The following is a 60,948-nucleotide window of genomic DNA, read 5'->3' as shown; positions in this document are numbered from 1 at the left end:
TTTTGGTTGTGTGTTGTCGATTTTGTAAGTGTGCAAGTGAAGTTAGTACAAAGTTGAGTCATCTATTTTGGAACGGAGGGAGTAGTTGCTATAAATTCTTGATGCACTGTATTGTTAAGTGTTGTAAATTTTGGTAAGTGTTCAAGTAAATTTTGCCTCATCTCAGACATTGCATTGTCGTTGTGATATTTTCTTCTCAAGTTGTGCATTGTTTAAAACATGAGTGCAAAGTGTTTGTTTCAATTGGAAAATGGGGTGTTCTTTCTTTCCTTGTAGCAGTTGTTGTATTTCCTGACAATTGTTTAAATTAAGTGATGTGTTTTTTATTTTGCAATTAGGCAAATGTGGCTTTATTCAGGGGTTGACAAGGAGTCGCCTGAAGCAATGAAGAAGGCACTACAGAAGTTGTGGGGTCCATATGAAGAATGCAGGAGTCCTAGAATCCAAGAAGGGCTTGATCATGCAGAGGAAGTGCTCAAGCTCCTAGACAAGGTAAAGCAGTTGGATGCGAGCACCACGAGCCTACTTCCACACCAACGAACGACAAGACAGCCCATCCACTCTCTGCTCCACGCCGCCATCGGCCCGCGCAGCCACGCGAGCCCTCACCTCTTCCTGAGAACTTCCCGCGCTGCATAAGCCCAGGCCAGAGACCAACAAAGTGGCCCCGCCGCCACCGACGCCGCGCAAGCTTTGCCTGGCGACGCTAACCGGTGGCAGCGAGAGGAGGAAAGGTGAGGATTGCGATTGTCGGCGGCGACTAGGGTTTCCTCACGGGAGTGACACGAGAGAACCTATCAACCCGCGCAGCCGGGGGAAGCCCGACACGAAGGTTGTCTTGAGAGATTCACTTTTGTGTTCTTGATTGTTCTTCTTTCCCCCTCCAAGTGTGTGAGATTGAGCCAAACTAGAATTCTACCCTACATTAGGCCCCCTCCTTCGTCGGGGAGCGTTCTCTCCCCGCTTCTTCCTCATATCAGTCGTCCCGGGTGGGAACACGTCAAGATATGCATGAAACAAGGTAAGCCAGACATGGGCTTCATCATGTCCTTCACGAAAGGAACAAACTCAAAGGAGTAGGTGAGCCAGCTCCAGCAGCCTGCGTCACCGCACGGGCTGTCGGGTCCCCTCTTCATAGGCCCAATAGGGTATAAAAGGAGACGCTGGAAACATTTGTAGGGGAGAATTGAATAATACAAAAGAACACTCCAGCAGCCTGCGTCACCGCACAGGCTGTCGGGTCCCCGCTTCATAGGCCCAATAGGGTATAAAAGGAGGCACTGGAAACATTTGTAGGGGAGAGTTGAATAATACAAAAGAACAAACTAAAGCAGGAGTAGGATGTTACACCACTACGGTGGCCTGAGCCTGGTAATAAACTTTGTCGCGTGCCTGGAGTAATGAGTGTTTAAACCCCTATCTGAACAATCTAGAGTTGCATCGTAGCTCTGATCTCGACGATCACCCGCCAACATGGTGGGACAAGATTCTCACTCACAATGCTCAACTTGTGAATGCACTGCTTCTTGTTGTATGGGAAATTTGGAAGAAAAGAAATGCACCCATTTTTAGTTGTTGTATGGGAAATTTGAAAGAAAAGAAATGCACCCATTTTTAGGAACAAGACCGGCACCGGTGGCAATCATCACACGAAACACCAAGTGTCTCCTTGGGCCATTGCGTGGGCCAAGAATTTGAGTAATATAATACCACAAAAGTAATTCAATTAGGCTATTGCCGTTTTGCAGCTAGGCAAATATTTCACCTTATTTTTTTTAAAAAAAAAAGAAAAACTCCCATTGCACCGACCCCCCAAACGTGCTTTTCATACTCCCTTCATTCCTAAATATAAGCCTTTTAGAGATTCTAATAAAGGCTACATACAGAGCAAAACAAGTATGTAGTCCTTATTGAAATCTCTAAAAGGAGTATTTAGAAACGGAGAGAGTAGTACCATTTGGAATGAATGGTGAGCCATACCAAAAAAAAAAGTAAACTGTCGACAAAGCGGATGGAATAACCTTTGTCAGAACACACTTTCACCAGCCACAAGACATCTAAGACAACTCCATCCCAAGTTGCGTGGCACAAGAGCACATGCATGGTTTCAAACAAACTAACATGGAAGTCACATTGGCACCCGATACTGCTATACAAAATCGCCACGGCCCAAACAGAGAGGGCGGGTCTATCATCCATGGCTACATAGGATGCACACTAGACGTCTTGCATATTCCAGTCAATGATTCTTGTTTCTCACTTGCCTAGATGAGTCAAGATCCTGCTGATGATGGCGTCTTTCTTACCAGAAACCGGGAGGCCATGCGCCGTCAGGTAGGTCTTCAAATCCATCACTGTCATGTCCTTCAGCTGCAAATTAAAGATTCAGAATTTTGCAAAACAAACATCAGTGTGGTTAACTCAGAAAGGTTTGGATGAATGGCGCTATTCAGGGATATCAAAGAAACAACACATCCAAATGTAATTCATGTTTCAAAGGTGCATGCATAGTTTGACATGTATAACCTCATTTTCTGTGGATTCTTGGTGGAACTATAGTTCCTAAAATGCCAAGATCTGGCATATTATGCTAACTAGTTTTGTAATTACAGCATGGGTTGTAGAGTGGGCGACTATCAAAAGACCAATTTATCGCAACAGTTTGCGTATTGAGCATTTTTTTTCATGTAAACATAATCTTTGTAATATAACCTGACTACTCACCTTCCCATTATCTGCAAGGTCTGCCCAATCATAAGCCGCGCTTTTCTGTGAAGCTGCATCCGCAATTGCTTTCCTCTTCTTTGAGGCCCCACCTTTTGCTGCTGCTGCCTCAGCTTCCTCTTGGTCATAATTTTCACCAAACACTGCAGCCTTAAATTCTTCTATAGCTTTAACTACTCCTGGCCTAAGATAAGAGTATAGGAAATATTCCACGATAAGGTACGGGACGACTGTTGTATGTTTCTTTTATAATACAAACAATACGTTTGATAAGTAAACCTTCAGCTTATTTAAGCATGCCCTAGATTGTTCTTTCTTATACGTATAAAGAATAAAAATATCTTAAGCTTATTTCAGCATGCACTAAATTATGTTTTCATCATCACTGTTCCTGTTTGGACGCAGGAACACCAAGATGGTTGACTATAGTTATTCAATAAGTTGCATTTGCAAGAAAGAAATGGCGGAATTAGGATGTAGCATACACAATTGACAAAAGAAAACATGTACCTAGCCAAGCCTTCTTCATCGGGAAGGGTCTCATCCTTTATATCCGGCATCTCATCCTCACCTAAAGCTAAGGCCTCCAAAATCCCGTAGTGTTTTTGTAATCCTGTTCCATGACAGAACAGAAACCACAATCGGAATAATGAGAAATTCACTGAATTTAGAGTCTGTGCATCAACTTAGTTCTTAATGCTCATTGCCATGCTAACCCAACAAGATATTGAGCTACAACACATCAGCAAGCAATCCTGGTCTATATAGATTGTAAGATAAGAGGCAAATCTACAAGTGGAACACACACATAAGTTACGAGTAGTTCTAACAAAAACTAAAATCAATTCTAGGTAGTGATTTACCTGGGTTAGCAAAATGGCGTACTGAGAAATGCTTCAGGTCAATACGTCTCAACAGATTCGAAGCTTTCTTTATTTGCTCATCTGTAGCGCGAGGTGCATCCCCAGAAGTCAGATGAACCTGCACATAAGTGTAAAATCATTCTGTTGCTTAAGAAGGGAAAATACAAATGCAGCACCAGTGGTTACCTCTTCAGGATATCTAACATCATCCGAGTATGGAAGATAGATCATGTGCATTCCAGGTGGCTCATCTTGACCACTCGAAGAAATAACCTCTTCCTGTTTTTCAATCCCAGTGTTTATTTTGGGAAGGAAAATAGTTGGGGGTTATGAAATTGTAAATCCAAGAAGTTCAGAGCCACAGACAGAAAAATCATGATGCATAATACAAAAAAGTAGAATGTGATGCAGGAGTAGATAATTTTCACACCATCCACTCGAGTCTTATCCTATAAGTGAGAAATGGGGAGAAGCTGGAACATGAAAGATTGGAAACTTGAGTATCACTACAAGAGGTGTTTGTAGAGCCAAGTCATTTCGGGTTTATTACAGTTTACCTCATTATCTCACTGAGAAATATCCAAGTAATTAGTTGAATGAAGCAAGTAGAAAATTTTCAGGGAAACGAAGCAAGAAGATTGAAGATTAGTCGTTTTTGTTCATGTAATCAAACCCAGATATTGACATAGTTCTGTGGTTGCCCAGAGATAAGCTATCGTGTGATGCATAGAACAATCATGTTATACATCAACTTGCCAGAAATCATTTTTTATGGAAAATAAGAAGGGGTTTTTGTGTGCAATTAACACCATTTGCACTGTTACATTGAATAGATTTGTCCTTAAAGAGGTTGCTCATATCATACACGTAACCCAGACTAAAAAGTTTACCATAGTAATCATTGCAAAACAAACATAAACATGGAAAATACATCTTACTTGTGCAACAAGGGCTACAAGCCGTGGGCGAGTTGGGGTCCCATAAAACGCAAGTGCAAACCTGAAATCATACATATCATAATTCTAAGTTTGTAGCACGGATCATATAACCGTAAAAAGAAACACGAAACACTACATTTATGATGCTATAAGCATGTGTACTCTTGTAATCTTGTTACAGAACACCTTAGTCTATGCCCAGCCATTTGTTTGAATAAACACATGAGAACATGTACAACATGCAAGGTTTTCGAGTCGACAAGTCATTCTGGGGTAGCGACTCTTGACGAGTCGTGCCGTGCCGATCGACTAGTAGAGGTGTTTGACGACTTCCAGTTACAACTCATCGACTAGTCGCGACTAGTCGTTCGACTCAAAAACAGGGGGACAACATGACACATGATAGCTACTCCCTCGGTTCACTTTTGTAAGACGTTTTAGACATTTAGGAAAGCATCTAAAACAGTTCAATTTCAGCTGTCTTAAACGACTTACAAAAGTGAACAGAGGGAGTAGTAGTAATAACATAGAAAGGTTTGAGATGATGGGTTGCTACAGAACATTATGTTAATAAGATAAGTGATTATCTGTTGATGTGGCCAAACTCTTATTGACTTTGGCACCTCCCATACACAAAAAGAGCCGAGTAAGTTGAACATACATGCCAAAGCGACAACCTAAAAAAAATATACAGCCCAGCAGAAGTTACAAGGAACCAATTAGGCATAGAAGGGGAAAACAGGTAAATGGCATTGACTGGGATCCTACAGTTTAGAAGAGTGCCAACCAAAAACCCATTTTAGATATGTGACCTAAAAGAAATAACTTTCCCTGTTGTGTACCGTATCACCCATTACCATGCTTTTCACATCATAAGCCACAACTCCTTTATCCTTTCATTTTCCAAACAGCCAGCAGACTACAGATCACACCATCAAAAATTATTTCAACAGAAGACATGACAAACAAACCCAAAACTACAACAAACAATGTTCCAACCACGTGTATTCGAATTCATTTACTTGTCGTGAATAATACCTCAACATCATACCCAAGTGGTTATCCCCAGAAATTATCCCAAACAACGAGAGAATGTAATGTGAGAACCAATAGTCCATACTAATTAGAACCAATAATCCAATACTAGTTCTTTTCAGTGCATCCTTATGATTCAGGATAGCTTTATGCACATTCATAGGTTTCAGTTCTCGGACAAGCTTTCTTCCTGAAGTGGTCATAGAAGTTGTGGCAGGATCGGGAATAAGCGATAGTGACTAACCGTCCAAGACGCAGCATCGAGCTATGTAAAGCAACGAACACACGAATGCTTCCGAATATTTGCTGCATCAAAGCAAAGGAGGTAAATCGCATCCACCCATTATTCAACAGCCCTAGTTATGTTCAGCATCAAGCTATGTAAAGCATGAAAATGTGAGTGCTTCCAAATATTTGCTGCATCAAAGCAAAGGAAGTAAATCTAGCATGCACCCATCATTCAACAACCCTAAATATTTTCAAGAGATCTATTTTAGTTACTAATAGGACAAAGTAACTAATCACTGAGCGAAGCATTATATTTTCACTAAGAGAACTACTCCTTCAGGCTGAACAAGAAGTAGTATGCACTAGAACCACCAAGTCAAACTACAAAAGTGCCCTCACATATAATGAAAAACATTCCCATCAAGGAAAATATTGAAAGTTTACAACTATTGATTATCTACCTAAAGTTAGAGAAGCACATATAATGAAAACATTCTCATCACAGAAAATATTGGAAGCTTATGAACAAGATTATCAGTCTAAAGACAGAGAGTAGAGACATAAATGGTCTGGACTCTGTAGAAACAACATAAAAATAGTATTCGAATGATGAACGTTATGCACAAAAGAACAAAGTACCCTTGGCGATGACCAATATAAGGAAGTGTTATTACCTCATCACTGGGGTAAATAAATGTTGACGGACTTAAGTTATGATAATCTTTTAAGCAATCCAATGGCTTGAACCCTAAAAGGCGAAGATGATGACTTGAAACCCTCTTCACATCAGACAATTCACGAACAGAAAATTTAACAACTTTACTGCACAAACATGAATACATAAAAGTGCTTTAAGATCACAAATATAAGCATCAAACTGAAACAAGAAAACAAATAATGGAAAGATTGGTGAAGAAATCAGGAAGCAGATACTGGAAGTATAACACAAATAAATCTAGAAACCAAAAAAATACATTATTAGATGACACTGTATAAACATATGTGTACTTACTCATTGTATAGCTGGAAGCGCTCTTGGGGAGCCTGAAGAAGGGCCCCGGTGTCATTGCATATGAAAGACCTTTCAGTCTGTATAAACATCATTTTATGTGTTAAGGGAATGTAAGCAAAAAGCAACTGTAAGAGAAGAGTTGCACTGTAAAATTTCCCTAATAAAAGGAAGTTAATGACAACAAAAACTCTCACTTCCATAAGATATGCAACATCTCATTATGTGAGTACATTCAGGAACAGATTCCGAAGAAGAAAAAAAGCCCAAAGACTGTACAATATGTAAAAGTGTTGAATGTTCTGTTATGCCCAAGAGGCACTATAATAGTACTCCTCTACACAGTGACTAGTCCTTGATCCGTTTCCTTTTTGTGTGGCAGACACATGGCATCTCAACCTTAACTCCCTTGAAGGTCAAGATATGCATGACCATAAAATAGTAGCTCTATGATCAAGACAGTAATAGCTGCTTACGTAAATGCATACTCAAAACATGTGGAAGTGCTGGGTACTGATCCTATACACAGGTTGCGTCAATCTTTTGCCCTATCATGGTAAAAGATTGGCGTTGCGTAATCTGGGTCTACAATAAATCAGTTACCACACTGTCAGACTATAGAATGTTGCATCATCAACCATGAAAACATTTTCACTTCCCGGTCAAATTAACCAAATATCCTTAAAAATTAGAGCAGGAAAAGAATTGCTTAGATGCTCTTTCAACATTATCCAAGAGATGGTACTGCATAGCCAGGATGTTATCTACACAATTCTTAGCTACCCTCCATATTACAAATATTTGTTCTGGAAATGCCTTCAGTCAAAATTTTCAAACTTCGACTATAAATATTGTTTCAAATATTTAGTTTGAGAACTTGCAAACCATATGCTTATATTTGTTTTGAGAAGTACTCATACTATGATAATTTTCTTGTGTTATGTATGCATACTATTACAATAGTAAAATTAGTGGTCAAAGGTAAATCTTGAAGACCATGTCAATATCCGAAACGACATGCATTTGTGATACAGAGGGAGTATGACTTAAGCCTACCATAAGCTCATCACAACTTTTGTAATGATAGCATAACAAACTATGAAGGTGCATCAGCAAAATCCAAAAAAGTAAGCAACAAAGAGCATATATTTTTCATAGAGCATAACTTTACCTTTAATGGAAGGTTACTGATCGAGTCAAGCCACGTAATCGTCCCTACAAATATAGAAGTAACACATTTACGCTTAAGTTACAACAACTTGTAAACAAGCATTGGAAAGACAGAGTCAGAGCATACCTGGAGCAGTTGGACGGATTAGCGCATATGTGTTCACCTCTATGCAAACATCATTCGTAATTGCAAATGAGAGAGTTTTGACTTTGCGCTTTTTCATCATTCGCTTTCTCAGTTGATCAGTCATATCCTCCAGCCTTCAAAGAACAACACTAGAATGAGGCTCAAAGTAAGTGGGTCTAAACCAAACTATCTAACTAAAGTAAAGCATAAGCATAACCTTCCATAATGATTAGGGTAACAGACTGGTAGCATAAAAATTATCATTCATACCAAGAGATGCTAAGATATACTCCAGCTAGAGCTTCTGAAAGCTCTACAAAGTTAGCTAACGATTCTTGTTGATGATCAAGCAAAAAATCCATTCAAGTTTTTGTTACGGGCGCAGCAGACCTACAGGCGCAGATCCAAGACAGCAACAGCAGCAGCATCTGAACCCACTTTGGACGGTAAGGTGATAATCGACTAGGACTACTAGTCCGTGTTTCAATGACCCAATCAGGAGAGGCGCCTGATTGCAGCCCAGAAGAGTTAGTATCCTAGTAGCAGTTAGCTACATATTAGAATATTACTAGTTGGCTATATGCCAATTGTGTATGGTATCCTTTCTCTAGGGTCTGCTATGTAAGTGAACTGTATAACTAGTTGAATTAAACAACAAATAGATTCTCCAAGTCACAAGTGTTCAGAGCCCTGCTCCGTGGCTGGGGAAGAGCCATGCCGCGTGTACAAGAGTGAACCGCTCTTGTGCTCAAACCACAATTCTCGCCTACATATGCATCCACCTCTTCCCTACACCCGGGCACATAATGGTTTTACAGCTGGATTAGTTCACACAAGAAGTGCACCTGAGGTTACTTAACCTAAATTTCATGCAGAACAGCAAAAAACCTTATGGAAGCATTTGTACGCTTAAACAAAGATTAACAAGTTTTCTTTGGCGAGAACAAAGATAACAAGTTAACCATTACTTCAGATGTTTTATCCTATGTTCTTATAACATGTGGAGGACAATGCACAGAGTTGACACCCACTACGCACAAAATTCGTGGGAGGACAATAGCAAGTCTACATAGTCACAAGAAACAACAGACTGTATATTTGTTCTCAGATCTGGTTCTGAGACACAGATTATCTCCATTCAACAAAGTTGCAAGCTCCCACTCGAGCACCAATATTTGTCTTTTTTCTTTTCTTTGCGGAAAGTAATTAGAAGAATAAGATACCGTTGAGTATTTACATTTGTATCAACAAGACAAGAAACAATCAAGAGTAAAATTGGTGATTAAAGAAAGAAATTACTTTTCACCAGCAGATGGCACGTACTGCACTACTTCATCTCCCTCCAGACCAATCAAATCCTGGGAGATGGAAGTTGCTTAGCATTTGGCACTGATACGGGGGGAGAGGGGAGCTGCGAAGACTTACTGCATAAAACAGGGACATGTTGAAATCCTCATCAGGCCTACTTAATGGAAGAAGTTCAATAGACAGGCCCAGATCTTGTGCATCCTGAAGGTAGGCAAGTAATTATAGAACAAAAACATAAGATCATTAGGAACATGCCATATTAATTTGCATCTGTGGGCTGCTTGGTGTGAAAACAGAATAGATGTATGTGTCATAGACAAACTTTTGCACGTTGAATTGTGGTCCTGATCATATCAGTCTTTGCTGCTCCTGTAATACCACCAAAAGGATCATCCTCATTGGTGAATATGAGGATTCTCTTACTCACAGTCTTCACAGATCTGAGGAATGAAAAAAGAAGAAAGGGGAATCACTGAAGTTGAACCACATAGGTGTTAACCATTACATTAGATGATAGGTTGATAGCTAAAGCACCTAAAGGATGCTGCATTCACTAACACGTAAATTTATGCTTCAACATCCAGCAAAACACTGTTAAAGCACCTAAGGTATATTGCATTCACTTATAGCTAATAAGTATAATGTGCACAATGATCTAGCTGATGCAAACTAGATCGTTGTGCATAATATATAGAAATTTAAGCTTTACTGCTGAACTGTATCCCCCAAGAAAGTTATAGACAATACTTGTCATGTATACAGGCTACACCTCTACAAAGATGTTTAATGCTACTGGGATGTGTTAATTAATATAAACTACGGCATCTGAGAAACAAAGGCGAAAAGTGAAGTTACCCTTTACGCAGCAGTGCCTGTGCAACCCAAAGAGCATTGTACAGGGTATTCTCTCGAGATCCAGAGGTTATTCCATACCGGCTTCCAATGTTATTCATAAAAGAATCTTGCACAAGTGAAAACAAAGATTATAATGAAAACATAATTGCTGAGTTCTCTCATACACAAGTACCCTACTCCAATTTTATCCATAGAGCCTTTCTATTCAGGCCAAAACAAAATGAAATAAACATCATGCTTACAATGTTCATGTACTGCTACTAATGATATTTCCTAGCTAACTTTCTAAAAGCATGGTTGCCTTACAATTTTTTTGTGACCAAGAGAACACAAAAGATGAAATCAACATGAGATGTAAAATGCCAGAATCAGTTGAGATAATACAATGTCTGAGTTTCAGTCTTGTAGCATGATTTTTATGCATGTGTGATATGGTATAAGTAAACCATCCAACTGTACAATTTCAAATTTTCTGCAAGTGTTATATACAAATCTGCTACATGGAAGTAGCCCAGCATGTGTATCACTCAAACTCTGATCAGCTGTGCAAAAGAACAATTCATTAAGTAGCATTACCTTCTACACAAGAAAATTCTTTAATCAGTCTTGCATCAGGCCTATCAAGTTGCTCTCGTTCTGTGACATTGTAAACATATACACCAGCCAGCTCCTGTAAATTTTTCTTTTCTTTCTGCAAGAGTTATGTGATAGCTATATCAAAGAAGAGTACCATGTAACAATAGCATATCAGTACCACTTCGTAAGTGTTCGAGGAAGTTGCACTTTGTAAGGAACATCATAAAAAGAATCTTATCAGATATTAGTAATCTACATAGTGCAAGACAAACAGTTCATCTCAAATTTTCACACATTTAACTGTTTGATAGACAAAAGAACAAACCATAGCAACATGTCATTTTTTCAACACCCGGCAGTTCTAATCAGTTCATTTGCTGATGGATGAAAGTGGATTTCAAAGAGATAATTGAAATCTTCAAGATCAGTGTCCACTCATCAGGCCTGATAACAGCAGATCTATCAAGTAAAACTAGGAAGCAAAATTGTCACAGAGAGCAATACACCAGCGAAGATTAAGGTCTCAACTAACAGGTTGAAACTCGAAAACCTCGTCTTTGCCGAACAATCACTTGCAGTAAAATCAGAGGACTTGAACCAGCGAATAAATTAACTAATAACTAATCAAGCATCGAGTTAAAGCTTACAACTATGAGTAGCAACTTACGGTGTTAAAGAAGCATATTGCAACTTCATCACGGGATCTCCCGATAATCTGTGTCTTCAGAGACTGCGTGATGCAGTTCACTATGGTATGGAAATGTGTCTCCTGCTTTTCATCTGGCTGCAAGAAACAGCAAAACCAAAATGCTACATTACCTAGCAAATGATTATAACCATGGAACTTCACACAAACTAAATATCGGCAAATTTACAACAAGCTCCTACCCTTACCATCGTATTCCCCCAAACCATTCAGTCTAAAACATAACCTAGAGTCCTAGATCAGAAGCAAACCCTCGAAAGACTAGCTACCTACTTTGCTTCTGCCGAAAACCAAGCATACTACTTGTAAGTTGCACCACTTAGAGAAAGTTATGGTCAAAGTACTCCCTCCGTTCCCAAATATAAGTCTTTTTAGAGATTCCAACAAGTGACTAAGTACGGAGCAAAATGAGTGAATCTACACTCTAAAATATGTCTACATACATCTGTATGTTGTAATCCATTTGAAATGTCTAAAAAGACTTGTATTTAGGAACGGAGGGAGTACATGTTATATACTGACTTAATTACAGAATGAACAGTGCTCTGGGGCTGTGAAACTATGCGCATATAAGCTGCTTGTGCTTCACCTTGGCGGCGTTGGCGGGGGTGAACATCTTGGGCGAGGCGTCTATGAGGTAGACGACCATCTCCTTGTTGGCCTCCCTCTCCTGCATCCAGAACCAGCACACGCTAGCATCAGAACAAATCGCGACGCACGCAGCAATCGAACCCAAGATGGAAAATGGGGGAAAGGATAGCGCGGAGCAGGGAGCGTACATGGAGGTTGTCGTCGTCCTCGTCGCTGTCGTCGCGGAAGATGCCCTCGGGGTCCAGGTCCATGGCGCCCGCCGGAACTAGCACTGGCGCGGGGAAGAAGGGGGCGCGTGGGAACCCTTCCGATAGCTTCTGGAACCTTCCTGGTCAGCGGAGAGACGAGGCGAGGCGAGGGGAGGCGAGTCTTCCTGGTCACGGGAGTTGCGGGACGAGGCGGTGGCGTACGAGTAATGGACGAGCGGCGGCGCCCTCCTCGTCGGCGGAGACCTGGAGGAGCGGCGGCTGGCGGGAGTGGGGGAAACTCGGAGACGAGATTTTCTATTATTTTTTGGACGGCGGAGACGGTGATATATTGGTAGAGGCCCAGTCCACTCCAGCCCACCTGTCACCCCGCATCGACGACTCCCCTGATAGAAAATTCAGTGCGTTGCTATAGCCCATCTATTTATTTTTTGGGCGGCGGAGATGGAAGCAACTAGTTAACGAGCGCTTCTTTGGGAGTCTCGTAACGATCAGCGCCATTTGACGCGCTCTTAGCCATTTGTCACGTGTCGCGTTCTGGACGCTCCCTTCGATTTTTTTTATTTTTCCGCACATGTTTTCGGCTTTTTAAACGGTTTTTTTTTCGGGTTTTTCGATATTTTGGTTTTTCTCCAGTCTTTCTTAGCTTTTCGATAAAAAAAATTCAAAAAAAAAAATTGCACGAAAAAACGCATTTTCTTTTTTTTCCTTTCGCAAAAGTCACGGTTTTTCTTCCGCGAGAGGCACGGTTGTGCTTTAGCAAAAGTCACGGCCGTGCCTTTCGGAAATGAAAAAAAACGTGTTTTCTGTTTCTTTTCTTTCACGAGAGTCACGGTTTTGCTTCCGCGAGAGTCACGACCGTGCCTCTCGGAAAGGGAAAAACAAAACGCGTTTTTTGTTTTTTTTCTTTCGGAAGAGTCACGGTTTTGCTTCCGCGAGAGGCACGGTTGTACTTTCGCGAAAGTCACGGTCGTGCCTCTCGGAAAGGGAAAAAAATACGCATTTTCTGTTTTTTTTTCTTTTGTGAGAGTCACGGTTGTGCTTTCGCGAGAGTCACGGCCGTGCCTCTCGGAAACGAAAAAAAACGTGTTTTCTGTTTTTTTTTCTTCCACGAGAGTCATGGTTTTGCTTTCACAAGATGCACGGTTGTGATTTCGCGAGAGGCACGGACGTGCCTCTTTCGGGAAGGGAAAAAACCATGCTTCCGGTCCGGTTTTTCCATCCGGTTTTTTCGTGAAAAAAAAAAGTTCGTCAAAACCTATCAACATGGAATCTAGTTTTGAAAATCTCAACGCGAGGAATCCAACGGTGAAAAACGGTTCGAGATTTGGACGCACGGTTTAAGAGATAAAACGTTTTGAATAAACGGATCTACAAAAAAAGGGAAAACTCCCAGGCCACTTGTCGCGACCTGGGAAAGTGGAGTGTTCTTTGCAACGAGTACTCCTTAAGGCTGGTCATAGTGGGGAGTAACTTAGATTAGTGTCATATGCATGACACTAGTCTAAGTTACTACCTTCATAATGCAAAGTAATATAATAGTAGTGTCATAGATGGCTTCATTTATTAGCTTGTAGACTTATCTTGTTTTGGGAAGCGCTATGTTACAGTAACATATTATGTTACCACCTCACATTAAATACTTGCCACGTAAGCAAAAAAAAATGAAGTGCGCTATGTTACTAGCTAAGTTACTCCCACTATGACTAGCCTAATTAGTGATTTCGGCGAAGATAGGAGTGCTAGGCGCCAGCGTGCCGGCCAAAATTTGGGTCGGTTGCATGAGTCGGGCGATTGCGCCTTCTTTCTTGTACATCATCCCTTCTCTCATTTTTCCACGCGCGTCCAGGGAGAAAAGCGTCCCCTGTGCCGGTCGACCTCCCCCGTGTCTATCCTTCCACGGAGGGCGCCGCTCCTCGCTCGTCTTGCCATCAACATGCTCGCAACCCCGCTATCGCAGTTGAAGCTAAATCTCGTGGTCGTTTTGTGGCCTTCGTCGCCTTGATTCAGCTTCTATCGTTTACAGCTATCCGTCGGCTAGTTCCAAGACGTGGGCCTTGTGGTTGTAGCACCCTCGGCCATCGCCATCTGCTCGCCGCCGGCGTCGGCTTCCACCGCCGTGTTCATAGAAAAAAGCTTCGGCAAAAAAAGGGAGTTTCGCTGGTGGTAGCAAAAACCAACAACCGTTCCAGCAAAAAAAAATATCATGGTTCCAGCAAAAATGCGCCGTCGTCCAAAGTCGCGAACAAATCTCGTCGATTTCCAGCTTTGCTTCAGATGGTTGTAGCAAAAATGATTGCTGGTTTCAGCAAAAAAAGCCAATGCGCAAAGACAAATGGCAGCCACTGGTCGTCGTCGCCCCCAGATCCTAGCCTATGCAGCAAAGTCAAATGTTGGATCCAACAAAAATCACAAGTAGTTCCAAGCCCAAAATTGATGTAGCAAAAATCATGCGGCAAGGACACCACCATCCTCTGAATTTGCAGCAACATTGAAAGCTGGTTCCCGCAAAAATGAAAAGTCGTTCCAGCAAAAAAATGAATGCAACAAAAATTCATGGTGGACACCGCCATCGCCGACCACCACCAACCCTCGTCGGGCGAAGCAAATTCCCTCGCTCGGTTCCAACACTGCACCTTATCGTTTGCAGCATGCCCCCCATGTCGCCGTCGGTCCCAGCATTTGTTGCCGCTGGACGCAATAGCCTCTGCCGCAGACCGGTTGCTCCACTGCCGGTGAGCTGTCGCACCCCCACAGGACGAGCATCATGCTTGTCGTCGCGCATGCAGCCCCGTCACACAGTAGGGGAAATCAACGAGCTCGTGCAGGGCCCTGTATGGGTGCTCACGCGCAGTCGAATGTGGGGGTGAGGCTGCAGGGCGCGCGAGATTGAGGGATGCCACGGCAGAGCAATGAAGAAGAAGAAAAAATATGAAGGAGATGATAGAATGACATGCTCAATTGAAAGAGATAAGGCGGAAAAGAGGGAAAGCGGTGCTTGGGCCCCACTAGACGCGTGTGTGGTGGAAGGCGACCGACGCAACATTTCGGCCGGCACGTCGGGTCTAAACGTTTCCCTATTCTAACTAGTCAATGTGTACGTGCAATGCACGTTAATTTGAAAGTATATTAAGTGTATGCAGATATTAAGTGGGATATTATTTATGTGTTATTATGTAACTAGCATTGTATTTGATATGAAATTAACCGCACGCTAAACGTGTTGAGCGTTCGACATTAAAGCAGTCTATGTCATTGGATTGATATAATTTGATGGCCGAGATTAATTGGATCTGTCCCTTTCTCTTTGGGTCTTTTTATATAGGTATAGATATAGATACTGACAATATAGCGAGGAAAATAAGTGAATATACACTTTAAAAAGGCAGCATATCTCGTGAATCCGAGCTATTTGTGTGTCCGTGTATCCCTTTTCTTTTCACCCCACGATCTTAATCGTACGAATTATCAAAGTTTGCGGTAATTTTACACTTACACGCCCGCCCTCCGACTAAAAGCAGCAACTTAATTTTGCAACAATACCCCAACTTCTGTATGCGTCGTGCGCCGCCGCCGCCGCCGAACTGGACATACGTCTGATCTGGATCGACTTGATCCTGACGTGCACCGGCACCCACCCGGCCGCCCCATGCAGGTAGCATCCCAATCCTTTACGTGCTCCTCTACTCCCATGTTAACACTTAACACAAACCAGATAAGCACCAACAAGTGCCCCATGCTTGTACTTCCCCGATCTGATCCATCTCATGTATAACTGAAATATTCTGATGCAGCGGCGACTAGACACGGACAAGTAGCAAGTACCCCTTGCAATCAGAGACACGTGGGCATCAAAACTTTGAGGTAAAACAACCGACAAATTCAGTCCTTGTGTATACATAGTGTATTTTGCAAGGCTAATTGTGTAGCTACATGTGCAGAAGTATGGATCCAATCAATAACATTCAAATGCATATGAGCCCCGGGGGATTTAGTACGCCCAAAAAGAACACAACCATACCTCTCTTTGTAAGTCAGTTTGCACTAACTGAAACTATGCATGCATTTGCCAAAAAAATACTGAACACATGAAATTACTTATTTCCGTTTATTCTTGACATTGCAGTCTTCTTCTTTTACGCCTGAATGTGATGAGCATTTGAAGCCTAAAGTGGGTATGACATTTGAAGGACTCGAGGCCGTGGAGAAGTTCTACAAGGCATATGCACATCAATCAGGTTTTGGCGTTCGTATCGGACAGCAGAAAAAGATTGAGAATAAGGTGGTCCGGACTAAGCGTTTCATGTGTAGTAGAGAAGGATTCAAGTCAAAAGATATTAAGGAGATTAATGACCCCTTGAGGAAAAGACGTAAGCAGACAGACACGCGATGCGGTTGTGATGCTCATATATTTGTTAGACTTTGTGGGGAGAACACCTACAAGATAGACTCATGGATTGAGCATCATGTTCATGGTCTTGTATCACCTGATAAGCGTCATTTGATCAGATCCAATCATAGAGTTAGTGAGAGGGCAAAGAATACTTTATACACATGTCATAAGGCAAGCATTGGAACCTCCCAGGCATACAGGCTCCTGCAAGTTAGCGAGGGTGGAATTCCGAATGCTGGGTGCACAAAGAGGGACTTGCAAAATTACTATCGCGGACTCAGGTATAAAATCAGAGACGCAGATGCTCAAATGTTTGTGGCCCAATTAGCTAGAAAGCAGGAAGTGAATTCAGCATTTCTATGATTTTGAGGTGAATGATGAGGGGAACCTGGTGCGTGTGTTCTGGGCGGATGCCACAAGCAGGAAGAACTATAGTCACTTTGGTGATGTGATATCCTTCGATTCTACATACACCACTAATCAGTACAACATGATATTTGCACCATTTACAGGGGTTAATCATCACTTACAAAGTGTCTTTTTTGGTGCTGGATTCTTATCAAATGAGAAGGATGAGTCATACATTTGGTTATTTCAGACCTTCCTAAAAGCAATGGGAGGGGTAGCACCTAGACTCATCATAACTGATGAAGCTGCTAGCATCAAGAATGGTATTGACAAAGTTCTTCCAGCCACTATGCATAGGTTATGCATGTGGCATATAATGGAAAAGGTGCCTGAAAAAGTTGGACCTTTGATTAGGGAAGATTCTGAATTTTGGCCGAGGTTGAACTCATGTGTTTGGGGTTCAGAAACTGCAAGTGAGTTTGAGTCACAATGGAATTCCATCATTACAGATTTTGGGTTGGAGGATAACGAGTGGTTAGCTAAGAGGTTTACCATTAGAGATACATGGATACCAGCCTACTTTATGGATATATCTCTTGCGGGCTTGCTCCGAACCACTTCAAGGTCAGAAAGTGCAAATTCTTTTTTCAACCGTTTCATTCATCGTAGGCTTGCTTTTGTTGAGTTCTGGCTTAGGTTCGACACAGCTTTAGAATGCCAACGTGAGGAAGAATTAATGGCAGACAAACAGAAGCATGCATACCACCCCACAACTATTTACGCCATGGACAATGGAGAAACAAGGTAGTGAGGTATTCACATATGAGGTATTCGAGAAATTTCAGCTACAAGTTATTGCTGCTAGAGATCATTGTTGTGTTCAGGGTATTACACAAGGTGTGGGGTTAAAAACGGTGACCCTGAGAGGTCGATCTGGTAAGGTTAGGGAGGTCTCCTATGACACTACAACCATGATAGCAAATTGTCCGTGCAAGTTATTTGAGTCAATCGGTATTCCATGTCGACATATTATCCAAGTGTTGAGGATTGAGAACCAAAATGAACTTCCCAACTATTACATTATGAAAAGATGGCAGAAACGGTGCAAGAGGTAAAAAATGCATGCCAATCAATTTCTTATTCTAATTTCAAAATCATAGGACTAACAATATCTTATTTCCTTTGCAGGGAGAATGTTTATGATGAACAGGGGAACCTACTAGAAGAAAAGCCCACAGATTCACTAGATGCAGCCACGAGAAAGAAGATTTCGACTGTACGTGATAAGATGGAAGAGTTGATTCAAAAGGCAAAGCACTCAAATGAAGGCATGGACTTCTTAACATCAAGTGTGTTGAGCATTGAGGCGCCTTTAGACCAAATGGTCCCTGCAGCCACACAGAACACTAGGCAAGACGAATATGAGGCTTTTATTGGTTGTAATATTCCTACAGAAGTTGATATACATCCACCAACTGATGTTCGTACCGTGGGGAGATGCAAAAGAATAAAGAGTGGAAAGGAGATCAAGGAGGGTGATAGGAAAAGGAAGGACAAAGAAGCGAAGTTAAAGGTTGCACGCTTGTGCAAGACATGCAAGCAAATGGTGTTTCATGATAGTCGCAATTGTCCAAGCAAAACTATTGAAGGGAAAAGGAGCTTGATTGCGGAAGATGTGCAACCAAATGGTGCTTCCTGATATGAAAAATTGTCCAAGAAAATAATGATTTAATCTATGTTATATTATTTGCAATTTGATATACTGAAGTCATATAATGGATCAGAATTTGTGTTATATCCAATTAAAGTTTAGTTGATTTCTGACAAGTTTTGATGCTTGTCAAATTGTTACAGAATATTGAACATATGTATCCACTTAATGTTTTTCTACCAAGTATGGAAGCATGATGACATTTCTGGTTTCTATGTAACTTGAGAGGCTGTATAGTGGCAGTACATGCATTTTTATTGCCCCTTCATATCCGTTAGATGGTTAAATATGAAGCTGAAGTTCAGGATTTCAAATGTTGACCATGCTTGCTGTTGCACCAATATTTTTCCTCAGACTAGCATCGTACAAGGACAAACAATGCAGTTTTGTCAATTTATTTGATCAACCAAGACCTGGGGCAAATGTTCAATAAACTTTTCATAGTGTCGCATCGCTTATATGTTTGATCTCAAAACTGAACAAACACATCGCAAGCCACTTCTCATAGTTCAGAAGCTTTACTGAACAGTATTTGCTTCAACCACGATAATTCAGAAAGTTTCAACACATAATGGATCTAGTCACTTCATGGGAACCTCTCATACTGACTTTTTGCTTATGGCATTGATCTCAAAACCGGACAATGCTGTTGCAGACCACTTCCTTTAAGTCAAAAGGTTACTGATCACTACATGTTTTGACCACATGAAGTCACCAATTTTTTCAATGCATAACTGAACTAGTCACAGAATTATTTCACGGTAGCAGCGAAGGGTTTTTTTTTTCAAATGCCAGGCAAACTGACAGGAATTTCACTAATATGACCATGTGAGCAAGAATTACACTAGTACAATCTGTTACCACAGCCTACAGCTTCAGGATATAAGCAAACTGACTCCATATAGGATACAAGCACTGCACTAGTACATCTTCGGCAGCCTACATCTCTACAGGCTACAGGCTATATAAGCAAAGCAATTAAGCATGGCATGCCATTAAGCATCGCACTAATACATCTGCTACAGTCAACAAACAGCTTCCTACAGACGTCATGCTACAACATCGGGACTGTCGTGGTTGTAGGAGGCTATCCAGGGGGTGTTGGCGCCGCATTTGGGACGAGTTGTCACCGTCGCGGAACCATCAATTCGCCATGGCTTCGTCGTTGAGACGGCCGCCGGATCTCCGTTGCTGTCGCTGGTCGCTGTTGTCGTCGCTTCTTGGTTGCCGTCGCCAAAGGACTTCATGGGGGCCGTCTAGCCCAAGGTTTCTATCGTACGAGGCCTTTGGGTTGGGATTTAGATTTTGGAGCGACGGCGTGCGGGATTTGGCTGCAGAGGATCAGAGGATTTGGGGCAGCACGAAACGACATGGGGACCTCGGTTGAGGATCGTGGAGGACGGACTTTCGGGAGTTTGCTGCAAAATAAATGGTTGTTAGGTCCAAAAGCGGGCGGCTAATTGTAAATGTTCCTGTTGCTGCACGGGAGGCGCATGATTTAGTGTTAATGGCTGAGATCACAGGGATACATGGATACACAATAAGCTCGGATTCACGAGATATGTTGCCCTTTAAAAAATGTCTATATACATTTTTTTAGGAAAGTGCTGATTTGGTTAGATTTTGTTTTGAGTTAGTGCATGACATTGTTTTGGGAAAGTGTTGATTTGGTTGGATTTTGTTCTGACAGAATGTCAATTATTAAAGTATGCCGAGCACAAAAAAATAAATTGGTTATACAAAGAAACAAAACAAAAAATGAAACATAGAAGAAAAAACAGAAACAAAAAACACGCAAATGAGCCAGTCAATTTTAATTATAGTTGATATTTTGATAAAATTTGATTTGATTTGAATATGCATAATGAAAGGTAAAAAATTTAGAATTAGTTGAGATTTTTTTAAGATTTTATATATGAATAATTTAATATACGACGTTGTTTTTGGAAAGTGCGGATTTGATTGAGTTAATGCATACGTCTAAAAAATAGTTTATATGACAAGCACAGGCTGTAATATAGGGTTTGCGGAGAGGTTTGTGGGAGCGAGGCAACCCTACCAACCCCTGGACATAAAAAAAAAAAGAGCTCTCTGGCGGAGCCGTCGCCGCAGGAGGCAGGACCACCTCCAGTCCTCCACTCCGCGATGCGGCGGCTAGGGCTTTGACCGCGTGCCCGTGTCCTGCTCGGCTCCGGCCGACCGCCACCTCACTCACCTCACTCCAGTGCTCACCACTCCACTGTCGTCATCACCATTTCTTCCGCGGGGGGTCTCGTCTGAGGCGGATTCGATCGAGATGGTAGCGGCTGGTTCCTCTGTTCACCCGTGTTCCTCTTTCCGCCCGCTCTTGTGCTGACTCGCGGCCTTTTCTTGCCACACTAAACGCAGGTCAAGATCGAAGATTGTGATGGGGATGGCGCCGCCGACCCGCCGCAGCCCAATCCGGCTCCGGCACCCACTGCCGTAAAGGCGGAGGAGGCGATTGATGTATGTGCTATCTGAAAATATTGTGGTAAACTACTGTTAATGGATTGGGGAAAAACGGGAGAAGTATGCGAGCTGAGTAATCGATACTCCCTCCGTCCCAAATTACTTGTCTTAGATTTGTTTAGGTACAGATGTATCTAATGTGTCTAAATACATTCATATCTAGACAAATTTAAGACAAGTAATTTGGGACTTAGGTAGTATTTGTTTAGTGCGTACTTCCTCTGTAAGGAAATATAAGAGCGTTTTGTAATGTACTACATGTGCTTGATTGTTTAGAGGCATTGTGTAATGAGTGTCAATTGCTGCCTACATGTGCTTGATTCCTACGTGATTGATTTAACGAATAGGATGTCGGGTCATCTTGCCCTAATTCTGTAATAATCAATATGTTGTGTACATTTTCTAGTGATGTACATTTGTCTTGGATCTTAAAGTGGTGCTTCTAACTGAGCCACCAATGTCAAGTTTCTGTTTTTCTCCGTGGAAACCTTTCACCTGTCCTGTTTTGCTTTCACTTGAACACATGTATCGTAGCGCCAAAACACAAGGAGTTATTATAAATTTGATTCTTGAGTTGGATGTAGTCCGCATTTTAAGATTGGAGCACTAACTGTGATACAGTTGATTTACGGTGTTGAGTATTTGAGAGTAACTAGAATGCTATCTGGACACCTTTTCTATATTGCAAATAGAATCAGAGAATGCAAATTGGTAGGACTACCACAATTTTGTGACATTGTTCCCTTTTATTGGATTATTGTTAGTGAAGTTGTAAAAATGACATGATGTTCTTCACTCTTACTCTAGGATGGTCAGCCAGGCTCTTCATCCAGCTATCTAAGGTCACACTTTATCGGTATGGGATTTTCACCATTACTGGTTGACAAAATGCTTCAGAAACATGGTATGTTATAATTTACAAAATGTTTTTTTATGTGTATAGCGATATGAAACCTTTACAGCAATGAACACACAGTTAACTTAGAGCAAATACCTTTTGATCTATAGACTAACCACACACATATCTCCAATACAGGTGATCATGATTCTAATACTATATTGGAGTCACTTTTGTCTCATCATGTAAGTGATTCTGATTTTCCCATGCATTCTCTAGTTGATATGTTGGGACAGTCGTAGTGTTTATGTTCTGCTTTTATAGTAAAATTATCCCTTCTTGAGTTCTTGATTGAGTAGTTTGCTGTTAAAAGTCTACCATGGCCCTTGTGTCCCTATTCCTTTTCATGATCATTAATAGATAACTGATTCTGGATTAAAAAGAAATAGCAGGAAAAATTGTGTAGAATGGGAAATATTGTATAGAATGTGAATGATTTCAATATTCCCGCACAAAAAGAATATATTTCAATACTGATACTGAAGAATTCTTATTTCCTTAGATTTTTTTTCTTGCACACCAGTATCGGTGCTTGATTGCTACCATCCTGTAAAGATCTTGTACTTCGTATATTGTGCATCTCACGAACCTTGAAATTATCATTGTTGATATGTTTGCTTTTGTTTTCTTCTATTTTGTGCAGTTATTCTTTTGTTCTGTATTGTTGCTGGTTGCTAGTGTAACTTTATTTGAGGATATCTAGAAGATAGAACGATGTCTTATTTAGAGGGCTAATTCTCATCATCAATGTTTAAGCTTTTGTTTCTTCTATGCGGTTATTCCTTCATTCTTTGTATTGTTGCTAGTCACTACTGTGAGAAATATACAAGGAGTTAGAATGATGTCTTATTTAGAGGGATATTGGCTGGTGTCAAATCTGGCATTCTCATATTTCAATTTTCATTAATGGTATTATATGTTGCACATCATGGAAGAGATCTAAATTCACGCTCTTCATATTTCTCAAATTACCTTGATGCTATATGCCCCCTCAGAATTCTGGGTCCGAATCGTCAAGTTCGTTAGGCAGTCTCTTTGATTCTGACAATGAAGAAAACAGTTCTAAACAAGACATCAAGGTGATTTCCTAGCCATAGTTGTTATCATCATATTCTTTGTTTTGAATTCTTTAGACTAATATTCTGAATGTTCCTAATTTCAGCCGGAGCCAGATTCTTTCTTAGAAAGGAGGTCATATTTACTCCGCACAATGAACTTCTCACATACGGAAGTCGATTTAGCATTCGACCAATTAGGTTTGTGATTCTGCATTGACTTGTAAACATAGCAATTTTTTATATATTTTTGATTGTGTAGTGGCGCCAAGCTTCTGGCGTTCTCTGTGACAAGAGTGCCACAAAAGCTAAAGGCGGGTTCTATAGGATGGTGATTCGACCCGCAATGTTGTATGGTGCTGAGTGTTGGCCGACTAAAAGGCGACGTGTTCAACAGTTTGGTGTAGCAGAAATGTGCATGTTGAGATGGATGTGTGGCCACACAAGAAAGGATCAAATCTGGAATGATGATATACGTGATAGAGTTGGGGTAGCACCGATTGAAGAGAAGCTTGTCCAATATCGTCTGAGATGGTTTGGGCATATACAATATAGGGCCAGTTCTTTGGGGGCTTATGGTTGGCTGTGGAAATAAGCTGCACCCTTAATTAGTAGGCTTCTAAAATAAAAAAATTGGTTGGGCTTCTAAAATAAGTTGGGGAGGGGGCAGCTTGTTTCCACAGTCAGCCATAAGCCCCAAAAGAACTGGCCCGTGGGCTTCTAGAAGCGCCAATGCGTAGTGGATGGTTAAAGTGTGTTGATAATGTCAAGAGAGGTCAAGGTAGACCAAACTTGACATGGGAGAAGTCTGTAAATATAGATCTGAATGACTAGAATAACACCAAAGAACTAGCCATGGACAGCGGTGCGTGGAAGTTAGCTATCCACGTCCCAGAACCATGAGCTGGTTTCGAGATCTTATGGGTTTCAGCTCTAGCCTGTCAGAACCATGAGTTTGTTTCGAGATCTTATGTGTTTCAACTCTAGGCTACCCCAACTTGTTTGGACTAAAGGCTTTGTTGTTGTATAGGTGTACCAAGAGCACACAGTCTTATCACAACATCGTTTATTGTAAATATGTATCAAAGTCAATTTAGTAGTGTTTGATATTGACTTTTCTCTCATTATATTCATTATAACAATAGTACTCCAACATATGCTTAATTTTAGGTGAGGATGCACTACTTGATCAGCTTGTAGATTTCATTGTCACTGCTCAAGGAGGAGTATTATCGGGAGATATGGAAAATGGCCATGCTACAAATGAGGTTTTCTTCTTTTTCCTTTTGTTTCTCTTTGCTACTTCTACTTCTAAATCTCGATATTTGTAGACACGAAGTATACTTAGAGCTAGCTATTCCATGGGCCCTTTACAATATGGACTGCATGAGCAATCAATTATTTTTATAATACGTTCTTTCTGCAAAATTCAATAGTCATTTGCTTTTGTTCATTATTGGTTTGAGACTAAAAATAACATACCGCCTAACACGGGAAAAAGGCTTCCAGCAGGAACTCCATAAATCTGTTTTTGAAAAGACTTTCATATTATCTCTATCAAATAATGAGTACCATCCGTAATTTTGTTATTTCTATTGCAATTCTTTAACGATGTGCTTGTTTACTGTGGCTTATTTCCATGCGTTCTAGGTTTCCATGTGTATACCCCAAAAAACTTGTTCAATAATCACTATCTACTAGTCTGTATTATATACATTTCCTTGTTAGCAACAATAATAGTCAACGGCTACAACTTTTAACTTTAAAATGCACTTTTCCAGGTAAAAGCTGAATCATTGTTTGGGGTAATGGATAAAACGCTTCATTTGCTTCAGATGGGTTTTACTGAGGAAGAAGTGTCATTGGCTATTGATAGCTTCGGTAGGTCAAAATTAATAAGTTATAAAATTATTCAATATATTGTTAGCTTCTAGTACTGTTTTTACTAGATATACTCGAATCCTTTAAGAGATTATTTATGATATATGTGCCAATGGATTGCTTACGATGCTTGCTTATAACATTTATGCAAACTACATACTCTTCATCCTTCTAGCAAGCACTATATGGTGCATTGTTTTTAGTGAAGCATTCTCATCCCACGTCAGCTTCTCTCCTCCACCCGCCTCCCTCGGCCATGCTTGCTGGAGCTGTCGGGCAAAGCCCCATGCGACTGCTGCCGGTGGCGGGCTACCATCTCTTCCGCTGTTACTCTCGGATCCCATGCGACCCAAACCCTAACCCTAGCCTCTGTTGCACTGCCATCGGGTGCTGCTCCTCCCCTCTCCTCGTTGTGGTGCCCATCGGTCTGGAGCAGGATGGTCATGACTAGGAGGGCCTTTGGTTGCCTGCTCTGCTCGTGGTGTTTCCCCTCCACCGCGACGTTTCCCCGGCGGCCTAGTGGTCGGATTCGGCTATCTTGATGGCAGGCCCGATGGCATGGGTGCCTACTGTGTCGCCTTGATGGCATGGTCGCTCGACATCTAGCCGAGTCTCCAAATCTAGAGGTACCAGATCTGGAGCCTCCATGGCGTGTTCCTCGTCCATAGTTTGACAGGTGACTAGCTATGCGTTTTCTCCAATGGAGGGGTTGTAGCGAGGGCTTGAGTGGATTGGACAGGGGTCGTTGCACCATAGGGTGGCCTGTGCCAGGGGGATGGCCCACACATGCTCTCCTCGGAGATGGCTCTTCTTGGGGCTCGTTTGTTCGGCTGCCGAAGAGGTGAACTATGCTTCTGAGGCAAGCTCCCTGTCTGCTAGGTTCTGGTTGTTGGGCTTGACAATGGGTGATGAGCTTCGTGTTCTCCCTTGATGTTTGCGATGTTGCTTGTCGTTGCCTATGGAGGATGGCATATCAGCAAAAGCTGTGCAAGGCCTAACGTCGTTCTCCTCTGAGGTGTTGCTTCAATGCCCCTTCTCTCTAGGTCTTCCACTATCCTCGCCTTTTGCCGCGGTTGCCCTCCTTCATTGTGCCCTTCTGCGGTGCTCTTGCATGTGTGGTGATGTCATTGTTCGCTCTAGGGCCTTCATGACGCACAACGTTGTGGGCTTCTTTTACACGGCATGCTTCTTCATTTGGACTAGGGGTGGATTAACGAGCTACTCGGCGTTAAGCTCGTTAACAAGCAAAAAACTCTGACCGGCTCTGTTCATCTGATGCTCATTAAGCTCTTGAGCTCTCATGCTAGGTCATGAGTACTCGGTATATATACACGTACATGTGCGGTACAATATGCAGAAAGCCCCTTATAGAATGTAAAAAACACAAAAGGATACATGGCTTAATATATATAACTCTTAACCCCCCTCCCCGCCGGGTAAACTCGTATTGGCTAAGGTGAAAAAGAAGAAAATGGTAGAGAAATGGTGCTCACTAAACCTCCATAATATCTAACAAGTCGAGTCTTATGTCGGTCATATAGAACACCAACACATAGAAAAAGGGTTGAAGAAACCAGTCGATGACTTAACATAAGTAAAATGCTACCTCCAATTCCCTTTATGTTCGATAGAGCCTAATATTCCCCCAGAGTACGCTGCTTACCCCCTCCCCCCCTCTGTTAAGAGTTATATTGATGATGGCCTTTGGCCTTTTGTATTCTTGCCTTTTGGCATCCTCATGTACATCATATATATGGTGGCCTTGACCTCCTAGTAATACATGTTGCATATTCATAACATGGTATTAGAGCTCTAGGTTGTTTTTGGCACGTCGCAACTCGTGCTGAGATCCAATCGCGCCTTCGTGTTTTCCTTTTTCCGGCTGTGCTGCTCCACGTTGTCTGCTGCTCCTACTGCAGGCGCCGCTACTCCCACCCACCCCGTCTCTTCTGATCCTGGCGGTGCCCTCGTCAACCTCGTGTTCGCGGGTGTCTTGATCTGGAGGCCCCGCACCGTGTGTCTTCTTCCGTAGCAGGTGCACGACCAGGCCAGGTGGTTGTCGGCATCCGTTGCTACAGGCCAGCAGCCGATCTCCGCCGCCGGCCTTGATTTGCCGGCCTTGATTCCTGCCGCCGGCCGCTGGATTTCGCCACCTCCAGCGCCTGGATGAAGCTGCCCACCCATCCCGTCCGCTTCGTGATCTGCTGCCCGCCTTTCCAGATCGAGCAGCTCGGGTCCCCGCCCAAGTCGACCGGCCACCGGTTCCTGCTGCCATCCGCGTCCGCGTCTGGCCGGTTCCGCCTTAGATTGGTCGTGCTAGATCGGCCGCCGACCACTTCTCACACCTACGTGTGTTAACTGCAGGGCTGAATCGATCCACCTGCTTGGTGTTGCGTGTGCGCGCGTACGGGCTACTCTCTGCATGGTCCGTGAATTGCTTTGGGCTGCTGGTGGGCCGACGGGCGATTCTGTCAGTTGGCCGCTTCCGTTTACCCGGCTTAAGGTCCGTGGTTGCAAAAAAAAAACAGAGAGAGAGAAAGAGAAAGCAAAAAAAGAGGTACAATGTGTTCGGCGGGTACGCCTCTCCCACGCTGCCCCGTGTTTTTTGACGGTATTCCGTACATTGATTCTGTCTCGCACATGCGCCTTTCCTCGGTGCTTGGTGCTCGCCCGCTTGGAGGTGGTGGTTGTCGCTCTACTCCGACACCTTTTGTGACTTCGCCGATGTTGTGGGCCGCCCTACGTTGACTCCTCCCGCGGCTTCCGCGCGTGGTGGCGACCACTCTATGTCGACTCCTCTCACGGCTTTTGTGCGCGGTGGTGACCGCTCTACGTCGACCCCCCCCCCCCCCCCCCCCCCCCCCCCCCCCAATGGCTTCCACATGCGGCTCTACGTTGACTCTCTACTCTCGGCCGACTCTACACGCGGCTTCCACAGGTGGTGGCGACTGCTCATCGTCAGCATGTGTTTCTACCTCAACCTCTTCTGCCGTGTCCTTGTCTGCGCGTGAGATTGCACAGCTACGATGCCCACTTGGTGCCTGGGATTCTTCACCGACAGGTTCTGCAGTTTTCGTGGCTGCTCTTCTGGCACTGAGAACCCACCATCTACTCATTCAGGTACATCCCCATGGATTCTTGATACTGGAGCATCTTTTCATATGACTTATGATTCTTCCACTTTGACCTCCTTTTGACCTGTTGAGTCTCCTGTTAGTGTTCTTACGGCTGATGGCACTTCTCTCCCTGTAGCTAGTTGAGGCACTCTTAGCACTTCTTCCTTTCATGTTCCCTCTATCGCTCATGTTCCTCGACTTACTATGCAGCTCATATTTGGTGGTCACATTGTTGACTCTAGTTGTAGGGTCATTCTCGACTTCGATTCGTGTTTTGTTCAGGATCGTCGCACGGGTGCTCTGCTTGGTGCCGGCCCTCGATGCTCTAATGGTCTCTAGGAGCTTGATTAGCTTCGTCTTCCCTTCGCTGCCACCGCCGCCAATCTCGTAGCCTCTGTTGCTGCATCTACTAGCTCTTTTTAGCAGTGGCATCATCGCCTTGGCCATTTATGCGGTTCTTGTCTCTCATCTTTGGTTCATCGTGGTGTTCTGGTGTTCTGGGGTCTGTCTCCGGTAACGCTTCGTTGGATTGTCTGGGTTGTAGGCTTGGTAAGTAGATTCAGCTACCCTACCCTCACAGTGAGTCAGTGTCCGAGCGTCCTTTTGATCTCGTTCACTCTGATGTTTGGGGTCCAGCTCCCTTCGCTTCGAAAGGGGGTCATCGCTACTATATCATCTTTATAGACGATTTTTCTCGGTACACTTGGATCTATTTCATGTCTTCTCGCAGTGAGGTCTTATGTCCATATACAAAAAATTTGCCGCCATGGTTCATACACAGTTTTCCACTCCTATTCGTGTGTTTCGCGCAGATTCAGCTGGTGAGTATATCTCCCATGCGTTGCGAGGATTTCTTGTTGAGCAGGGTACTCTTACTTAGTTCTCTGGCCCTAATGCTCATGCTCAGAATGGTGTGGCTGAGCGCAAGCATCGTCATCTTCTTGAGACGGCGCGTGCAATGATGGTCGCCGCCTCTCTTCCGCCTCACTTCTCCTCAAACTCATGGTGGATCAACAAGAGTGAGTTCAGATAGAAGTCATGTTGTGCTCTAGTATGAGCCTTTGCAAAGAGATCCGCCAATTGTAACTCTTGAAGGCATTTTTGTACTAAAGAGCAATAAACTGATCCTGCACACCAGCGCGCACAAAAGAAGCATGAACACCAATATACTTGGTGAGCTCATGCTTCGCAGGGTCATTCGCAATACTAACAACGCTTGTAATGTCAAACAAGAGCAGAGTAGGTGTAGTGATAGAAACGTAAGAAGCATCAATACGAGTGCGGGGACATGAGATTCAGCATTTTCCAAAAACAACCATTTGGTAATATGGCAGCATATGTAAGTATTTAGAAAAATAAATAGCACAAAGATTAAATGATAATTTTGATGAGAGAATTTTTTAGTTAAGATTTTTGCATATCTGTTGCCCCATTTTCATTGATGAAAGGCCTTGAGTAGTCCATTCACGTAAGAAGACCCTCCACCAAAAGCCCATGTACATGTAATCCTCCACTCAGAGCCCATATAAGATCCAACCTTAGAAAACCTAGACTAGGCCAGCTTTTCCAGCCCTTCTTATTCCCATGCTCTTTCTCCACTTCCTCTAGCTACCGAAGAAGTGCATAACATGAGATGCGCCTCTAGCCACCAAAGAAATGCAGAACATGAGATGCGCCTGTACCTTCTTGCTTGTCGACAACTTGCATCCCCATCTTCCCGTGTGCCTGAATCTTCTTCCTCACCGCAGGCTGCAATCCCCATATTTCTAGAGCTTCTTCCTCACCGGCAACCACCTTCCCATCTTCCACTCTGCCTGTCTCTTCTTCCCCACCAGTGGCTAACGTTCCCATCTTCCCCCCATGCCATATTTGTCCAGTATCCCTGATGTACCCCCTTTTTCTTTTATTTCTTTTATAAACCCAAAAGGAAAGAGATATTGCTGGATACATGTCGTGTCCACGCGTATTGCTTTGTCCCGTCGTTACTAGGAAAACTATTCGGCTATATCAGTCGTGTCCATGCTTTTTAGACAGAAACACCAAATTCCCAAAGTAACCACTGTAACCACGTCACCTCTGCCGTCAAAGGAGCTAGAGCTCACCACTCTGCCTCTACACTCGAATGGGAAACTGTAGTATGTTTCTTCATCTTCAAGGCAGTGAAAGAACCACCAAGAAAAACACTAGCCCAGGGTGACTAGTCCATGTAGCATCTGAATAGGCCTGAAGCTGTAATGAACTTGAGCAGGGAAAGAACATACGGTGAGAGATCGTGCCACGAAGATATCGGAGAACAAGGAGGTGACTAGTGAAGTGGGAGTAGAGACAAACAGACTCAAAAGTATGGACATGATAGGAGATATCCGGATGAGTGACAACTTGGACACTACTCCCGACAAGACAGTGACAACGCGTCAGATCAAACAAGGGTCACCATCAGAAGCACGTAGGTGAACATTGAGCTCCATGGGGTCTCAACAGTGCGCTCACCAGTAACAACAGCATGAGCAAGGAGATCCTGAATATATTTTTCTTTGGAAATGAAGAAGCGAGGTAGAAGAAACCTCAATTTGAAGAAAGTAGCGAAGTGGGTGAAGATAAGAATGAGAAACTGCTCACATGCCTTCACAAAGGCAATGTATTCAGGGTTGTCGCTAGTGATGACCATGTCATCAACATCAACATATAGAAGAGGAGTCCGACCACGAGCAGAGAGGCGGACAAACGACGCATGATCATGAGCACTTACCGGAAAACCAGCAACAATTACCATAGAGGCGAAACGCTCAAACCAGACACGAGGGGCTTGCTTAAGGCCATAGAGAGAGCGATGAAGGTGGCAGACCATGACATCATCAAGAACAAAATATCCAAGTGGTGGATGCGTGTAAATCTCCTGACAGAATTCACCATTAAGAAAGGCATTCTTAACATCAAGCTGAGGCCACAACAAGAATTGTGCCAACAGTGGTCATATGGGCCACATGAGCAAAAGTCTCATCATAATGACGATCATGATCCTGCTGAAAGCCACATGCCACAAGACAAGCTTTGTACAAGTGATGGGACGAACACAAAGAAAGAGAAACAAGATCCCATATGCTGGTGTGCTCAAGAGCAGGAATCTCCTATGCCATCGCAAGCTGCCATTTGGGATGAACAACTGTATCATGATAAGAAGTTGGCTCAAGGACAACAACGTTAGTGAAACCATTGGGTCAACAGGCAGATGGGGGTGATGGTGTAAGGCATAAGTAGGCTGAGACGGAAGAGGGTACATCAGAAGTAGATGGCTCATGAGTATAATAGTGAGGAAAAAGGGAAGAATACGAGCACGCACCATCGTATAGGCTCAAGTGATAGAGATGGTGAAGCCACAAGGGATGAAGGTGCGGAATCATGTGACAGGTGAGGTGAGGAAACCCTAGGAGATGGCAGCGTCAGATCTGCCGCAGTCGGAGAAGCATGAACAATGGGATGGGTGGACAAGGGCTCAACATGAGTGATAGAGGTGTGTCGGGAAAAGTGAGGAAAGATATATCCTCCATTGAAAAGGTTGAGGAAGATGGACGTGGGTAGAAGGGATAAGACTCATCAAAAGTCACATCTTAGAAATACGCATTCGACGACCAACAATGATAGCCCTTATGCTCATCATTGTATCATAGACTGAATGGTTAGTTTGGTGCGTTCATTGGGGGCAAGAAGAACATAGCAAAGACAACCAAACAAAATAAGTGTCAAATAATCAGGAGAGCGATCAAAAGGACCCTCGAAAGGAATGCCGCCCTATAGAGCAAAGCATGTTGAATGTTGCTGAGATAGCTGGAACTGGAGGGAACCTTAGCCCAAAAGTGGGGCAAAAGAGAGGTGGCGATCATCAACGCACGAGTCGTCTCAAGAAGGCGACGATGCTTGTGCTCAGCCACACCATTACGATCATGAGCACCAGGACAAGAGAACTGAGCAAGAGTACCCTGCTCAGCAAGGACTCCACGCAACATCTTGGAGATATACTCTCCAGAAAAATCAGCCGGAACACACAAATAGGCGTAGAGAATTGAGTGTGAACCATGACAACAAAACGCTTATATATAGATAGATAAGAAGGCATAAAATATATCTAGGTGTGTCGAGATCCAGGTGTGTCGAGAGAAATCCCTATATATGATGGCCCCTTTTGAGGCAAAGGGAGCTGGACCCTATACATCAGAGTGAACATGGTCGAAAGGACCCTGAAACAGAGTCCCGCTATGAGGATAAGGTAACTGGACTTGGTTACCAAGTCGGCAACCCTCATAGTCTAAAGACACACTGTTGGAGACGGACCCAAGAAGACCATGTGGAACTAAGGATGAGAGACGAGAGCCACACAAGTGACCACCGTGATGATGCCACTATTGATAACAATGGGTAGACAAGGCAACATAGGCGGAGAGACTGGCGACAACAGAGATTGGGGATTGGAGGAGAGACGGTGGCCAGTGGAGGGCGACAACAACTAGACAGTGGCCAGAGGCAGAAGCGTCGGGAGTAGCGCAACCGTTGAAGAGGAGGAAGTGGCGACACAAGATGGGTTCAAGCACAAGTTGCACGTGCTGATTTTTTTTGGGTCTCTAATACCATGTTAGGAAATATGCCACTTATATTTCCAGGTGGCCGTAGGCTAGTATATATACGCATATATGTGTAGTACAATATGCAGAAAGCCCCTTATAGAATGGGAAAAATACAAAGTATACACAGCTAAATATATATAACCCTTAACAGTTCATAGGCATTACCCCCTTTTGATTCAGTTACAATGTGTTTTTATGAAGGAAGAAAGTGACCACATGTGGAGGTACACTAGTTGTCCTTGATGTGCTGGGTTCAAGGGAAAAAAATAGTGTGGTATACAAAATAGCGTTGTCCTTTAAATTATGCTATTAGCGAGACATTGTACACTGATTTATTTAGCGAGACAATTCTCTACACGCTATAGCATGCTATTTTTTTCAGTGGTTGGGTTAGGTTGATTAGGTGGAATAGAAGGGTTGAGGTGCCACAAAATGTAGTAACTTAACACAAGAATACGCATTGTTGTATTAACGAGCTTAATGAGCTACTCGTGAAACTCGTTATGTCACTTGTTAAGCTTAACAGGCTAAAACCAGTGATTGGTTCTGTTCATTAAGAAGCGAGCTATGAGCTTCACGAGTCGATCTATCGAGCATCCATTAAGGTCGCAAGCTACGAGCTTTTGGTCTACCCCTAGTTTGGATGGCCATCATGGCACCAAGGGGGTTGCTGGGATCAGCGTCATGCCACGAGGGTGTTCAGAGGTATCATCTACTTGCCAAGGTCCATTGGGTGTGATCGGTGGTTGTCACTGATGGTCTCTGGGGTTGGAGGCTGGGGCGCTGGTGAATGCCTTGCATGATCATGTTCATGTTGACGACGACGTCCATAGACGCGATTCTTCTCCTTGAAGGCACCGCTCCATTTATTTCTCCTTCAAACTGCTCGTATCATGTACCACCCGGCCTCTCACTAGGTGTGCACCTTGGTGTCCCGCTGGGCGATGCGTGTCGAGGCACTCTAGGAAGATTTACGGTCATCGTCAGGATCAAGCAAGCACCTTTTGTTCATGTGCTTAGCTTAGCTTTGCTTAGTTCTGGTTTACTGGTCTCCTGTTTGGCCTTATTTGTGCTTCTCTTGTATAGGTGGAATCATCACCAGGGTTGGTGTGTGTGTGTGTGTGTGTGTGTGTGTGTGTGTGACCTTTGTGTGATGCTTGGTTGGGCGCTTTATCTATAAACCGGGGCAAAAGCTGTTTTCAGTAATACTGACATTATCAGAGGCTAATTTGCACACTTGTGCAGAACTTATGAAACGCGATGTTAGGACAAAATCACAGTTGTAATCCACATATTTTAGTGTACCAATCTGACATTTTTAAGCTGACGAGTATATTGTAGTCTACCGCTGTTAGACTGTTTTGGTGAGTTTCTACAAACAATCCTTTAAGTGTCATGTTTCCTACTCTTTTCAGGTCAGGAAGCAGCAGTTCAGGAGCTTGCTGACTCAATTTTTGCAAGACGCATTGCCAGTACCATTGAGCAGAAACAGGTAACTGATTGACATCCATTTCTCACTGCTACAGACTTTGTGCGGTGAATTTGACAGACATATGTTCTAGATTTTTGCTAGAAGTCATCTTGTATACAATAGGGCCGTGTAGCATATTTGGCAAGGCTACAGGTTAGATCAGCTGTTTACATAAACGTTCCTATGATGTTCTTTCTGATGTTTCCAGTTGGTTTCCTAGGTTTTGTTTCATGATTTACAAAATATATAACTCTGTAATCATTGACTTCAGTGCCATATGTTCCTATAACTCTTGTGTATGTGGCATATATATATTAAAATCCAATTAATAACCACTCTCATTTCTAATCTGGCCTCTTATGTTTTATTGTAGGTGAAAATTGAGTCTGAATTTCTAGGGGAGCAAGGGGAGCAAGAAACTGAATATTCAACATATCATCAGAGGTTGAACTATTATGACGATGACGATGACAACAAAAGAGTTAAAAAGGCCAAGCATATATTCAGAGACGACAGAGGAGCCTCAAGTAGTCATGCTGTGAATCAACCTACTCCGTGGTTAAGTGGCGGTGTTGGGTCAGCTGGTGATGGTTATTTGAAGGAAGAAGATTATGAAATGACATCGGGCCCTCGTGCAAATGTCCGTGGTGACCTTGCCAAGCCTCCCTTCTTCCTCTATGGAAATGTTGTTAACATCACCAAAGATGCGTGGTCTGAAATATCGGGTTTCTTGTCGGGTGTGCAGCCCGAGTTTATAAATAGTCAGCTTTTCTCAGCTTTGATGCGAAGGGAAGGTTACCTTCATAACCTTCCAACAGAGAGAAGGCATGTTGTGGTTCCGAAGTCACCAATGACAATTGAGGATGCAGTGCCTTCCGCAAGACATTACTGGCCCACATGGGATACCAGAAAACATATTGGTAGTGTTACTTCAGAGGTGGCAGGAATTGAACAACTTTGTGAGATGTTGGGAAAGACCATAAAAGATTCACGAGGATTTCTTTCAGAAGAAAAACGAGCGCAGATCTTGCACCAATGCAAGATGGCAAATCTTATCTGGATTGGTCAAGACCGGCTAGGCCCTCTGCAGCCAAATCAAATGGAGCGGATATTAGGTTACCCATCAAACCATACAAATCTGTTTGGTCTAAATCCACCGGACAGGATTGGTGCTATGAAATACGCTTTTCAAACGGACACCATTGCTTATCTTTTGTCAGTTCTAAAAGACATCTATCCAGATGGTTTGAGGGTACTATCCATCTATAGTGGAGTTGGGGGTGCAGAAATTGCGCTGCATCGTCTCGGTATTCCACTAAAGTGTGTAGTGTCTGTTGAAGAGTCTGATGTGAACAGGAAAATTCTGAAAAGATGGTGGGCAAAAACAGAGCAGAGCGGAGTTCTGAGACAACTAAATGGCATATGGAAGCTAAAGACCGATGCACTTGAGGACCTATTTAAGGAATTTGGTGGCTTTGACTTAGTTGTTGGCGGAAATTACAGTTCATATAGAGGTGGGACGACAGTAAATGCAACTATGGGGATGGACTCCGGTAAATACTTTGAGTACGTTCGTGTTCTTCAAAGAGTGAGAAGTATGCAGCACTTTTATAAGTAGTTGTTGCCTGACATAATCATGTCCTTCACCATCTATCTTCAACAAGGGATGGCGCAGCGTTATGAGACATGTAAATGGTAGGATGAAGACGTACGCTCTGTTGACAGCTAGAGAACTTTGTGCTGTCTCTTTATCCAGCTAGAGAACTTTCTACTGTCTCTTTATCACTGCATGATGAGTTCAACTATCCTTCTGCTCCTGGTTAATTAGCTGCATATTACTGTAACTATTAATCGGTGCACGCGAGTTATCCTTCTTGCTTGGTTGGTTAGTTTGGTCATGTTGCTGCCGTTCGTGGTCATAGTTCTCTGTGCTGTTTTAAGTGTGTGTGTTGATGATTGGCTGAAGTAGAGGCAGCAGTACATGCAGGTTGCTGATTTGCATATGAGCTAGTGATTTGTGTGAAAACATCCATGTGCACTTTACAGGTATATGATTTTCCCTTAAGTCTAGGAATGTTTAGCTGCCTACACGTTATGCTGCTTCAAACAATGGCATGTGCAGATTTGTGTGCCATGCTGTACGGTAGTTTCTTCATGGCCAAGATGGAAATGTCAGATCAGTTTGAGTTAGGTTTCTTGAGTCAAATGGTGTGTGACTTGTATGTCTGCGTGCTAATGAAACAGTCAGTTTGATCATAACCAAGAATCAGAAGCTTGGCTGATTTGCTGGGATATGGACGACACGAGACAGCAGTTATACCTACTCCAAGTTCGATCAGCTTGCTGGTTCTGAAGATTTGTCAACGTATTCAGTTTGTACTAGACAGAAAATTTTGAAGTATCCAAGAGAAGGATGTGCTGACTATATAAACTAGATGATGCCCTGCACGTTGTTGCAGGAATATTTCACAATATTTCAATGAGGTTTTAGTTATATGGAACATGAATATTTAAAATAATAGTTTTTGAAAGTGCATACGAATTAAATGTAAATAGCATGCATGTTTGCACATTGAAGTTGATTTTTAATATGTATAGTTGCATGTTAAGGTGGACCTTCTTCTATGCATGTTGAATAATGAGGTGGCATGCTTGCATGTTAAGAGAAATATGTTAGCGGGGGCTAAAGGCAACGAGAGGCAAGTGCTAATTGTGGTCGTATCAATGTGGGTACACCTGGTAGTAGCCACACCTTCCTGTTTTGGATACAAGGTAACACCCACCTGCAAGTGAATGTGTACTCTTTTATTCACCTGAATACGGTCTTATCCAATGCAAATCTACATTAAGAACTAACACATTCCACACAATCCAATTCTTTCAGAGAATAATTGGAATCAGACATGCAATTCAATACTTAGAAAGCAGTGTTAACTATCGTCAGTTCAAAAGCTTTATTATTTCACGAGTTGGTAAACAGAACATTCAGGCGGTTAAGCTGCTAAATAACCATGGTACCACCTATATCATAACCCTTTTCCTCATGTGCTCAACTTGGGTACAGGAGTGTAATACCCCACAATTGGAATCATATTACCATAGCCAAAATAATCACACCCTTTGGCCTCATCACACACCTTGTTTGCATGCCCTGATTGTACTTGGATTGAGAACACGCCAGCAGATGTGGTTACAACAATGATGTTTGCTCCCTCGGCAAAGCCCGCCACATGGACTTCTTCCACCGGAGCGCCGTTTAGGGACAAACTTCCCGAGTAGATGATCCGGCCCGGTACCCATCGGGCATCGGCCTCTCTTGACCACAACTGCAGATGCGGATTCAATTCTTCGACGAGTCCCAGTCCACCGTTCTCCGCCAGCATGAGGTTGCAATCAAATATATCCTTAATGCTGCAGGAGTATGGTACGTCGAACCAAATCAGCCTGTGCCTTGCCAAGTCATACTCCAGGACCAACCCACCATCGGACAAGAAGTAGAGCAGAGACCTCCCAACAAGCACACTGGAATAACATGTGAAGGACATGTAACACTCGCCATGCATCAAGGTCGGCTCGCCCCAGGCGCCAGTGTCCGACGAGTATACGCACGCCGACGTGACATACTCCTGCTCGACGGCGCCTTCGCGTATTTCTTCGTCGTCGACGGAGAAGACGAAGACCACGCAAAAGGGACCTCCGTGGCAGTGGCAGTGGTCGCAGCCATCCGCTGTGCAGAACACGGCGGCGGTTGTGCGGCCACTCTGGAATGCTGCGGGCACCGGTATGCGCTGCTGGGCACCTGTGATTGGCTCCCACATGAGGAGTTCCTTGGTGTACGGGCACTTGGGGTTGGACAGGAAGAGGGCGCGGCCGTGGCGGCAGTCGACGGCCTGCCAGAGCCGGCGGTGGGGAACGGCGAGGGAGAATGGCGATGCGGTGGAGGGGATGAAATCGGGCATGTCCTTGTAGTCGTGGAGATACCCGAGCACCGGGGGTGCGCGGTGGAAATCGTGGAGGAGGCGGCGGAACCCACGGCGGGAGACGACCTCGCTCCAGGACTTGCAGACGAGGGAGGCACGGAGGAGGCTGGCCGGGTCGTCGGGCGGGATGCGGACGAGGATCTCTTCTACAAGCTCGTCCGGGAGTGTTGGCGGCGGTCCTGGTGCCATGGCGGCCGCTAGTTTACTTTTCTTTTCTTGAGGTGCCATGGTGAGCATTTTTGGACGATGACGACGAACGACGCAGAGGCTGACTTCTTATCGATCCACCGTCGTGCAAAGCTAAGCCTCGTCTAACCCTAGCTAGTCTGGCCCCGAGTGATATTCTGTGATGATAGCTGCCGCCAATACACATGGAGTATATATAAGTAATATACCTAGGAATAGACGACTACAGTAGTAAGTTACCGACTCGGCTTCTACTTTCGCCTGGGGAATTCAATCGAGCGAACGATTCTGTTCGCTGCCAGAAGCCCCCAGCGCGTTATTCGCAAAAAAAAGAGATATTCGCAAGAAAAAAAAACCCAGTGCGAACACACAAACTCTCACCATCTCAAAACGTGACCCAATTGGGCCGAGAAAGGACCAATTTCCTGGAGTGCAGAGTTTCGTTGCCCAGGCTCATCAGCACCCATTCAGGAAAAAAATCACAAAAAATAAAAAAAACATTTTTTTGCATGGTAGAAAATTTATTGCTTGAGGTCCATTCCAATTTTCAGGTTATTTGCACATTTGAGTAGCTCTCAGAAAAAAAGATAAATCGGATAAGAACAGTGCATGAACAATAACTTTTTTATAGACCTTGAATTTGTCTTTTTTTCTGAGAGCTGCTCAGATATCAAATGATTTGGAAATTGAAGCGGACCTCACGCATCAAATTATGTACCATGAAAAAATAATTGTAATTTTTTTTGAAATTTTCCAGTATTTATTTTGATTTTTTTGAGCGCGGATGCAAATGAGCCTGGGTTTAGAAGTGGATTATCGCAATTTCCTGTGGTTACTACCAAAGGCTAAAAAAATTATATTAGACCTGACATTGAATAGTTATATATAAAGACACAATTAAGCGAATTTCCATGTAATATAAAATAAAACCGCCATCATGTACAAATGAATCAGATAAAAAATGGCTTGAAGAAAAAAAACGATGTTTGTAACTAAAAATGCCATAGTGATAATTTTATGCAAGATTTTTTTTAAATATATGTTTTAACGTAAGTTCTTTGAAATTTGCGATGCGAGTATTGACAAACTCCTAAAAAGGAATTATGGCAAATTTGTGATCATTTTGCTGTGCGACTATTTAGAAACTCCCCAAACTCTGTCATGGCAAATTATATTTGAACCATGGCAAAATTTCTTTCTTTTCGACAACGGAAAAATTCTTTTTTAGTACCATGGCAAGTGGGAAATGCCATTTTTTAACAATGGGAAAATTACTTCATGGAACATGAAAATATTTTTTTTGGTCCATGGCAAATTTACTTCAAGTGCCATGGCAATTTATTTTTTCTTTTAAATCATGGCAAAAATGTACTAAATGGAACATGGCAATTTCTTTCTTTATATCATGGCAAAATTACTTCGTGGGTGATGGAAATTTACTTTAGAAACCCTTTTTGTTTGCTATTGAAAGATCGTCGATGTCGCCTAGAAGGGGGGGGGGGGGAATAGGCGTTTTAAAATAATTACGATTTAGGCTTTAACAAATGCGGAATAAACCTAGCGGTTAATTTGTCAAGCACAAAACCTAAAACAACTAGGCTCACCTATGTGCACCAACAACTTATGCTAAGCAAGATAAGCAACTATGTGATAGCAAGATATATGACAAGAAACAATATGGCTATCACAAAGTAAAGTGCATAAGTAAAGGGGCTCGGGTAAGAGATAACCGAGGCACGCGGAGACGACGATGTATCCCCAAGTTCACACCCTTGCGGATGCTAATCTCTGTTTGGAGCGGTGTGGAGGCACAATGCTCCCCAAGAAGCCACTAGGGCCACTGTAATCTCCTCACGCCCTCGCACAATGCAAGATGCCGTGATTCCACTAAGGGACCCTTGAGAGCGGTCACCTAACCCGTACAAATGGCAACCCTTGGGGGCGGTCACCGAACCCATACACTTTGGTAACCCTTGGAGGCGGTCACCGGTACCCGTCAAATTGCTCGGGGCGATCTCCACAACCTAATTGGAGACCCCGACGCTTGCCCGAAGCTTTACACCACAATGATTGAGCTCCGAACAACACCAACCGTCTAGGGCGCCAAGGCACCCAAGAGGAACAAGCTCTAGGGTGCCCAAACACCCAAGAGTAATAAGCTTCTCAAACTTCACTTCCGCGTAGCACCGTGAAGAACTCAAACCGATGCACCAAATGCAATGGCAAGGGCACATAGAGTGCCCAAGTCCTTCTTTCTCAAATCCCACCGAAGCAACTAATGCTAGGGAGGAAAATGAGAGGAAGAACAAGAAGGAGAACACCAAGAACTCCAAGATCTAGATCCAAGGGGTTCCCCTCACATAGAGGAGAAAGTGATTGGTGGAAATGTGGATCTAGATCTCCTCTCTTTTTTCCCTCAAAAACTAGCAAGAATCCATGGAGGGATTGAGAGTTAGCAAGCTCGAAGAAGGTCAACAATGGGGGAAGAACACGAGATCAAAGGATAAGGTTGAATGGGGAGGAAGACCCCCTTTTATAGGAGCTCTCGAATCCAACCGTTATGTGCTCAGTCCGCGCACGAGCGGTACTACCGCTCAGGGGAGCGGTACTACCGCCCGGAGGTAGAACACGGAGAGCGGAGCGAAACAGAGTGCGTGGCGGAGCCGTATGAGCGGCACTACCGCTGGAGCCAGCGGTACTACCGCTTGTGGCGATAAACGGTACTACCGCTCCAGCCCGGCGGTACTACCGCTGGGACTGCGCACAACGCCTATCACGAGCACAGGGAGAAGGAACAGAGAGGAGGGCCATTGAGCGGCACTAGGGGTGGTGGTAGCCGCGGTACTACTGCACATGAGCGGTACTACCGCTCCTACTGCCGCTGAACCCGACACGAGAAAACCACGTCTCGAGTCGAGGCGGTACCAGCGCGGAACCGGAGCCGTACTACCGCTTATGGCCATGGGCGGTACTATCGCTTGTGGCGATAAGCGGTACTGCCACTCCGGCCCAGCGGTACTACCGCTGGCGCCATCCTTAAGCCACTTCTACGAAAGCAAGTAAACTTCATGGAAAACCAGAACTGCCATAACTTCTGCATATGAGCTCCGAATTGAGCAAACTCAACCTTGTTGGATACAAGACGACGAGTAGCATCAAACCTCCAACCGAGAAGAACCGACAAAACCTCCAACATCGAAAACATCATAGAAGATGTGAGTGGACTCCGTTTTCGATGAACTCGAGCTTGTCACCAAGATGACCATAAGCTCCAAAACTCACAAAGAGAAGAACCAAACAAGAACCAATAAAGATGATGCAAGGATGCAATGGTTTAAGCTCTCTACGAACGATACGGTCAAGCTACTCATCGAGAGCCCCCCTTGATAGTACGGCAATCGATCTTATAACCCGGTCTCCCAACTACCATCATGAGACCGGTAAAATAGAAAACCTACCAAGGGCAAACCTTTGCCTTGCACATGGTCCACTTGAGCTAGATGATGACGATCTTGACTCCCTCAAGTTGGACCACCTTTCTTGATTGGGTTGACTCGATGAAGCCTAGTTGATTGCTCCCCCATACTCCACTATGGGTGAGCCACTCTTCCGCACATCTTCACAAGTCCATTGTCACCACAAAGGACGGCAAGCTTCAAGCATTTGATCTCTTCGTGATGCTCTACTTGAACTTGCACACCGCAACCTTTCTTGATTGTGTTGACTTGATGAAGACTAGTTGATTGCTCCCCCATACTCCACTATGGGTGAGCCACTCTTCCGCACATCTTCACAAGTCCATTGTCACCACAAAGGACGGCAAGCTTCAAGCATTTGATCTCTTCGTGATGCTCCACTTGAACTTGCACACCGCAACCTAACCCCACAAAGAACCCTCACGAAGACCATGGGTTAGTACACAAAGCGTAATTGACAATGCTTACCATACCATGGGATCACTTGATCCCTCTCGGTACATCTTCTACGCTTTGTGGGTTGATCAACTTGATTCACTCTTTGACTTAGTCTTGATTAACCTCTCACAAGACCAATCTTTAGGTAATTCCTTGAATAACACCTTGGTCGACACAAACTCTCCTTGAAACCAACACATGTACTCCAAGAAAAGCCTATGGACAAAACCTTCAAATATAACTCAAGGCAACCATTAGTCCATAGAGATTGTCATCAATTACCAAAACCAAACATGGGGACACCGCATGTTTTTTCAGCTATGCTCTGTACTACGGGAAATTGTACTACATGGAACATGGGAAATTATTTTTTGTATCATGGAAGCTTTACTTCATGGGTCATGGCAAATTTACTGAAGAATTTTTTTTCTATTTCTCTTTTGTTTTCTATCATGGCAATTCTTTTTTTGTAGCATGAAAATTTTACTTCATGGGTCATGGAAATTTTGTTGTTGAAAAATAATCTTTGGTATTTTTAATTTTGTTCTCTATCATGGAATATTTTGTAACACGTCAAAATGTAAAAAGATAAAGCATGCCATGGTGTCATGGATTATTTGTTTTGGTAAATCATTTTGATCTTAATTTGCCAAGGCAAAAACATATTTAAAACTAGTAGTTGTGTCTCACTACTCAGTTTGGATATTAGAAGTTGCAACTGCTCAAAAATGCCATCGTCTCGTGAGATACTTGCTAAAAAATGCCATCGTTTGTTTGCTAAAAAAATACCATTAGATATCGTTATTGTCAGGTTAAACCCATTGACCATGTTATATGACAAAAATACCTCTAAACCCACATCTCAGCTCTCTATATATCGCAATGATACGTGTGGGCCCGACTTGTTAGGAGTAAGCAGCGAATAATTTTACATGAAAAAAACATTGTTGGGATCAAATGGAACCCACACTTTATTGTATTAAGATAGAGGAAGTGCTGACATGTTGGTACATAGGTATTTATGTCATTGTAACAAGGCAAATGAGATTTGAGCTGATAGTAATGGTGTCCAATGACATTTTTGAATATGCACCTAACGAAGCCATGTCTTTTTTAAGCAGTTAAAGTTTCTAGCCGCAAAACTGAGCAGTGGGACACAACTTGTGACATAAATAATAAACATATTTTTCTTTTGAAAAACGCTGTAGGGGCTTTTATTCATTAATAACGGGCAAGTTCATGTCTAATTGAACAAACTCAGGCAGACTAGCACCCTTCAAAAAAAAAAAACTTAGTCAGACTAGCAAGGAATTACATAAAAAATGGTAGAGCAGGTAGTAAGAAGAGCTCCTCTGGCTCCTCGGCCGGGTCCCCGCGCCCCTCGCCACCTCCTTGCCTGCAGCTGCCGAGGTCATGAGCGCGCACGACGCATTCGCCCAGCTCGCGCACGAGCAATTAGTACCAGGGCTTATCCTCGAGGTGCGCCATAGAGAGCTGCACGGCGACACCGCGTGTCCCTTGAGGCGGCGAGGCGATCGACAGCGAAATCGACTGCCGTGAGGTAGTGAGCGCGTCCTCCTCGGGGGTCACTGCTAGAGGGCCCAGCTGCTAGCACCACTCCCTTCGTGCCATTGCCACTGCTCGCAGGAGGCCACAATCGCTCAAGCAATTCGGCCCACAGCCTCCTCCTTCATCGTCTCTGGCCGTCTGAGGAGGTAAACCACCATGGCCACCGACGGCCACGTTAGGCACTTAGGCTCAGGCTCCTGGAGCTCCTTTCCTCGATTCCCTGTGCTTGTCGCCTCCTCTTCTTCCATCCTCTAGCTCGTTGCTATCCTCAATTGCAGGGGAGAAGCCTCACCAGCGAGCTCCACCTTCTCCATTTACGCCGGGGCGGCCGCGAGCATCCTAGTGCCTTGGGTGCCTCGGCTGGGACGAGCTTGCGGAGGATGGAGGAGTCCCGAGATTCGCCGCCCCACAAACTCAGTGACGCGGGCTCGAACACGTCCCTGCCCCTTGCGAGCTCCCCTCGAGCTCTGCTCCCGCCTGCCACTGGGGTGCGTCGCAGCCGGCTGCTCTCTCTAATGCACGTGCGGTACTTGTTGTAGTGCCAAAGAATGACATAGGAGGAAGAGGGAAAAGACTAGTCAACATGCTCGCATGGCGAATTTTTTTTGGCCAACTCAGCTCCGATGGGTGGGCTTCATGGGTCAGAAATGACCTTTTTCTAGTTAGTGCTACTCCTATATGTCAAAGTTTAGCTTTGCTTTCGGTGGTTTTTTTCATAAACAAAGTGATGCTTTTCTATGATTGTGATGGTTTTATGCTTTTTACTCCCTCTCACAAAATTATCTATTTTTTCAAGCATCATTAACAGTAATTTTTCCCCGGTGCTTGTTACAATTAGGTGCTTCGTATGGAGACCCATGGAATTGAGATTGTGGTCTCGGAGGAGCCAAGGGCTACTGGAGCGTACTTCTCACTAAAGGACCCGCCTGAAGTAATGCATCCAGTCTCATGTCATGCTTTTTTTGGCAATGCTCATGTTATGCTTATATATGTTGCACAATTACTTCTCATTCAGTTCAAGAGGTTCCTGCATTGTCTGGTGGCTTCAGCTGCAGCTAGACATGAGAGTGCTGATGAGATTGATCAAGTCTGAGCCTGAGTGTTGAGATACATTCAAGATTATTGTTGGGTATGTCTATGAAGTTTGAGCATGTTGTGTTTATTAGTATGATGTAGAAATTGTGATGATCTATTGGGTTTAGTATGATGTAGAAATTGTGATGATCTATTGGGTTGAAGCATTCAAGAGTCCATGAGTTACCATGGCTATTCTCATTGTTTACTATAGTACATCATTAGTATGATGTAGAATTTTCTTCTTCTGAATTTTGGTAAATTATGCTAATTGTTGGGCCATGAAACCAAGACTTACAAGGGGGGGGGGGGGGGGGGGGGGGGGGGGGGGGCATCGGCCCCCTGGCTACAACGTAGCTCCGCCATCCTAATTTATCTGATTGCCATGAAGCTAGTGATTGTTTGCAAATTAGGCTATCAATGCTTTTAAAGCACTGTTAGCACCATTCACAACGCTAGAGTCGAGAACAATGTGTTATGCATTTCGGTACATTGTCAAGGAGAAGATATAGTTGACCTCAATTGTAATTCTTTTGTTTTTATAAATGCATCGATACACAAACTTTCTGTTCAAAACTTGGCCTCACACTTTTCAACTCTTTTCTACAATACTAGGACTTGGTTGTGGATTGTGTTAGGAATATAAGCGCGGATTACCCACAGCTCGGAGAAACCGCTGGTCACAGTGTAAGTAGTTCCTATTGGTCAAAAATCTAATCTTTAATGTAGTCATAACATGGATCTTTTACCTGTATTGAAGTATGTATGTGGATTACGGAGTTTCATCTAGACATCAAGTGGGACAAGGGTGATGCAGTGTGCTATCTACTTCAAAAACTCCAGCTCGACAGTTTTGAGATCATCCCCAGCTATATCGGGGACGATAAGGTGGGCGAAAATGCTTTCGACGTAACTTCCTCTCATACAGTAAAAAGCATAAAACCACCACAATCTCTGATGTTATTAGCAGAGAATCATATTTTTTTTCTTTTTTTTTGACAAAAAACACCGAACACAACATTAAACTTTGCACATAGCATTAAACGTGCAGTCAACATTCTGGCCCGATTAGGACAGCTGGGGCCCGAGTGTCGAGATGATGTGGAAACAAAAATAAAATCCACATAGACACTTTGACTTGTCTTTCTCCTCTCTCTCTCTCTCTTCCTCTCTCTCGCGCGCATTTCATCAAACATGTCTTGAGCGTAACCGATGTCTCCTTCCTCGGACCACAACGGTCTCGCCGCCGTCCCGTCGTCGGGCCTCTCGAGCTGCTGACGTCTTTCGGTGTTTGGCATGGAGCACCAGGGATGATCTGCTCGAGGATGGAGAAGCCGCCCGGGTGGCTGCCTCGACCGTGAGTGCCCGAGCGTGCTTCCCCTCGAGCCCTTGTCAAGTGAGGCCCAATCCATGGAGGCTGCAGCACAGCTCCTGCTTCTTCCCTTCCTTCTTACCGTCCTCCTCTACCCCGGCCTCGGGAAGAAGTACGGCGAAGACGCCTCCCACTAGCTCCTCGGTGTTAGAACTAACCTTGATGTTTTGTATCAGCATGTGTAGTTTTAATTTTGCATGTTATTTAGTGGCCCGAATAGCTTACCGTGTAGGTAGGCTGTAGGAGCTTGTTCAGCAGGGATATAAGATGAGATGCCGGAGATGGTTGTGTGCTACGACTTGATGGCGAGATGCCGAGTACCGCAAGACGCGGCGCGGCCGTGTGAGATAGCGCTGCATGAAGAAGTTCTGAAGCCGACGTTGTGTACAGATGCTAGCTAGCCGAACACTTAGTTAACTAGATGATACCCCATGTGTTGTTGTGGGAATTTGAAGCACCGTGTAGCAGATGGATTATGGAGTAAAAAATAGTAAAAAAGTAAAAAAAGACAAATATATATCTATTTGAACAATTGATGATACAATATGAAAAGTACAAAATATAAAGGGCCGTTTTGGCTCTTGGGAGCATATGCTCCCTAATGAATAGTAAATTCAAAATTAATAGTAAATAAAATTTAAAAATTCTGATATTTTTTGTATATGTTGTTTTTAGTGTAACAAGAGTGCTTGCCAATTTTCATGCGAAACGGGATGACGGTGATTCGTCGGTGAAAAAACAAAAATAAGTGTAACATTTAAAGATAACATTTGTCGTTCAACTTGTTTTTTTTTGCACAGATCAAAATACTTAAACTTTCGTCCTAAAAATGTGCAGGTAGTGTTTTGATGTGACAATAATCACATTTATTTTTTTTCAAACTTTTTTGACATTTGGAAACAATATTTTTCATGGGCAGGAGCATATGCTCCCAAGAGCCGAATTGGATTTTCACTTTATATTTGCCCTTTTAGAATGCATTCATCCCCATTTTGCATAGAAAGATGAATGCATTGTTAACATGAAAATACATGGAACATAAAGTTTGATGAACTGAAATCATGCCCAAGTCGGATGAGAAGTCCATATTCACTGAAACAAAGCCGAATAAAGGCCAAGCCTAGCACAAGGGCCCACAAAAACTACTGACATGAATGCTTGTTGCTTATCCGTAATAGGAATGTAGGCCCTTCAAAAGCGTAAGAAAGAAAATATAAATATACACAAATCCAGTAGCAATACTTCGTAGATCTGAATTTGTACATGACCACAAGCCAGATACCAATTGGTAAAAAAAGGAAATCAGAGCGTGCACACATATGCACCTTTCTTTTGTAATGGACACCACGTTATGAATCTCTCTGATTTTCATGGACAACACGTATGCATCTCTTTTGTTTTTCAGCCGGCTGATCATAACGTTTCATAGATTGAAAAAAAAAAGATCATAACGTTTAATCAGCCATGCGATACTGTTGGATATAGCCTGCGATCTTGAGGCTGGTGGGCATCATCCTCGCGCTGGATGTGAACGCCGAACTGATCGTTCTCCACGTGCCCCGCCACACCGATAAACATTATCTTCTTTCTCTGCAGCTCTCGCAGCTACCCCCAACGTTGTGCTCCGCCATGCCATTACCAACTCCCCCCAAAAAGAAAAACTCTGCAGCATCATGAGTTGTTGCAAGGGGTGGTGGGGTGCACGCTACGGCTGCAATAGCTTGGAGACGATGCAAGACGGGCCACATGGTGGTGCAACGCCAGGCCCGCGCCACTGCCGAAGGCCGACCATGCGGCAATGCAGGCCGGCCACGCTGCACACAGCCTGATGCTTCAAGGCCGGCCAGGCGCTGCAAAGCTTGTCGCAGTGCTGTTGCTGAAAAAACGGCCCGCATTTCTGCAAGCCAGAGTTGGGAACGAACACATCTACTGCAAATCGGCATCCGGGACGGTGATGCCGCCAAGTGACCACATGTTGCTGCAAGACAGCGTCGGCGCCTCCACTGTTGCAAAGTGACCAGACAATGCGAGGAATGAACATATGTGCTGCAAAGTGAGCACACGGTTCTCAGAATGAAAGCTTCCATTGGTCACACACCTCACGTCGCACACAACCACGATAGAAAGAGCGACGCCAGTCCGTCAGCTCCTAGTTCGACATCAGTCCCTGAGTCTGGGTAGGTGCCTATACAGTAGAAGGCACCCACACCTCCATCCCACATCAATACCCAGTGAACTGGGGGAACACGACTGAGACTGCCAATGGCCGCTGGCAAGCCTGCCCGGCGCCCATGGCCAGGCACGCTCACACGACGCCATGTCCGTTGTCACTAGCTCTGATCCATGCACCGACGCACTGGTAACACGACCACCACCAACGAGCATCGTACCCACGAAGGGAGCCTGCGCAACCCCGCGAGCACATCCCAGGCCACACCCAACCTCTCCTACCCGAAGCAAGTGCTCTGATCCGCCCCGGGCCCTGACTGGACCCGCCTGAGCACGAACCCTAGATTTGGTCCATCCTCGAAACTCTTGCGGCCGGCACCACTGGCGCCCACCAAGCCCAGCGCACCGTCAGAACAGATCCAGGAGAAGGGGGCCGACACTGCCGCCCCGCACCGCCTGAAGAGACCTGGCCGCCGCGCCACCACAACCCCTTCATGCGTGCTCCACCGCCCTACCCAGGACGAGCTCGCACGTGGGGCAGAACACCACCATTGCCCACGTCCTCTGCCACCGGCCAGCGCCGCCGCAACCCGTGCTGCCTACCGGCCAGATCGGCCGCCACGTCGAGGCGTGCACCTCCGCCCACAGCCGTCCATGCCACACCACGCCTGCCAGGAGGCTGCGCGCCGCCACGTCGTGGCGCCCCGCACCCGCACACGACAGGGAGGCCCGCTTCGCCCCACCGCGCCGGAGGAATGGAGCCCCGCCGCCGTTGCCAGTCGGGCTTAGCCTGTGGCGGGATCTGGAAGCCCTCCCCGGCCGCCTCGCGGGTGGCGGCGCGGGAGAGGGTAGGGTTCAAGAGAGGGTGGTCAACCTCACGGGATGTCGAGCTGCACTATCCTCTTGTTGCCCATCTGGTTAGTGCTTACCGAGGTTAGCATCCATCTCCGGCAGCGTACCCGTCGCCGTAGAACCCCGCCATGCACACGCATCGGTACCCACTCGCGCCGCTCGGAGTCTCTATGTCGGAGCACGTCGCGGTTTGTGGGGCGCATTGGCCGCCAGCCTCACTGCCAGCACACGTTCCATTGACCCACCACCCCAACTCCGCCGTCTTAAACTCCGGCGACACCAGCCCCTCCGCCGTGTTCATGAATACACCAGAGGAGGTTAATTGCATGTTGGTACCACACTTGCGCACCTACTCACGAGTCACTACCACTATTCGTGCATGTCGCAGTTCAGTACCAACTCAGGGCCTAAGTGGTGCATAACGGGCTAAGGAGCGTATAAGCGCGTATTGACCGTGTATCTGACAGGTCGGGCCCACATGTCAGGTGACACGCTGGCCAAATCGGCGCGTGGAGGGGTCGCTGACTCGGACGAGTTCGACCTAACGGGCTAGGTCGAACCGAGCCGCCGGTTCGAACCCTAACTATCGTTCCCCTCTCCCTCTCCTCCCCGTGCTCCTCTCTGAAAGAACATGCGGTGCCCCCATGTTTGGTTTTGGTAATTGATGACAATCTCTATGGACTAATGGTTGTCTTGAGTTATATTTGAAGGATTTTTCCATAGGCTTTTCTTGAAGTCCATGTGTTGGTTTCTAGGAGTTTATGAGTTGACCAAGGTGGTATTAAGGAATTATCCAAATATTGGTCATGTGAGTGTTGAGCTTATTGCAAGCATGTCTTGAAGAAGAAGATTGTGTGATCATTCATGTTTACCTTCAAGACATCATCCAAATGAAAAGAGTTGGAAAGATTCAAGGTTGATCAAGACTAAGTCAAGAGTGAATCAAGTTGATCAACTCACAAAGCATAGAAGATGTACCGAGAGGGATCAAGTGATCCCATGGTATGGTAAGCATTGTCCATTGCAATTTGTGTACTAACCCATGGTCTATGTGAGAGTTCTATGTGGGGTTAGGTATGTGTCCATGGGCTTGCGTCAAGAGGAAGATATCATACAACCCATGGAAAGGATGACATCACGTGGTGATCGTCATCAAGATTGCCGTGTGCAAGTTCAAGTGGAGCATCACGAAGAGATCAAGTGCTTGAATCTTGCCATCCATTGTGGTGTCAATGGACTTGTGAAGATGTGCTGAAGAGTGGCTCACCCATAGTGGACTATGGGGGAGCAATCATCTAGTCTTCATCGAGCCATCACAATCAAGAAAGATGGTCCAACTTGAGGGAGTCAAGATCGTCATCATCTATCTCAAGTGGACCATGTTCAAGGAAAAGGTTTTCCCTTGATAGTTTTTCTATTTTACCGGTCTCGTGGTGGTAGTTGGGATACCGGGTTATAGGATCGTTTGCCGTACTATCAAGGGGGGCTCTCAAGTTGCTAGCTTGATCGTATCGTTAGTAGAGAGCTCAAACCATTGCATCCTGGCATCATGTTTCTTGGTTCTTGTTTGGTTCTCTTTGTGAGTCTAAGAGCTTATGGTCATCTTGAAGACAAGCTTGAGTTCATCGAAAACAGAGTTCGCATGCGTCTTCTATGATGTTTTTGGTGTTGGAGGTTTTACCGGTCTTATCCGAGGAAGGGTTCTCACCTTTTTCTCTTGGGCCTTTTCTCATTTTCTTCTTATTGATATTTCTTTCAAGTTTGTGTTAGCCCTTGTTGCTAGCTTTCCAACAAACTTGGTTTCATTGAATTCAGAGTCCGTTTGCAGAAGTTGTGGCAGTTTTGGTGTTCTGAAAAGGCTGCAGCGGTACTACTGCGAATTGGAGCGGATGTAATTTTTTACTACCGCTCTAGAGCGGTACTACCGCGGCTCCTACAGCGGTAGTAACGCCCCGGACCAAAAACTTGTCCCAAGTACTGCGGTGATAGGCACGGATGTATTTTTTTAGTACCGCTCGCAAGCAGTAGTACCGCTACCCTTTGCGGTAGTACCGCAATCCTTAGCGGTAGTACCGTGAGGACGACCGGTAGTACCGCTCCGGCGGTTCTACTGGCCTTTTGCCTCCTCGCTGTTGTTTTTCAAAGGGCTTCTTCCGCCCTAGCGGTAGTACCGCTCCTTGGAGCGGTAGTACCGCTCTGTGCGGGCTATGAGGATAACGGTTGGATTTACCCCCTCCTATAAAAGGGGGTCTTCTTCCCCAATGAACCTCATCCTTTGAGCTCGTGTTCTTCCCCCATTGTTGACCTTCTTCGAGCTTGCTAACTCTCAATCCCTCCATGGATTCTTGCTAGTTTTTGAGGGAAAAGAGAGAGGAGATCTAGATCAACATTTCCACCAATCACTTTCTCCTCTATGTGAGGGGAACCCCTTGGATCTAGATCTTGGAGTTCTTTGTGTTCTCTTTCTTGTTATTCATCTCATTTTCCTCCCTAGCATTAGTTGCTTCGGTGGGATTCGAGAGAGAAGGACTTGGGCACTCCGTGTGCTCTTGCCATTGCATTTGGTGCATCGATTTGAGTTCTCCACGGTGATACGTGGAAGTTACAAGTTGAGAAGCTTATTACTCTTGGGTGCTTGGTACCCTTGAGCTTGTTCCTCTTGGGGTGCATGGGCGCCCTGGACGGTTGTTGGTGTTCGGAGCTCAATCATTGTGGTGTAAATCTCTGGGCAAGCGTCGGGGTGTCCAATTAGGTTGTGGAGATTGCCTCGAGCAATTTGATGGGTTTCAGTGACCGCCCCCAAGGGTTGCCAAAGTGTACGGGTTCAGTGACCGCCCCCAAGGATTGCCATTTGTACGGGTTCGGTGACCGCCCTCAAGGGTCCCTTAGTGGAATCATGACATCTTGCATTGTGCGAGGGCGTGAGGAGATTACGATGGCCCTAGTGGCTTCTTGGGGAGCATTGTGCCTCCACACCGCTCCAAACGAAGATTAGCATCCGCAAGGGTGTGAACTTCGAGATACATCGTCGTCTCCGCGTGCCTTGGTTATCTCTTACCCGAGCCCTTTTACTTACGCACTTTACTTTGTGATAGCCATATTATTTCTTGTCATATATCTTGCTATCACATAGTTGCTTATCTTGCTTAGCATAAGTTGTTGGTGCACATAGGTGAGCCTAGTTGTTTTAGGTTTTGTGCTTGACCAATTAACCGCTAGGTTTATTCCGCATTTTTTCAAGCCTAAACCGTAATTATTTTAAAAAGCCTATTCACCCCCTCTAGGCGACATCCACGATCTTTCAATTGGTATCAGAGCCTCGTCTCTCTTTATAGGGCTTAACCGCCTAGAGAGTTAGGATGTCGACTAGGGGATTAGGATTCTTTGACACTCTTAGTTTCGATGGCACAAATTTTGATGTTTGGGTAATTCACATGCTTAATCTCTTTAGGGTCATGGACCCAATTTTAGAGCGAATTGTAGATATGGGTTTTTCTCCTCCAAAGGATCCCCAAAAATTATCTTTAGAGGATGAGAAAAACTCTTATCTCAATCCTCAAGCTTCTAATGTGCTTTTCGATGCTTTGAGCAATGTAGTTTTATTTCAACTCATGCCGTTCCGGGATGCTCATGTGTTGTGGACGAACCTTCAAGATAAATATGGTGTGTCCAAGATTTGTGGGGATGATTGTTCTCCCTGCACCTTCGGTCGTATAGTCTTCTCAACTTCTTCTACTTCACCTACATGTGGTTTGCCACAAGGTAATGAAATGGTGAGTAGTGTTGGTCATTGCAATGATGATAGTATGCTTATTGTGGATGATACTTCATCGCTATCTTATTGCAATGCATCTTCTTTGGACTTTAACACTTCGAGCACCATACATGTTTCACATGCTTGTGTTGATAGTCCGTGCATATCTTGTAGAAATTGTTTGACTAAATCTCATGATTATATGCTTGATATATCTTGTTGCCATGATAAAAATGCTTGTATTTCCTCGAGTTGTGGTGCTAACAATGTAGAGCAAACCCAACACTCCATGGAACAAGATGTGGCTTTAAATGGTGCTTCAAGGGATCCTACATCATCATCTATTGCTTTTTTCCTTATGGCTAAGGCTTCAAAGGTATCTCCTACTTTGAAATCCAATATGTCTCTTGATGATGATGTTGATGCTAATGATGAAGAGAATGATAATGTTGCCTCCTTAGAAATTAAGGGGGAAATGGTTTTTAAAGCTCTTCACAAAAATAAAATTGCTCGTTCCAACTTCATGGAAATCATGTCCATTGCCATTGAGGGCAAGAAGTACATTGAGGAGTTGGAATCTCATCTCGAGGAGCATGAGGTCACCATTGAGAAAATGGAAGGTCATGAGTGTGATTACACTAATGAGGTCGCGGACCTCGCTCAAGCTCTTGAACTTGAACAAACCACCAAGGAATCTCTTGAGGAGACTTTTGCTCTAGAATTATCTAGAGTGAGTGAATCTCATGATAGAGCTCTTGAGGTGGTCAATGATTTTGAAACTAAAAATGAGGAGCTTGAAGTTGCGCATGCTAAACTCCTTGAGGACTTTGAGCACCTCGAAAATGGCTCAAGGGTCATTAAGAGTGAGCTCATCAAACTCACCGAGTATCATGCTCAACTTAAAGCTTTATATTCAAAAGAGCTTGCCAAGTTGTCTTCTCCTCTTGTTTCTAATGATGATGCTTGTGCTACTAACTCTATCTCTTGTGAAGCATCCATATTGAAGGAGAATGTTGATCTAAGGGCTCAACTTGAGTTACTATCTAGCAATTATGGGAAATTGTAAGAAAGCCAAGAAAAGCTCTCAAGCTCTCATGATGATCTTCTAGTATCCAATAATATGCTAAAGATAGCTCATGAGGCCATGATTGCTAAGGTAACATCTAGTGAGCCTCATGTGGATACTAGCACTACTTCTAGTCAAAATGCTATGTTGTCATGTGCTAGTCCTTGTAATTCATCTACTCACAATGTTGGTACATCTTGTGAGGAATTGCTTTCCTTGCCTTGTTGATCTAATGATGAAGCTTATACTTCCTCTAGTACTTGTGTTGAGACTAACCATGTAGAGGAAATCAAAGAGCTCAAGGCCCAAGTCACTTCTTTGAAGAAAGACTTGGAAAAGAGTCATGAAGGGAAATTTACTCTCAACGACATCTTGAGCGTGCAAAAATACCCCAATGACAAAGGTGTACTTGGATTCAACTCCAACAAGAAGAAGAAGTCCAAGGTGAACAAAAGGAAGGGCCAAAAATAAGTCAAGAGTTCGGCCAAGATTATTTGCTTCAAGTGCAAAATTGAAGGGCATCATGTTAGATCTTGCCCAATTGAAGAAGAAGACCATTAGTGACAAGCAACAAGGGAAGTGGCTATAAGTGCATTCTCATGCTCAACCTCAAGTTGAATAAAGGTCTCTTTCCAAGAAGACTCAAGCTAATGCTTCTCAAGTTGAGAAATCAAGTGAGAAGAAAGTGAAGAGTAGACGTTGCTACCTATGTCGTGAGAAAGGTCACATCGCTTCTTCATGCACTAGTGGTAACTTATCCAACCCAATTATTATTGATGATTTCTACTCTCTTGGGAAGGATAAGGTTGGCAATGTGGTTGCCAAGTTTGTTGGTACTCAAAGTGGTTTGAAGCAAAGAACCATTTGGGTAGCCAAGCCTATTGTGACTAACCTCTTAGGACCCAACTTGGTTGAGGACCAACAAGCTCAAACTTGATCAATAGGTGATGAGGGAAGTCATTGGAGACCTGGCTACATTATGAAGAATTAATGGGACTTCATCATTCTTATTGTCTCAAGCCAAGTCATTCGGATTATCAAATTTCTATCTTATATCCAATGTTCCTCCTTGCGGTAACTCGTGCTTAAATTGTTTACATTGAAAGTTACTTGCCCCTTTGCATGTTTGGCTTTGTTCCTTGCATGTGTTTGTACATGTTATGCTTCCAACTTGATTATCTTGAGCAATCAAGTATGTGTGTGTTAGTTTGCACGTCATGTACATGTGTGTCGTTCGTTGAGCCTTTGTGCATCTTGGTCATATCTTAGTTGGCTCTTGTGAGAGATTAATGGAATATCCCATTATGGGGGAGTGATGTCCTTTGTGCACTTCACAATACTATAAAGGTGGGTACATGGGGAATACCAGTTAGTATTGATATTGCAAGCTTATCTAGTCACTATGTGGTATGTCTTCTCATGAGAAATTCAAATTCTAAATAGTCCATTAATTATCTCTTGTTGGATCCTCCTTTTGCCTCTTGTATATCCTTAATTGGTATCACATTATGGGGGAGTAATATGCTATGTGTATATTACTAGCCTAGAAAATGTGTACATCTGAGATATTGTCACCTAGTGTTGATATTGTAAATTACCTTGTTCCTAGGTGGCATGTTAGCTCTACAAGTTGAAATTTGCTTGTGTTTGGTGTGAAGATGATGTTGGATATCCTTGCAATCTACCACCGGGAATTATTTCCAAATACTTCTTGTCTTTTGACAATTGGTACTCACTCATGTGGTAGAAATTATTGATCATCTTTACATTAGCCTTTGCTTTTATTTGCCTTATCTCTTGCCTAGGATTGTGTCAACTCCCATTGTATCCATACCACTTGTGGATCTTGTTATTTCCTTGAGCTTGTCTAGTGTTTGTATAGATATAGTGAAAGTGGTGATCCCATCTTGTGCTTTTTGTATTCAAATGCAAATTCTCCATAATGCACAATGCTTGGGGGAGCTATCCTATTTTTCTTAGAACACTCACCTTATGATCCTTTTCAAGTGTGTGTTGGTGGAATGCAAATCGTTTCTTTTGGTACTTTGTGCCATCATGAAACTTTGTAGAGCACTTGGTTTGTTTGGAACCATTCTCTCTTTTGGGTGTTTGACATCTTTCTTTTTGTGTACCAGTGGATATCTCATTCCTTGATGTATCGTTTAATGATATCCTCCAAGTGATGATTTATTCATTTGGTATCCTTTCTTCACTTGGTATTTTCTTTGTCATTTGGTATCGGTTCTTGAAAGTCTTGAGCATGCATATTAACTTCGTGTAGTATCTTTGGCATGCTTGCTTTCTTTGACCCAATATATAGGGGAAACTCCACCAAGTCTCAAATTGGATGAGATGTGCATGAAATTCATTTTCGTATCTATATGCACATTTTTATGTGGAGTTTGTCCTATGTATTGTTGGTTCTCTAACTCTTTGGTCCCAATGAGTTTGGGTACCATTTTGTTTGTGTTGTTGTTCTAGGAACAATTGGAGATACATTGGATGCTCGGCTCACTCACAAGGAAGGTGTTGTCATCATGTGCTTATTGGAGTCGAGCTAGGATGATCAATGAACTACTATCTACCTTCAACTGGTATCTACTACATCCTTACAATGTTAACTCGGTAACAAGTATCTTCATATTCTTCATGCACACATTTCTTGCACCAACCTTGTGTAGGTTGTATCATGACATGGTATTCATTAATTCTTGTGATACTTGTTTCCTTTCTCAAAGCATCCCAACAATGATCTCTTGTTGCTAGTTGTGATGTCTTTGTTGTTCGTGTGTGGACTTCATTTATATACAATAAGACCATATCTAGCCATGTGATATGCTTCCAAGCAAATATCTTATTGGTATATGTATGATCTCCCTTTGGATATCTTGTTCCTCGTGTTGTAACTATTTCGGGTGTACATCCTTCTTTGTATATATATATATATCATCATGATTTCGTCTACCTAGAATCTTATACACTTGAGAGAAGTTGCATATCTAGTTGATATCCTTTCTTTCACGCCCACCTTATCTTTCTTATGTTATTTCTTTGGTGGCTCCGTGAAAGCTTTTGCCTTGAGTGCGTGTCTTATATCGTTGCGTCTTGATGCACTCTTGTGTGGTGAAGATTATTTTCCTCATGCTTATCTTTACGAGGCTTTTGCCATCTTAATTGGTATCCCTCGTCTTGATGAGGCTTTCATCCTCTATCTTCACCATGGGTTGTCACAAGCATAGGTTCTTTATATGCTTATTAGTAAGCTTGTGAACCCATTTGCTAGTTGTGTGTGGGAATGATAGGCCTTGCACCGTGTGCTCATTCTTTCAAGACTTTATTGATTCTTAATGTTCATCCGTACATTAGTCTTCTCAAGTGCATTACCTTGACTCACACACATAATTTTGGTTGAGCCCATTCTTAAGTTGCCTCTTTTACTTGTTGCTCAACCATGTGTTTGTTGCAAGTACTAGGCTTGGTTTCCTATATGCTCACTTGCACTTGTTGTAAGTTTCTGTTGATTTTGGGGGAGCTATGATCCTATTTTGTGCACTTTGTATCCAAATACAAATATTCTTATGTGTGCACAAATCATGGGGAGCCTCTCTAGTTTCTTTAGAACACTCCTATGCTCATATCATAATATCTTTTATTCTTGTGGCTCGTAGGATCATTGGTCTAGTTGGTTCAATTGGTATCTTTTGATAGCTTGCTTCAATTGGTATCTTTTGATTGCTTGATTGCTTGTGTCTCTCTCGGTTATGTCTTTGTGGCATATCTTCCTTTAGCAATCTTTGTGCCTCAATATAGTTTGTGTTCCTCCAAGTATTTACCTTTGGATATGTGTATGGCACTCCACTCTTTTTGAGAAATACACAATTTATGGAGGAACTCAATCTATATTGGCCTTCTAAGCTTTTCGCCCATTTTGGCAATCGATGCCAATGTGTAACGCCCCATATGTAACTTGCCATATTTGTATTCCAACTCTTGCCTTTTCCGGCACTAACTTATGATATTTCCTCGTTGTCGGGTTTTTGTCTCCGTGTTGCTTGTGTCTTTGTCATGCATCTCATATCATGTCATGATGTGCATCGCATTTGCATACGTGTTCGTCTCATGCATCCAAGCATTTTCCCCGTTGCCCGTTTTACATTCCGGCGCTCCTATGTCCTCCGGTGTCCCCTTTTACCTCTTTTCATGTGCGGGTGTTAAACATTATCGGATTGGACCTAGACTTGTCAAGCGGCCTTGGTTTACTACCGGTAGACCGCCTGTCAAGTTTCATGCCATTTGGACTTCGTTTGATACTCCAACGGTTGACCGAGGGACCGTAAAGGCCTCGTGTGTGTTGCAGCCCAACACCTCTCTAAAGTGGCCCAAAACCCACCAAAAACCCCTCCATCATCTCGGTCATTCGATCACGATCGTGTGGCCGCAAACCGTGCTCAATTTGGAGCCTCCTAGCTCCCTCTACCTATAAAAAGGCATCTCCACCAAAAATCTCGGATCATTTCCACCCTAACCCTAGCCCCGCTCCTCTCCACGCGCCGCACACGTTCGGTCCGCGCCGGACAACGTCGCCGCCGCCACGTGTCCGGGCCCGCGGGAGGCCCTCCCGGCCCGGTTCGTCCCGCCGCCCGACTCCGCCTGCCCGCCAAGTCAGGCCACCGCGGCCACCATCGCCGCTCGCCGCCCCGTCCGTCGCCCCGCCGCCTCCACCGGCCAGATCTGCCGCGGGAGCCGCGTCCCCGCCGTCCGACGCCCTCCTCATCGCCGGCGCACCTCGGGCGACCGGATCCGGTCAGGTCCGGCCTCCCCCATCCCTCCTCCGGCGACCTCTAACTCCGGGGAGCTCGAGATCCAACCTCGGTTCGCGTGCCCCGGACGAACCCTAGATCCCGAAGGTCGTTTTCCTACTAAGTCCTAGTAATTTTTAGCATACTTCATCGCATCATAACTTTGCACCCGTGGCTCTGTTTTGGACGTGTAGCATATCAAATTGTTCGCCTCGACGTGTACTTCATTTCATTCCATTGCACCATGTTCATTTGAGCTCATCTTGATGCCCTAAATGTTGTTGCAAGAGTGCTATGTAATGTTAGTTTCAGATTCTTATCAGAATTTGGACATTTGTCATTTTTGCCATGTTTAATGTGTGCCTCCTATGAACTTGAGCCCTAAATGTGTTTTGAAGTATGCAATGCCAGCTTTAAAGGGGTGTATGCCATGTATTTTTGTGATCATTGTGGTGACTAGCACAAGCATGCAAAGTAGCTCTCATGATGTTGCTGATTTCAGGGACTTCGAATTCTTCTAAGTCTTTTTCCCTGATAATATTTTTATGCCATGTATTCTTGTTGCTACAGAGTGATCCATGCCTCTTTTGAGCATGTTAAGTAAGGATGTTTTGGATATATTGTTATGCTCTATCCATCCATGTCTTTGTTTGCAATTATGGAGTGCCCTAGCATGACTCAATCTTGCTCTACTTTTGCTATAAAATGTTCCTGGCAGATTATTTACATGTTAAGCAATTTTGCCGAGGTTGTTATTGTTTATCCATGCATGCTATGTGAGTGTTCTTGCCATGGTTAGCTTATCTATCATGTCTACTTGCTGGGTATATGCTTAGTTTGTCATGCAATGCCTTGTGGTGAGTGCATCGAGCTCACAAACATGCCTACGTAAATCTGTTTTGCCATGTTCCAGTTTTCTGCTAAGTCTGAATCTGTTAACGAAACTTGCTATGTTCACGTGGTTGCCATTGTATTTTTTGATCCCTTTTGGCTTATGGTCAGTAAGGGACTTTTGTTGTATGCTTTGAGTAGCTTCATGCCATGCCTTGCTTTGTCATGATATGTTCCTGTAGCATGTTGTTATCTTGCTCTAAACATTGCTTCCTGATGTTGAAATCCTGACATGTTGTTATTTTCACTAAGTCTGTAACCTGATATCTTTTGCACTTTTGCCATGCTCGTTTGAACCTGCTAGTCCCTGGATTTGAGTCTCTGTGCTTACCGTGCTAGTCCCTGGATCGAACTAGCTAGCACACACAGTATAGATGAATACCAGAATAGCAAGTGCATCATTTATTACATCGTATGATCCAGAATATATAAAATAAAACAATCTGCATAGCACTTGGCTAGCTTTATTCAATCAAACAGCGGAAAGTAGCAGAAAATAACGATGAGTCCCATCATAGCCCACTGGCGATGGTGAGTGCAGACTCGCGACCCTAACGGTACCTTACTCTTCGTCAGAATATCCTGCAACATGAGACGTTGCATCCATATAGGTCAATACTTGGAATGTATTGGCAAGTTACACAGGAGTAATAATAAAGCAGACCTACATGTATATGCATAGTACAACAAAGAAAGGCTTGAGGGTTTATTTTTGCAGAAAGATGATTTTATCCTAATAACTACCTAATAGTCAAATTTTTATTTAGTTCTTTTATTACTACAATTAAATGCACAAGGTTGAGTTGGAAAAATCAACTCCAACCTACCCTTTATTAAGTTGCCCAACAAATTTATTAAGTGTCACATCTGTCAAGATCATCCAACAACTGTAATGGCATAGTGGCTCAAAGTTACCCATAACCAGGGCACGGCTAATCATGATTAGTTTTAATACTCTGCAGAGTTTAGTACGCTTTACCCACTGGACCCAATCCAAAGATTGA

At 43.9% G+C, this 60,948-nt stretch overlaps 4 protein-coding genes and 1 long non-coding RNA gene across 5 annotated transcripts; 3 read left to right on the top strand and 2 right to left on the bottom strand.

Moving 5' to 3' along the window:
* Window positions 1-2,012: 2,012 nt before the first annotated feature.
* Window positions 2,013-12,636, bottom strand: LOC125507852 (ATP-dependent DNA helicase 2 subunit KU70). The gene is made up of 19 exons (XM_048672375.1): window positions 12,319-12,636; window positions 12,129-12,209; window positions 11,501-11,617; window positions 10,834-10,948; window positions 10,258-10,363; window positions 9,725-9,842; window positions 9,520-9,603; window positions 9,394-9,452; window positions 8,095-8,228; window positions 7,969-8,012; window positions 6,801-6,877; window positions 6,463-6,610; window positions 5,805-5,866; window positions 4,526-4,586; window positions 3,774-3,866; window positions 3,588-3,705; window positions 3,235-3,337; window positions 2,725-2,908; window positions 2,013-2,370 (listed from the first exon to the last, which is right to left on the bottom strand). The coding sequence occupies exons 1-19, from the start codon at window positions 12,379-12,381 to the stop codon at window positions 2,257-2,259; spliced, it is 1,881 nt and encodes a 626-aa protein (XP_048528332.1). The 5' UTR covers window positions 12,382-12,636; the 3' UTR covers window positions 2,013-2,256.
* Window positions 12,637-16,124: 3,488 nt separating this feature from the next.
* On the top strand, window positions 16,125-16,845 carry LOC125507855. Its single transcript, XR_007283064.1, has 3 exons — window positions 16,125-16,200; window positions 16,278-16,365; window positions 16,463-16,845. It is a non-coding gene; the product is annotated as an uncharacterized LOC125507855 (long non-coding RNA).
* A 988-nt stretch (window positions 16,846-17,833) lies between these two features.
* Window positions 17,834-18,776, top strand: LOC125506769 (protein FAR1-RELATED SEQUENCE 5-like). Its single transcript, XM_048671485.1, has 2 exons — window positions 17,834-18,188; window positions 18,266-18,776. Exons 1-2 carry the CDS (start codon window positions 17,869-17,871, stop codon window positions 18,774-18,776), a joined length of 831 nt encoding a protein of 276 aa, XP_048527442.1. The 5' UTR covers window positions 17,834-17,868.
* Window positions 18,777-20,833: 2,057 nt separating this feature from the next.
* Window positions 20,834-36,216, top strand: LOC125507851 (probable inactive DNA (cytosine-5)-methyltransferase DRM3). Its single transcript, XM_048672374.1, has 10 exons — window positions 20,834-21,087; window positions 21,177-21,275; window positions 22,086-22,182; window positions 22,315-22,361; window positions 23,172-23,255; window positions 23,339-23,432; window positions 24,402-24,499; window positions 25,013-25,112; window positions 34,263-34,339; window positions 34,692-36,216. The coding sequence occupies exons 1-10, from the start codon at window positions 21,085-21,087 to the stop codon at window positions 35,934-35,936; spliced, it is 1,944 nt and encodes a 647-aa protein (XP_048528331.1). The 5' UTR covers window positions 20,834-21,084; the 3' UTR covers window positions 35,937-36,216.
* A 1,045-nt stretch (window positions 36,217-37,261) lies between these two features.
* Window positions 37,262-38,638, bottom strand: LOC125507854. Its single transcript, XM_048672377.1, has one exon. The coding sequence runs from the start codon at window positions 38,533-38,535 to the stop codon at window positions 37,360-37,362; it is 1,176 nt and encodes a 391-aa protein (XP_048528334.1). The 5' UTR covers window positions 38,536-38,638; the 3' UTR covers window positions 37,262-37,359.
* Between the last annotated feature and the right edge of the window lie 22,310 nt (window positions 38,639-60,948).

Source organism: Triticum urartu, chromosome 5, assembly GCF_003073215.2.
Source record: "Triticum urartu cultivar G1812 chromosome 5, Tu2.1, whole genome shotgun sequence".
Taxonomy (NCBI): domain Eukaryota; kingdom Viridiplantae; phylum Streptophyta; class Magnoliopsida; order Poales; family Poaceae; genus Triticum; species Triticum urartu.
The sequence above is the reverse complement of the archived record's forward strand: the minus strand, read 5'-3'. Positions and strand labels throughout refer to the sequence as shown.

What these genes read in the sequence shown, in the direction of transcription:
- LOC125507852 (XM_048672375.1), bottom strand. Translation starts at nt 12,381, where the DNA reads ATGGACCTGGACCCCGAGGGCATCTTCCGCGACGACAGCGACGAGGAC. An exon ending in CCACAATTCAACGTGCAAAA is followed by an intron (nt 9,604 to 9,724) that starts GTTTGTCTATGA and finishes GCCTACCTTCAG; the next exon opens with GATGCACAAGATCTGGGCCT. An exon ending in GTGCCATCTGCTGGTGAAAA is followed by an intron (nt 8,229 to 9,393) that starts GTAATTTCTTTC and finishes TGTTCTTTGAAG; the next exon opens with GCTGGAGGATATGACTGATC.
- LOC125507854 (XM_048672377.1), bottom strand. Translation starts at nt 38,535, where the DNA reads ATGCTCACCATGGCACCTCAAGAAAAGAAAAGTAAACTAGCGGCCGCC.
- LOC125507851 (XM_048672374.1), top strand. An exon ending in AGGCGGAGGAGGCGATTGAT is followed by an intron (nt 21,276 to 22,085) that starts GTATGTGCTATC and finishes CTCTTACTCTAG; the next exon opens with GATGGTCAGCCAGGCTCTTC. An exon ending in TTTAGCATTCGACCAATTAG is followed by an intron (nt 23,433 to 24,401) that starts GTTTGTGATTCT and finishes GCTTAATTTTAG; the next exon opens with GTGAGGATGCACTACTTGAT.
- LOC125506769 (XM_048671485.1), top strand. Translation starts at nt 17,869, where the DNA reads ATGGAGAAACAAGGTAGTGAGGTATTCACATATGAGGTATTCGAGAAA. An exon ending in TGGCAGAAACGGTGCAAGAG is followed by an intron (nt 18,189 to 18,265) that starts GTAAAAAATGCA and finishes TTTCCTTTGCAG; the next exon opens with GGAGAATGTTTATGATGAAC.